The sequence below is a fragment of the Camellia sinensis genome, chromosome 2, assembly GCF_055761805.1.
Source record: "Camellia sinensis isolate YWXY chromosome 2, ASM5576180v1, whole genome shotgun sequence".
Lineage (NCBI taxonomy): Eukaryota > Viridiplantae > Streptophyta > Magnoliopsida > Ericales > Theaceae > Camellia > Camellia sinensis.
The window spans coordinates 50,470,616-50,542,704 of record NC_138962.1 but is presented as its reverse complement, the minus strand read 5'-3'; the positions used below and the strand labels follow the sequence as shown (position 1 = coordinate 50,542,704).

General features: G+C 35.7%; 4 protein-coding genes and 1 pseudogene across 9 annotated transcripts; 2 read left to right on the top strand and 3 right to left on the bottom strand.

The window, feature by feature from the left end:
• Window positions 1–16,761: 16,761 nt before the first annotated feature.
• LOC145813609 (uncharacterized) lies at window positions 16,762–17,510 on the bottom strand. The gene is made up of 2 exons (XM_082909280.1): window positions 17,168–17,510; window positions 16,762–17,015 (listed from the first exon to the last, which is right to left on the bottom strand). The coding sequence occupies exons 1-2, from the start codon at window positions 17,508–17,510 to the stop codon at window positions 16,762–16,764; spliced, it is 597 nt and encodes a 198-aa protein (XP_082765406.1).
• Window positions 17,511–27,096: 9,586 nt separating this feature from the next.
• Window positions 27,097–29,706, top strand: LOC114289871 (7-deoxyloganetin glucosyltransferase-like). The gene is made up of 2 exons (XM_082914390.1): window positions 27,097–27,809; window positions 28,387–29,706. Exons 1-2 carry the CDS (start codon window positions 27,293–27,295, stop codon window positions 28,431–28,433), a joined length of 564 nt encoding a protein of 187 aa, XP_082770516.1. The 5' UTR covers window positions 27,097–27,292; the 3' UTR covers window positions 28,434–29,706.
• On the top strand, window positions 28,800–29,327 carry LOC145789092 (UDP-glycosyltransferase 85A8 pseudogene; annotated as a pseudogene).
• Window positions 29,432–33,624, bottom strand: LOC114289872 (uncharacterized). 5 transcript variants are annotated; one of them, XM_082914388.1, is made up of 4 exons: window positions 33,395–33,624; window positions 32,365–32,951; window positions 30,354–30,413; window positions 29,432–30,159 (listed from the first exon to the last, which is right to left on the bottom strand). In XM_082914388.1, exons 2-4 carry the CDS (start codon window positions 32,941–32,943, stop codon window positions 29,794–29,796), a joined length of 1,005 nt encoding a protein of 334 aa, XP_082770514.1. In that variant the 5' UTR covers window positions 32,944–32,951; window positions 33,395–33,624; the 3' UTR covers window positions 29,432–29,793. The 5 variants fall into 5 exon arrangements, with proteins under 5 accessions (XP_082770514.1, XP_028089504.2, XP_082770515.1 ...); XM_028233703.2 differs by having other exon boundaries at window positions 30,354–30,470; window positions 33,468–33,604; XM_082914389.1 differs by having other exon boundaries at window positions 33,468–33,604.
• Window positions 33,625–34,333: 709 nt separating this feature from the next.
• LOC114289870 (loricrin-like protein) lies at window positions 34,334–40,010 on the bottom strand. 2 transcript variants are annotated; one of them, XM_028233700.2, is made up of 2 exons: window positions 39,792–40,010; window positions 34,334–36,743 (listed from the first exon to the last, which is right to left on the bottom strand). In XM_028233700.2, the coding sequence occupies exon 2, from the start codon at window positions 36,413–36,415 to the stop codon at window positions 34,481–34,483; it is 1,935 nt and encodes a 644-aa protein (XP_028089501.2). In that variant the 5' UTR covers window positions 36,416–36,743; window positions 39,792–40,010; the 3' UTR covers window positions 34,334–34,480. The 2 variants fall into 2 exon arrangements, with proteins under 2 accessions (XP_028089501.2, XP_082770513.1); XM_082914387.1 differs by having other exon boundaries at window positions 34,334–36,739.
• Window positions 40,011–72,089: the final 32,079 nt, after the last annotated feature.

Below are 72,089 nucleotides of genomic sequence, written 5' to 3'. Positions count from 1 at the left end.
AGTTTCTTTGTGAGTTTGTCATTCAACTTGAATAGGTTAAGAGACTCCTTGTACAACTTTTCATAAGCTTCCTCAAGCTCTTCATGATCACTCTCCGAGGATTCATTATCAGTGGTGTTCTCAACTGACATCTTCGGAGACTCTGTTTGTCCTACAGTTTCAGAAGCCGCCATGAAAGCAAGGAATTGCTTATGTCCCTCTTCGCCTTGATCATCGTTGTCACTATCATCGTCATCAGATTCTGACTCATCATCCCAAGTGACAGCGAGGGCTTTCTTCTTCCTCAAACGAGTAGGGCATTCTGAAGCAAAGTGGCCAAATCCTTGGCATTCATAGCATTGGAGTCTTTCAGAGTTCTCTTGTATCTTTCCTTTCTCCTTCTTGGCTATAGGATTAATTTTGAGTTTATCTTTACCTTTAGATTTATGAGAATGAGTAGATTCCAAAAGATTAGGATTCTTTTTCAAAAAAGATTTTTTAAATTGTTTAACAAAAGCAGCCATAATCTTGGAATCTATCTCGCAATCCTCATCAGAATCCTCTACCACTTTATGAGCACTACTATAAGCAATAGTATCTTTTTGTTTCTTTTTGAAATTCCTATGTGCTTCATAAGTTTGAAGGTTTCCAACCAACTGATCCAGCTTGAGGTTGTCAACATCTTGAGCCTCCTCAATAGCCGTAACTTTTGGTTGGAACCGATCGGGCAAGGATCTCAAAATTTTTCCCACAACTTTGGATTCTGGAATTTTTTCACCTAAATTGAAGCTGGAAGTTACAATGTCACTCAACTTCGCATAAAATTCATCAAAGGTCTCACTATCTTTCATTGAAAGGTTTTCGAAACTAGATGTGAGCCTTTGAAGTTTTGAGCGTTTAACAGAAGGAGTGCCCTCATGAATAGTTTGTAAGATATCCCAAGCCTCTTTTGCGACTTCACAATTACAAATACGACTAAATTCTTCAGGTGTGACAGCGCAAAAGAGAGAATTGATAGCTTTACTATTCCAGCTACTATTTTGGTAATCAGTTGTGTCCCACTGATCAATTGGTTTGGGGATTGTAACTCCATCAACAGTAATTGTTGGTTCAGTCCACCCATTCATGACGGATTGCCAAACTTTTTCATCAATAGATTTTAAAAAAGATCTCATCCGAGCTTTCCAAAAAGAATAATTGGATCCGTCAAGTAGGGGTGGTCGAACCATAGAATTTCCTTCACGAATTGTATCCATTATCACAAATCAAACAAGATCTCGTTCTAAAAGAAAATATTTTTTTTTTTTTTTTTTAAAAAAAAAAAGAACGACCTGCTCTGATACCAATTGAAAAATCTAGAAATCCACTAGATGTTGATTTGTGATTATGTATCAATTTTAAGTAGAATATGACAATCCCAATCAAACAATCAAACAATCAAGACAAAGAAACACAACGATTTAACGTGGAAAAAACCACAATTGGACACCTCCAACTGTGATCAAAAAACCACGGGCAACAGCCACAAGAACAATCCACTAAGAAGATTTAAAGGAATTACACAGGTATACTCTCAATTACCTAGCGAATCCACAACGCCTAATTGAACCAACCTTTATGTGCCTCTTCCAACCCCATCTTCACCACGGAATTGTCTTTCTGATGAGCCACTCCGAATTCCACCAAAGCTTCAGGCTCGAATTCTTCAGAATCCACAACTGAAGAATAACTCTCTCTTTTGTAGAACAAAACAAACCTTTGATGTACTCTCTTTAGATCATGAGTTGAATACTCAATAAAAACATCAAAGAAAACTCCCAAAGTATCCCCAGATATAAACCCTAGAACCCAAAAAGAAGATCTGGAGAAGTTATCCTAAAATCTGACCCAACACGCGAATTTATAGAATCTGTCCCGCGATCTCCGCTCGAGCTCAACACAGCCCGCTCGAGCGGACTGACCAAAAACTGCGTGCGAACAAACTGAGGTGCGCTCGAGCGTAGGAGCATCCGCTCGAGCGTAAAATCACACCTTCCAGTATTTTTACAGGCGACTGCAGAGATGCTGAGAGCTTCCAATCTCCGCTCGAGCGCCCTTTGTCCCGCTCGAGCGGGAAGGCTAAAACTGGAAAAACTGGAAAAAAATAACATGATCGAACAGGCAACTTTGAATGCATTTTTGCATTTTGCTTCGGGGGCGCTGCCCCTCGACCCCGCCGTGGCGCTGCCCCGGACCCGCCAAGGGGCGCTGCCCCCTGGACCCCCGCGAGCTGACCGGGCAGCTCGATCCCTGTCATAATCAGCGAAGTGGCAATCTTGAACGCTTTATCATCACAAACTTCTCTGAAAAGCACAATTCGGGTTGGATTCGCATCTAAACACTCATAGCCTCACTGAACTAAAAAGTGCGAATAAAATTACAACTCAAAGGAGTTTTGTCAAACGGGATTGCCAAGAAATAAAACCTAACATTATTTAATACAAAGCATTTACAACCAAAAGCACGCAAGTGACTAATATTAGGTTTTCTACCTTTCCAAAGTTCGTAAGGAGTTTTCTTAAGAATAGGTCTAATCATGGCACGGTTTATAACATAGCATGCAGTGTTTACAGCTTCTGTGTAACGCCCTCAAAATAATATCAATAAACCCATCAGATAAGACATGCATTTACATTTAAACTAACCGCATTCCTTTCATTCATTAGAATTCCAAGACATAAGTATTACATGTTAACCTCATAACAAAATGCCCTACGGGCTTACAGCTTTCCAAGTTAACACTTGGTTACAACAAAGAGTTCTAACTCGTTTACACATTAAGCCCTTGGCTTGAAATTACATGTAATACATCAAAAGTAAAATGACAAAACTATGCCCGCCACTAGCCTCCCAGCTATGTCCTTGGAGGTGGCATGCTTCCTGCACCTGAAAATGATATTCCCATATAGGGTGAGCCACAGCCCAGTAGAAATACACTAAACCAACCATGGACAATGACTAAAACATTAGCAATTGATAGTTGGTCAACACTGATACAATCACATAAATAACTTATTTATGTCAACGACTTACAAGTCCCAATTACTTTTCATTTTCCCTTTTTCAACAGATAAGCATGCTAGCTCTATCATCATTTCCACAGATATGTATAAAAACTATATCTCACATTCAGATAAGCATAAAAGCTATATCCACATTCTCAACAGATATGTATATCAACAATATCCACAGATAAGCATACAAGCTGTATCCACATTCTACAACAGATATGTATATCAACAATATCCACAGATAAGCATACAAGCTGTATCCACATTCTACAACAGATATGTATATCAACAATATCCACAGATAAGCATACAAGCTGTATCCACACTTCACAAAGATAAGCATATGAGCTCTATCTTCACTTCTCTAGACAAGCATATGAGCTCTGTCTACGGAGTTCATCCCCTATCTCCTCCCAATACCTATCCGGTTTAGAGGTACATCCCCTATCTTTCCCTAAACCGCGGAGTACATCCCCTATCTCCTCCTCTACACATAACGTATATAAACACATTGGTTCTATATACAATCACACAATACACACAATTAATGTATTCTATCAACCGTCAGGTTCCATGACACATTCCATTGATTAGTTTCCGTTTACCTAATCATCATGCATTGTCTACAACAATCTCGACTATCCTTCACCGATAGCCCAAAGCAGTTATTTCTAAAACAGAAAATAAATGCACAAATGGATATTCAATCAACATTTCATTTCCTCATTTCTCACCAATTAATTATCCCAATTAATTAAACAATGTAATTAGGCCATTTTCCATAATTACCATTTCAACCCTTAGGTCCCATTTTCATCAATGATTCAACAATCATTCCACTTTTCTATGCCAAACATGCATCTAGGTTTATTATGAATAAAACCCCAAACTTTCACAAAATTACCAAACCAAGCCCAACATCTCAAAATACCAAAATTTAAAGACAAAACCCATAGAGAGGAGTAGGTTATCCCTACCTCAAATTCGGAGTCCCAAAGGAGAAGACGACAAAACCCAACGTGTTCCAAAACCCGAGATTTTCAGATTAAAATGAAGCCCTCGACGATCAACAACTTTTTTTGTAAAGGCCAAAGGTGAGTAAATCACTCCTACTAGATCAAAACCTAGAGAGAAGGTAGAGTCTAGAGTGAGAGGCTCAACAATGGTGATTTTGGAAAAGTAAGAGAGAGAAGAGAAAGTGAAAAAGTGATTTGGAAAGTCACAACTTCGGGTCTTTAACCCAGGTCTCCGCTCGAGCGTAAAACACCCCGCTCGAGCGGCCACTCACAGACTTACGCTCGAGCGGCCAACCTCCCGCTCGAGCGCAGAATGCACTCGCTCAGCACTTTTGCAGAAACAGACCTACGCTCGAGCTGCCAAACCTACGCTCGAGCGTACAACACTGCACAACAAATACTGGATGGATGTATTATCCGCTCGAGCGCCAACACCTCCGCTCGAGCGTACAGGCCAAAAATCTGGGCAACTAGTTTTGGTTTCTAAACTCAACCAACCTGTAACCAACCCGCCCAACACATCCTATAACTCAAATACAAAGCAAGAAAGGATGTAAACAAGATAATAAACAACTACCAACATCCACGGACACATGTCCGGATCACTATACAACAAGGGTAAACCCGGGATCGCTATAACCTCCCCCCCTTAAAGAATTTCGTCCCCGAAATTAAGCACAAGTTTACAAAAACAGGTGTTCTTTCATTTTAAACAATGTTACCCTTGAACATTCAACAATTCGACCCATTACCGGTTATTCCATCCCTTTAACAAGAGACATATCACAATATGTAAACAACATATGTACTCCCGACATGCATCAACATTATGCATTATCTTTCCAATTCCAACAATATATATTCAACATATACAATGTTACATTCAACTGCCATATGAGGCAAGTTCCCAAAACATATTTCCAATAAACCAAAACATTCTCAATGTTTCACAACTTAAGACATATATAAAAGCTCTTAAGTTCAACAAAATACAAAATTTAACTACAAGATCACATATCAACAAACAAGTCCGGATATTTCTCTCGGACTTCCAACTCACGTTCCCAAGTGGCTTCCTCCACTCCGTGATGTTTCCACAAGACTTTCACCAAAGGAATGGTCTTGCCACGCAGGACCTGATCCCGCCTATCCAAGACCCGTACCGGTCTCTCCTCATACGAGGCATCCTCATCTACCTCTAAATCAGTCCAATCCAACACATGTGATGGATCTGGCTTATACTTCCGAAGCATACTCACATGAAACACATCATGCACTCCGGACAACTGCGGTGGTAAGGCTAATCGATAAGCAACCTCACCAATCCTCTCAAGGATCTCAAAAGGACCAATAAACCGAGGGGATAACTTCCCACTCTTCCCAAACCTCATCAGGCCTCGTCTAGGTGATATCTTCAGAAAGACATGATCACCTACCTCAAACGCCAAAGGCCTCCTCCTACGGTCAGCATAAGATTTCTGCCGACTCTGGGCTGTAACAAGCCTCCTACGGATAAGCTCAACTTTCTCCGTCGTCTCCCTAACCAACTCCGGACCCAACAAAGGTGCATCACCCACCTCGGCCCAACAAACTAGAGACCTACACGGTCGGCCATACAAGGCCTCAAACGGTGCCATACCGATGCTAGACTGAAAACTGTTGTTGTAGGCAAACTCTACCAATGGCAAGTGCCTCTCCCACGTCCCACTGAAGTCCAGGACACAACCCCGAAGCATATCCTCAAGGATCTGAATAGTACGCTCGGACTGCCCGTCAGTCTGAGGATGATAAGCCGTACTAAAGGTCAACTTAGTGCCCAAGGCACTCTGCAAACTCTGCCACAACCTAGCAGTAAAACGAGGATCTCTATCTGAGACGATCGTCACTGGGACCCCGTGCAATCTCACTACGTCCCGAATATACAGGTCGGCAAGATGATCTACCGAATCTCTCACGCGCATAGGAATAAAGTGCGCCGACTTAGTCAACCGGTCTACAACCACCCAAATAGCATCACTACCCCGCTGAGTCCTCGGAAGACCTACAACGAAGTCCATAGTGACATGCTCCCACTTCCACTCGGCAATAGGCAAGGGTTGCAACAAACCCGCTGGCCTCTGATGCTCGGCCTTCACTTGCTGGCAAGTAAGGCATTTCGATACGAAAACAGCCACATCTCTTTTCATACCCCGCCACCAAAACTGGCGACCCAAATCCTGATACATCTTAGTACCTCCCGGATGCACCGCAAGGCGCGAATGATGAAACTCTCGGAGTACTTCCTCTCGGCAAGACTCCGGTACAAACAAACGGTCTCGGTATCTCACACTCAGGTCGGGATACACCGTCAAACCCTTCTCAACTTTCCCACTGGAGATCTTCTCTCGGAGGGATTCTACCTCAAGGTCACCTCTCTGTGCCTCTAACACTCTAATCACAAGTGTAGGCTGCGCAACAACAGAAAACAAGGCCGCAGCCTCGACAAATTCGCCCAGTAGCAAATCAAACTCGCCCAGTGCTCTCAACATCTCCCATTCCCGGATGGCTATACAAGCTGCATCACTAATGGTTTTCCTACTAAGGGCATCGGCCACAACATTGGCCTTTCCCGGATGATAATGCAACTCAAAATCATAATCCTCGATAAACTCCATCCATCTCCTCTGCCTCAAATTCAAGTCTCTCTGTGTAAACAGATACTTCAAACTCTTATGATCCGAGAATACCTCGAACCTCTCACCATAAAGGTAGTGCCTCCAGATTTTCAAGGCAAAGATCACTGCTGCTAACTCTAGGTCGTGCGTGGGGTAATTTTTCTCGTGTATTTTCAACTGACGTGAGCCATAAGCTACCACCTTCCCCTCTTGCATCAACACACAACCCAAACCCTCTCGTGAGGCATCACAACAAACCGCATAACCCAACCCTCTCTCCGGAATAATCAGCACCGGAGCGGTGGTCAATCTAATTTTCAACTCTTGGAACGACTTTTCACAAGTCTCACTCCACACAAACTTGACTCCCTTCCTAGTCAGTCTAGTCAACGGTGACGCTAACCTGGAGAAATCTTTCACAAACCGACGGTAATACCCAGCTAATCCCAGAAAACTGCGGATCTCGAACACACTCTTAGGCTGTGCCCAATCTTGCACTGCCTCAACCTTGGATGTATCAACAGACACCCCTTCCCCGGATACCACGTGGCCTAAGAATTTGACTTCCCCCAACCAGAACTCACACTTCCCAAACTTGGCATACAGCCTATGGGCTCTAAGTAACTCAAGCACCACTCTCAAGTGTGCCTCGTGCTCCTCCTCAGAAGACGAATAGATAAGGATGTCGTCCACGAAAACAACCACAAATCGGTCTAAGAACTCCCAGAAAATCCGGTTCATCAAGTCCATAAAGACTGCCGGTGCATTGGTAAGCCCAAATGGCATCACCAGAAACTCATAATGGCCATACCGCGTACGGAATGCCGTCTTAGGAATATCTTCCTCCCTGACCCTCAACTGATGGTAACCCGATCTCAAGTCTATCTTAGAGAAACAACGGGAACCCTTCAACTGGTCAAACAAATCATCTATACGGGGCATAGGGTACTTATTCTTAACCGTAGCCCGATTCAACTTCCGGTAGTCAATACACAATCTCAAGGCACCATCTTTCTTTTTAACAAAGAGGGCCGGCGCTCCCCACGGTGAAACACTAGGGCGAACAAAGCCCTTATCTAGCAATTCCTGGAGCTGAACTTTCAACTCAACCAACTCTGCTGGAGCAAAACGGTAAGGTGCCATAGAAATCGGCGCCGTACCAGGCACTAAATCAATAGAGAACTCTATCTCTCGGTGAGGTGGCAAACTAACAAGATCTTCGGGAAAGACATCCGAATACTCACAAACCACCCTCGGCAACACAACCTGGGTCTCACCACTCTCACCACTCTCAAAGCTGGCAAGTAGACTACTAAGCTCACTTCGCCCTCGCGAATCATACCCCGGTGAAAAACACTACCAACCCGGTCTCCCAAGAAATGGAACCACTCCCCGCTCAAGGTACACAATGTAACCCTCTGGCAGTAGCAATCAATAACAGCCCGGTATGACGATAACCAGTCCATACCCAAAATAACATCAAAACCCTTCATGGGCATGACAACAAACGGAAAAGGGAGCCTATAATCGGCGACCTCTATATCACCTCCTCTAACACCCTGTTTCAGAATCAACTCACCACCCAAAGGCGATACCACACAAATAGGAGATGCTAACTGTGCTAACTCCAATTCCAAAACAGATGCAAATGCAGCAGATACAAAAGAATGAGATGCACCCGTGTCTATCAACACATTAGCAACTGAGTTGCAAAACAGAAAAGTACCTCTCACTACTGATGGAGCCGGTACTAAGTCCTGCGCGGTAACAGCATACACGCGCCCCGTAGGCCCCTGGTCTACCTGCTCGCCTCTCGGAGCAAAAGACTGCTGCACAGATTGGGATGACGAAACTCCCGGATTGGCCCTCGAGGCCTGCACAGACTGAGCTGGCTGAAAACCCTGCGTCTGCCTAGACCCAGACGCTCCCGAAGTGGCACTCAACTGTGGGCAAAACCTCTTCATGTGCCCAGGTTGTCCACACTGATAACAAGTCAAGAGCTGCCCCCTGCCCAAACTCTGACTCTGCGGTCTAGCTGAAGAAGAAGCAGCTTTCTGACCCCCACCCTTCTGCGGGCAAACAGAAACCTTGTGACCCAGCTGGCCACACTTGTAACAAGTGAATTCTCCCTGACTGCCTCTCCCTGAGCCTACACTAGGCACTGGAAAGGTCGATCTAGAGACTGCACCCTGAGACTGCTGAGGGTTATTACCCTTCTGTCTCCTGCCATCACTCTGACTATCCTGGCTCCTCTTGGAGCCTCTCTGACCCTCATCCTCCTCCTGCATCATAAGCTCCATATGAGCTGCAGCATCTACCAGGTGTCTATACTCTCGAATATATGACCCACCAATTCTCAACTTGAGGCCCCGCCTCAACTTCCGCTCAAACTCATAGCAACGGCGTTCCTCAGACGCCACCAGTTCAGGTGCAAACCTAGACAGACTGGTAAAAGTAGCCTCAAACTCGGCCACTGACAAGCCCTGCTGATTAAGCCGGCTAAACTGATCCCTCAGCTTCTCCCTTGCTACTGCAGACAAAAACCTCTCCTGAAAAGCATTTATAAACGCCTCCCAAGTACCACCAACACGAGCTTTCTCGTACTTCCACCATTGACCCGCATCTCCCTTCAGCTGGAAGGATGCCAAGGTCACTTTCAGTGCTCCGTCCTCGATGCCAAGCATCTCAAACGTCTTCGTTGTTTGTTCGAGCCATTCATCTGCCTTAAGCGGCTCTTTAGGATCCCCGATAAACTCGTCCGGATTACACCGAAAGAACTCCCTCTTCAAGAAGGAAGGCCCTGTCTCGGCCGCCTGATTCCCAGCTCTAAGAATACCCAAAGCTCCTGCTATCTCTCTGGCCAAGGCACCCATAGCCTGCTGACCCACTGGCTCGGCCACATTGGCCTGCCCAACTCCCTCCTGCACTGCCAGAATCTCACTCTGTAACGATACTTCCTGCCTCGCAGGTCTACCACGCCTAGTACCTCTTCCTCGTCCTGACATCCTAATAAAGGTAACACAGAACGTTAGCACATTCATAGGTGTGCCGAAACTAAACACTCACGTCCTAATGCATGGACAAGTGTAATTCACTCCACATAAGCACATAAACACATAAGCACTTACGAATTTCATTTCCGGATAATGATAGTCCCAAGGCGTTACTAGAGTTCCGGTTAGAAACAGCATTGATCAAGTGCCTTTCCAACAAGACTCCCAGAAACTCAAGGGTCCGATCAACATCCTAGAAATTAAATCCCATACCCACATAGTCACATAAGCATGTTATCACTTAAGCACATAGCATATGATCCCACATTTAAGTCTCTATCAAGCGAGACAAACCCATTGTGATACTAATCACTTCCCACGTACCCAAAGTATTCGAACCCGGTACGCTCTGATACCAAGTTGTAACGCCCTCAAAATAATATCAATAAACCCATCAGTTAAGACATGCATTTACATTTAAACTAACCGCATTCCTTTCATTCATTAGAATTCCAAGACATAAGTATTACATGTTAACCTCATAACAAAATGCCCTACGGGCTTACAGCTTTCCAAGTTAACACTTGGTTACAACAAAGAGTTCTAACTCGTTTACACATTAAGCCCTTGGCTTGAAATTACATGTAATACATCAAAAGTAAAACGACAAAACTATGCCCGCCACTAGCCTCCCAGCTATGTCCTTGGAGGTGGCATGCTTCCTGCACCTGAAAATGATATTCCCATATAGGGTGAGCCACAGCCCAGTAGAAATACACTAAACCAACCATGGACAATGACTAAAACATTAGCAATTGATAGTTGGTCAACACTGATACAATCACATAAATAACTTATTTATGTCAACGACTTACAAGTCCCAATTACTTTTCATTTTCCCTTTTTCAACAAATAAGCATGCTATCTCTATCATCATTTCCACAGATATGTATAAAAACTATATCTCACATTCAGATAAGCATAAAAGCTATATCCATATTCTCAACAGATATGTATATCAACAATATCCACAGATAAGCATACAAGCTGTATCCACATTCTACAACAGATATGTATATCAACAATATCCACAGATAAGCATACAAGCTGTATCCACATTCTACAACAGATATGTATATCAACAATATCCACAGATAAGCATACAAGCTGTATCCACACTTCACAAAGATAAGCATATGAGCTCTATCTTCACTTCTCTAGACAAGCATATGAGCTCTGTCTACGGAGTTCATCCCCTATCTCCTCCCAATACCTATCCGGTTTAGAGGTACATCCCCTATCTTTCCCTAAACCGCGGAGTACATCCCCTATCTCCTCCTCTACACATAACGTATATAAACACATTGGTTCTATATACAATCACACAATACACACAATTAATGTATTCTATCAACCGTCAGGTTCCATGACACATTCCATTGATTAGTTTCCGTTTACCTAATCATCATGCATTGTCTACAACAATCTCGACTATCCTTCACCGATAGCCCAAAGCAGTTATTTCTAAAACAGAAAATAAATGCACAAATGGATATTCAATCAACATTTCATTTCCTCATTTCTCACCAATTAATTATCCCAATTAATTAAACAATGTAATTAGGCCATTTTCCATAATTACCATTTCAACCCTTAGGTCCCATTTTCATCAATGATTCAACAATCATTCCACTTTTCTATGCCAAACATGCATCTAGGTTTATTATGAATAAAACCCCAAACTTTCACAAAATTACCAAACCAAGCCCAACATCTCAAAATACCAAAATTTAAAGACAAAACCCATAGAGAGGAGTAGGTTATCCCTACCTCAAATTCGGAGTCCCAAAGGAGAAGACGACAAAACCCAACGTGTTCCAAAACCCGAGATTTTCAGATTAAAATGAAGCCCTCGACGATCAACAACTTTTTTTGTAAAGGCCAAAGGTGAGTAAATCACTCCTACTAGATCAAAACCTAGAGAGAAGGTAGAGTCTAGAGTGAGAGGCTCAACAATGGTGATTTTGGAAAAGTAAGAGAGAGAAGAGAAAGTGAAAAAGTGATTTGGAAAGTCACAACTTCGGGTCTTTAACCCAGGTCTCCGCTCGAGCGTAAAACACCCCGCTCGAGCGGCCACTCACAGACTTACGCTCGAGCGGCCAACCTCCCGCTCGAGCGCAGAATGCACTCGCTCAGCACTTTTGCAGAAACAGACCTACGCTCGAGCTGCCAAACCTACGCTCGAGCGTACAACACTGCACAACAAATACTGGATGGATGTATTATCCGCTCGAGCGCCAACACCTCCGCTCGAGCGTACAGGCCAAAAATCTGGGCAACTAGTTTTGGTTTCTAAACTCAACCAACCTGTAACCAACCCGCCCAACACATCCTATAACTCAAATACAAAGCAAGAAAGGATGTAAACAAGATAATAAACAACTACCAACATCCACGGACACATGTCCGGATCACTATACAACAAGGGTAAACCCGGGATCGCTATATTCTGCCCAAAAATATTTAGGCAAATTATTTTCACAAAGCATAGTACGAGCCATTTCTTCAAGAGTTCTATTTTTTCTTTCAACCACACCGTTTTGTTGAGGAGTCCTAGGGGCTGAGAAATTATGATCTATTCCTAAGTCATCACAAAACTTAATAAAATCATCATTTTCAAATTCTCTACCATGGTCACTTCTAATACTACAAATATTAAGATTTTTCTCATTTTGAATTCTTTTACAAAGTTTTGAGAAATTATAAAAAGCTTCATTTTTGTGTGTTAAAAATAATACCCATGTATATCTAGTGTAATCATCAACACAAACAAGGGCATAAGATTTTCCTCCTAAACTTAATGTTCTAGATGGTCCGAATAGATCAATATGCAAGAGTTGAAGCGGTCTAGTAGTTGAAACGATATTTTTGGATTTAAAAGAAATTCTAGTTTGTTTTCCAAATTGACATGCATCACAAAGTTTATCTTTTTCAAAAACAATTTTTGGTAGACCTATGACTAACTCATTTTTTGAAAGTTTGGAAATTAAATCAAAATGAGCATGTCCTAATCTTCTATGCCAAAGCCAACCATTATCATTTATAGCAGATAAATATTTAATGTTAAAATGAGAAGATAAATCATGTAAATCAAACACATATACATTCTCATGTCTATAACCTACAAATAAAGTTTTGTTTTCTAAGGTATTTTCAATAGTGCAATGAGTTTTCTCAAAAATAACTCTATAACCTTTATCACATAATTGACTAATACTAAGCAAGTTATGTTTTAAACCTTCAACAAATAAAATATTTTCAATAATAGGAGAGGGATTTTTACCAATACTTCCTACACCAATGATTTTACCCTTGCTATTGTCGCCAAAAGTCACATATCCGCCATCCTTTGGTTGGAGTGTGGCGAACATAGCTTTATTTCCAGTCATGTGCCTCGAACATGCACTGTCGAGATACCATCTATCGTTACTGGATTTTGTCTTGAAACATACCTACAAAAATTTGATTTCTCTATTGGTACCCATTTTTTCTTGGGTCCATAAAAGTTAGAATTTGATACCCTTGAGATATCCTTAGGAACCCACATCTTTTTTATTTTAGCAAAAGGATTTCTTTTAATAGGACATGAAGGTGAAATATGACCTTTTGTTCCACAAAAATGACATGTGAGATGAGAGTGATTAGAAGATGCATATACAAAACCATTTTTGGCAGTTTTTACTTTTGAAAAAGGTTTATATCCAATTCCGGCTCTACCAAAAGTACGGTTTTGATTTTTAAGAATTTTATCTAAAGTCTCTCTACCTTGAGTGAACTTTGAAAGAGTAGTTTTCAAGTCTTCAATATTTTCTTTTAAAATAATTTGCTCATTTTTTAAAGACTCGTTTTCTTTTTGCAATACAACTAAATGTTTTTCAGAAATTGAAGACTCTTTTTGAGTTAAAATCTCATTTTCCTTTTTCATTTTCATGGCTTCATTTTCTAAAGCATTTATCTTGGAAGTCAATGATTCATTTTCTTTTGATAAACTTGAAATTACTTTCTTTTGACAATTATTTTTCAAACTAAGTTTCTTAAATTCTGCATGTAATTCATCAAAAGCTAATTGTAATTCATCAAATGTAAAGGATTCGTCATTTACCTCATTTTCATTTCCAAGTGCCATTAAACATAGGTTAGCAACCTCGTTTTTGCAAACTTCGGTTTCTGTGTCGCTTTCATCACTATCTTCTCCCCATGCTGCAATCATAGCTTTCTTTTTGTCCTTCTTGAATTTTTTCTTAAGTTCTGGACATTCTGATTTGTAGTGTCCAGGTTTGTTGCATTCATAGCAGGTTACTTCAGTTTTTTTGTGATTTTCTCCTCTTTGAAAATCCCTGTTGTTGAAGTCTTTTCTGAAAAAATTTCTTACACCTTGTTTCTTTCTCACAAACCTTTGGAACTTTCTAGTGATGAATGCCATTTCCTCATCCTCATCTGAATCATCTTCCTTATCCTCTTGATGTTTCGAGGTGGATTTGAAAGCTATTCCTTTCTTCTTGTTGTTGTCCTCCTCTTCCTTTCCTTCTTGCATTATGAGCTCATGAGTTAAGAGAGATCCCATTAACTCATCTAGACTTAGCTTTGATAAATCCTTGGCTTCGGTAATGGCAATGACTTTTGTCTCCCAACTTTTTGGCAATGACCTAAGCACTTTTCTTACAATTTCAGCATTAGTATATATTTTGCCAAGAGAAGTTAAACCATTAATAATATCAGTAAAACGAGTAAACATTTGAGGAATAGTTTCATCAGGCTTCATTTTAAAAAGTTCATAATTATGGACTAGCAAACTGACTCTAGATTCTTTAACTTGTTCGGTTCCCTCATGAGTCACTATAAGCTTGTCCCAAATTTCTTTAGCGGTTTTACATGTGGAAATTCTATTGAACTCGTTGGCATCTAAAGCACAGTACAACATGTTTGTAGCTTTGACATTAATTTGGGCCATTCTAGTATCTGATTCATCCCACTCATCTTCAGGTTTTGGTACCCTAAGTCCATCTATAGTTTTGGTAGGAATTTTTGGACCATTACAAATAATTTTCCAACATTCATAATCATTAGATTGAATATGTATGGTCATCCTAGTTTTCCAATAACTAAAATTTGTGCCGCTAAATAGAGGTGGCCTATTAGATGCTTGTCCCTCGGGTAAGCAATAACTAGGGGTTGCCATGATCTACTCTGAGACGGTTAAGTCACAAAACTAGAGTCTAGGCTCTGATACCAATTGTTATCCCAGATAGGCAACCCAAGAGGGGGGGTGAATTGGGTTATTAAAAATTTCACAATATTAAAAATAACACAATATTCAGAATTTTAATAAATAAAAAAAAAACAGAATAATAATTATCAATATAAAAGTAGAAGAGATAGAGAGAGAAAATCAAACACTGCGATTTATAGTGGTTCGGCACGCCAGGCCTACGTCCACTCCCCAAGGAACCTCCTTGAGAATTTCTTTACTATCAATTGAATAAATACACCACCAAGCTTGTGGATTTGGCACAAGACTTACTCTTATCTATTGAGCCTCACTCAACAATAAATGCCTTACCCTTACAAAATCTCTCACAAAAATAAGGAATAAGAATAAGTGGTAATTGAACCCACTTTTACAATAATTCTCTCACAAAGAGTAGATATGAAAGTGTAAGAACAAAAACTAGACTTAGATCTGAAAGTGAAAGAGCAGAATGCTCAGAATTTTGGAGCTCACAGAAATATTTTCTCTTCAAGTTCTTGATTTTTTCTCCACATCTAACACCTCTATTTATACACAAAAATATACCCGTTGGACACTCCTTGCTGACGTCATGGCTTACATAAGCACGCTCCTGACGTCATGGCTTACATAAGCACGCTCCTGATGTCATCGCTTACATAAGCAGGCTCTTGATGTCATTGCTTACATAAGCACACTCCTTAAATTTAAATAGTCAGCAAATGATAAGAATTAAAAAGATAAAAATAAGATTGATTTTTTCTTCTTGTTTTTTTCAAACATGGAGCCACCGTTTTTGTAGACAATTTAATACAAAGTTCACAACTTTCAAACAAACAAATAATTTTCTCCATCTAGTTTATAATATATATATATATATATATACATATATACATAACTCCATCTTGTTCTTCTTGTTTAATTATAATATGATATAATTAATGTAGTGTAAAAAATTTAATAGCGCACGTGATGTATTCTGCATATAATGTTATATAAGTTCTGATCAAAATTTTGCATACAGCAAAAATCTCTATAAATAATGTTTATGATGGATCTGAAAATATATGTCATCTTTAAAATATTGTATATGTTGTAAAGATTTTAAACTAAATGTATTTTACCACTCCATATTAATTTTGTCAAAATAAGACAACCCATAAATATCAAATTTGTCAAAATAATACAACCAATCAATCATTTTTGTCAAAATAATATAATTAATCAATTTGTCAAAAGATGAATAGTAATTAACCCTATTTTTCAAAAAGTGAATAGTAAAGTTTTTGAAAATATTTAAAATAATCATTTTTGTCAAAATAATATAATTAATCGATTTGTCAAAAGATGAATAGTAATTAACCCTATTTTTCAAAAAGTGAATAGTAAAGTTTTTGAAAATATTTAAAATAATATTTAACATATATATTTTAAAAAGATAATATTATTTTATTTAAATAATATTTAACAAATATATATATTTTAAAAAGATAATAATTTGTGTCAAATAATATGTATATTAACTAATATATTTTAGACATCATCAAAATTAAATAATATGATTAACAGATCTCGAAACAATCTTGCTTCATCCAAGAGTTTTGTCTTGCTACATGTAGCTTTTGTTTCAATCACATCAAGCACACTTGCCATAACCTTTGGTTTTTTACAAAATGATGATTGATCATATTGAAAATCCGGATTCAACTAACAAGCCGCAGCATGGATATTTTTGCGTAATGTCCTATCCTAACAATCTTTGATAATACTTGTATAAGGCTTTTACAATCTTTTTTTCTTCATGAAAACATTCTTAATTGCTATTCTTGCCTTATACATGCCCTCATATACATATCCCATTGAAGGTTTTTTATCTCCATCAACAATACGCAACAATCTCATGAGTGGCTCAACAATCTTAATAATGATCAAGCAATCATTTGAAAACTTATTATCTAAAATGATAGCAACAACTTCTTTTGCTTTCTTATCTTTTGCATGCCTTGAATCGACAAAATCCTTACTTGTCACTAAGGCTTTCAAATCATGCATATGTTTTGAATACTATGCAATCCAATGAAAATAGTGGCAAAACGGGTTGCTCCTGGGCGCACAATTTCAGTCCATCCTTTCATTTTCCTTAACCAAGCTATTAACCATGGGCGATTGCAAATAAATCTTGTCACACTTGATGCTCTAAACGCAAGCTCTTTCACATGATTCAACTTGGAAATATCACTTAACACTAAGTTCAAACAATGTGCTGCATAAGAAGACCAATTAATATTCTTGTAAGTTTCACAAACAAGCCTTCCAGCAGCAACATAATTTGCCCCATTATCTGTCACCATGTGCACAATATTGCTTGCTTCCACCCACTCAATAATTTCTTCAAACAATTTAAAAAGAAGAGGAGCATTTTTTACAACATCAGAGGCATCAACAGATTTAACAAAAGTGATTCCTCTAGGGCAATAGATAAGAAAATTAATGAGAGTTCTATGTCTACCATCAGTCCAACCATTACCCATAATTGTACACCCAGAATCAGCCCAAGTACTCTTTACAGAGTCAATAAACAATTGAAGCTCTTTCTTTGAGTCACTCAATAAAGGAACTCAAACTTTATGGTAGGTAGGAACTTTATATCCTGGACCCATGGCAATTGCAGCATCAAACATGGGCTGAAAGTATATGGAATTGACAACATTTATTGGAACACATGTATCATACAAAAATTTTGCCACAATCATATGTGCCCTATGTACAGCTTCTTTAGTTGCAAGGGCACTTTTGATAGTTGGTTGAGAGCCTGGAGTGGTCCTTGATGCAAAAAAATTATCAATTTTTGCAGGGTCCTTTCTTTTTCCTCTTTGTGTCATTGTTGCCTTACTTTTATTCCTACTACCACCACCTTCATTAATTAAGATGCCCTTATTGCGTTGTAATTATTTCTTCAATTTCAGCATCATCCTCAAATTCAAAAACAGCCCGACCAAAGGGATTAGATTCCTCACTTCGTTTATTTTTCTCAATAATTGCTTTCAAAGCCTCTTCCATTCGATACCGAACATCACCTGAAACTTTCTTACATGGCCTAACCTCACAAGAATTTCTTGCAAGATGTTGCTTCATTCTATTAATCTCTCTACATTTGATAGTTTTCCCACAATACAAACATGTTAAAGTTTTCTTCCCATCGGGAGCTCGCCCCTCAGTTACATGGTCCCATGCTGGATCAAATTTACCTCTTGTTAATGATGGAGTATTAGAATGTGCAGTTGAATTATGGCCAGATGAATCCATTTCACCTAAAACAACCCTATATAATATTTGCAATACAATAGTTAAGTCAAGAATCATATAAACCAATTACGGAAGTCATTCCCAATATTATTCAATCGATTGTATGAAGATAGCACTCAATTGCGATTTTTTGTTTTAATTTCTGTTCTTACATAATTAAATTCAAATTCACGAATCCAAATGCAACCTTCAAGAATTATTGAAATTAATACAGATGGAATTTCTTAGGTATACCTAAATTCTAAATGTATATATCATCTCCAATTTCAAGTTTTGATTTTTATATCCCATTGAACAACCCTCTGTTTGTTGCTGTACAAGTATCAGGAGATAAGGAAGCTATCAAAATCTTTAGGTACCACTATCACAAGAAAGTCCACTAAAACTTCATATATATTATAGTTTGTTTGTCCTCTATTAATAATTTGCAATAGGCAGGGAATCTTCATCAAGAAGAATAGTTAAATTTAAGTTCCAGCATCCCCAGTGAACCATACTTCTATTGAAAACTCTAGATTTAAGCATAATTTTAACATTCAAATTCTTATAATTTATAATTTATTATTACCCTACGTTTTTTTATATTCTTTCAATTTTTTTATTATATATTATTGTTAAAATTAAATTAGGAGAAATACAATTGAATCAAATAAATTTGCAATAACGGGAGTATTCAACATCAACAACAGTACATAACATTTATGGTCTCATTCTCATATATATTCTCATATTCTCATATCCATAAAATAAAATTTCAATTGCAACAAACAAAGGAGAAGAGAAAGCTCTACTCACTCACACCAAAAAAAAAATCAATGGGCTCTCTCTGATCTGATATAAAAATTAAAAAAAAAAAACCAGCGGGAAAGAAGAAAATGGAAGAGCAGCAGAAGAGGAAGAGAAGAGGGAAAGAAAGAGAATACTTATCAAAGAAACAAAGCAGTAGCAGAGGTCGTCGGTCACCGCCGAAGATGAGCCGAAGAAAATCAATGAGCGAAGAGACACCCTTTTTGAGAGAGAGATGAGAATAAAATCTGTTGTAGCCCTAGAATTTGGGTTTTTTTCAGTGTTATATATAACTTCAACCAACCTGCCCAGTTCTTCAAAACCCGTCTAGGTCACTGGGTTTCCGGTTGAATCGGCGGGCCATCCCGGTTCTCTCGTTTAAGAACGGTTTTGAGCCTCCTCCAGGTTTATTGGGCTGTCCGGACTGGAACCAGGCCCGGTTTGACCGGTCTGACCGGCCGGTCTGGTCCGGGTTTGAAAACCTTGGCCTTATATACGTAAGGCCCGTATCCTCATAATGATGACTAAATCCGAAATCATATATATTTTGTACAGATGTCTTAACTCACAAATGCCACATTCCCTCCTAATTGATTCACAAATTTGTTTGGATAACTATCTTCTTCTTCTTCTTCTTCTTCTTCTTCTTCTTCTTATTATTATTATTATTATTATGATTATTATTATTATTACTTTTATATTTATTTATTTAACTTTTGGTGTCACGTTGGTCCAATTGTTCAAATACTTCTATACAATTTATTTATTTATTTAGTTATTTATTTCTTTATTGTTTTAGTAATATATATATCACATAAAATCATAATTATAAATATTTATGTGGTATTTAATTAAACATTCAAGGTGTCACATCAAATGCTCCAAGAATTAGGAAAAAGTTTAATTGATTTCCCACCAATGCCACAACCTTCTACAAATTGGAGTGTAGTAGTTGGTAACAAGTTGATATTCGAACATCAACAACTACAGAATGAGGCACAATAGGCAGATGTAGAAATTATCATTGATCCCCTCAACAATGATCAACGAACAGCTTATGATGCAATCACTTCTTCAGTGTTTAAAAATAAAGGAACTATGTTCTTTTGTAATGAAGTTGCCGGAACAGGAAAAACGTTTTTGTACAATATGATTGCATTGAAGTGTCGCAACCTTGGCCATATTGTTATTACCGTGGCTACATCTGGAATTGCATCATTGTTATTGGTAGGAGGTCGCACTGCTCATTTAGCATTTTCCATTCCGTTGGATGTATTGAAAAATTCAATTTCTGGATTTAGCAAGCAATCATTACAAGTAGAATTGTTTAGGAAAACAACATTTATAATCTGGGATGAAGTTCCTATGCAACATACACATTGTGTTGAGGCAGTTGATCGCACACTTCGGGACACTTGTGATAATTAAAAGCCATTTGGGGGTATCACTATTATTCTTGGTGGAGATTTTCGACAAATCTTACCAGTTATAACCAAAGGAGTCCGTGAGCAAATTGTGAATACATCATTAAGACACTCTTTTCTATGGAAGGATATACATGTTTTGTCTTTAAATTTGAACATACGCTTGAATCATACAAATCTTGGAAACGCTAATTTTGCAAAATTCTTGATGAAGGTAATATTTTTTCAAACTTTTTCTCTATTATATACTGCTTTTAAATTTACGAAATACATTTACGCTTATGTACTTTAATTGATTTTACTTACCATTTTATTTATTTATTTTTATAAATATATTGGGACCAATCCTCAAGAAATTATTAAACTTCCATCAACAATACACAAATGCCAAGATCTAAAAGACATAATCTCAGTATTTTATCTACAACTGGACATGGCAATGACATCGATTGCAACATTTTTAACTTAACATACAATTCTTTATGTACGGAATGATGATGTCAATGCTATCCATATTGTTGCATTGAATATTTTTCCCAGTAACACATACTTATCTGGCAGCAGACAAGATGTCTAAAGATGATGAAATTGAGCGTACTATAATAAACAGATATCCTAACGAGTATTTAAATTCATTAGATCCTCCTTGTCACGCCCCACTTTTCATTACTCGAAGTCATTACCAAATTCATTAGCTTAATTCAAGTTCAGAGATAACATGTGGAAATAAATTCTTCAGTCCGATGAATAGAAGTAAATACAACATGAGCATACTGAATAAAATGCCCGAAGGCTTACATCATTAAAGAATTCAAAGAAGGGTGTAACCCTTTTACATATATGGCATTCCGCCAACACAAAAGAGGTCCCATGGCCAACAAGTAAGAAGATCCACATCTTGTAACACATCCTGCTTAACACCTAAAAAAGATTCAACAACGTGGGATGAACATATAGTCCAATAGGGATCTCTACGTGATCCTCAACAATAACAGCTTACAGATAGTTATGATCATGAATGCTCAATCTCGTACTAGAATAATAATGTGGCAGTTTATACAAAAGTATACATAAGTATAAGTTTTTCTCAAAACAGTCAATCCATTCAGTGTTATAAGCGATTCATCTTTCATTTCATTTCATTAACCCTTGTTTCCAAACTTTCACAACAATAACAACTTCTTAGCAAACCAATTTCTCTAAGCCCATTATCTTTCTCACATTTTCCATACTTACAACAGATATTCCCTTTTTCAAAGTATACTTTCAAATACCCAATTTTTCCTTCACACTTTCCCAAAATCTCATAATGGCATTTTGGTTTGTTTTCAATATATCCATAACTATACATGCATGTCTTCAATAAAAGAGAGATAATAGATCATTAACATGTATAGAATTAGCAATTGAGGCAACTAGGCCCTCCAAAACTATAACCATCACAATCCATGATATACTCAGATATACGGAGACAAAACAATAAAAACTCTGCTCTATCGGCTATATGCATAGTAAGCCAAGGATACAACTCTCATAACAATATGTCATTTTACTAGGCGCTAGCTGGAAGGGTGTGGTACCTTCTATTCTCAGCGTAGTTAGTTCTCCAGGCGCTAGCTGGAAGGTAACGGTACCTCTGATTATAAGCACAGGGTATAACACCAAGAATCACCATACCACAGAGTACAACCAACAAGTGTAATACGTACATATAAACTATCAAAATACATAAGCATTGTGTTAAAGTATATGAACACATAAGTGTGTGGAATACATCACCTATCTCCTCTCTAACAGTTATACATATATAATGTATCTTAGCACTTCATTTGTAACAATGTTCAATCAATACAGGTGTAATGCATACACGACAATTCAACACAACCATGTCATCCTCCACCGATGACCAAGGATAAAACCTCTAGATGCATGATTTTAGTACATCTATTATAAAGACTCAACTCTCATGAGATCTTAAATCCAACAACAATTTTTCCCAAATGTGCGTATTCAACACTCAAGATATAACAATTCAATTCTCATATTCATTTTCTAAAACTCACACAGAGTTAACACTTCATTTCCCATTTCCAAGATCAACTTCCAGGATTTTCCAATTCCAAAACCCCATTTTCATTTCATAAAACCAATACCGTATTTCTCATAATTTTCCAAATCAATTATGCAAATTAATTCATAATAGTAAATTAGGGCTTTTTCTTCTATCAACATTGATATACTAATTTACACCCCAATTAGTCCAAATCACCATCAATGATAACAAACCCATTTTCAAACAACCAACCCTAGGTTCACCTCCATGGTTTTCAAACAAACCCAACATTGATATAATTTTCATGCAATACAAAACTACCACATGTCTATCTATAGACGAAGCATTGTAAAAGAACAAGGAAATCCCTACCTCAAATTAGGAGCTTAAAAGGAGAAGATGATGAAAACTCGAAGTGCTCCAAATCTCAAGATTTTTGGATCAAAACGTAGCCCACAACGAGATCAACATTTTTTACAAAGGCCCAAGGATAGGGGACCGCTCCTACTAGATCAAACCTTAGAGAGAAGTTGGTATTTTAGAGAGAGAGGCTCTCCAATGGAGTTTTGAAAAAGTAAGAGAGAGAAAAGAAATCAAAAAGTGATCCAAAAAGGTGAAGTCCCAAAGTGATATACAAACAGGTCCGCTCGAGCGCAAAAGTACCCGCTCGAGCGCCAAGACACAACTGCAAAACACACCCGCTCGAGCACGAAAGAAGGTCTGCTCGAGCGTAGATTCACCACCTCCAGTACTTTCACGAACACAGAACACCCGCTCGAGCGGACAAAGGCCTGCTCGAGCGCGACCCGCTCAAGCGTGAAGAAATCCGCTCGAGCGTGAAAAATAACCCTGCAGTACTTTTGCAGAGGCACATATACTGGACGTGTGCAAACTCCGCTCGAGCGCAAATATACCCGCTCGAGCGGACAGCCAAAAATCAAACTCCGCTCGAGCGCAAAAGTACCTGCTCGAGTGTACCACCGAAAATCTGGGCAACGAGGAATAGGACCAAAGCTCAACCAACCTGTAACAACTCTACCCAAAACATTTCTAAACTCACTTACTAAGAGTTAAAGGATGGAAATGTAACACAGACAACAACCATCAACCACGAAACCGAGTCCAGAATAAAAAAAAGAAAGGGGAAAACCGGGATCACTATACTCCTGGACTACCAGCTTTTAAGGTAGAGTTGAAAGTGGGTTGTCCTATAATGTTGTTAAGAAATATTGCACCAAAAGATGCACTGTGCATTGGCACAAGATTGATGGTTTCTAGATGCAATACTCGCATAATTGAAGCTCAAATTTTAACTGGAGAAAAATTTGGCAATTTGGTATTCATACCAAGGATATCCTTGACACCATCTTCTTAAGAAATGCATTTCTGAATGACAAGACGTCGATTTCCAGTTCAATTGGCATATGCCCTGAAAATCTCAAGAGCAATCTGTGAAATTTGTTAGAGTTGATTTGCACACACCAGTGTTTAGCCATGGGCAACTGTACATTGCCCTATTTAGATGCACATCTTTTGATTGTATAAGTGTCCTCCTTCCCAATGATGAGCTAAATTCTACTACAAACATTGTTTATCCTGAAATTTTGTTATAGTGTTACTTATGGATCAAATCACTTTTGTCAAAAGGTACAATTTATTTATTGATAAATTTGCTTTTATTGATTACAAATTATTATTTATAAAATATTTTACTATATATGTTGACTTTTGTAGGATTGGGTTAAAAAATATATGGAGCTCAAAAAGATAAATAAAACTAGATTGCTTCGATAGGGATGTAACAAGGTAATTTCAATTTGAAAGCGTTTTGATATATATATATATATATAGCTTTTCTTTTACTAATATACTAACTTTTTTATTTTCATAAATTAGTAGATTGTCGTGCATGCTCTTTACTGAGGATACATACAAGTTGATACAAATATTTTTTGGAAAGTGATGAGGCGTTCCTAGGAATTCTAAGAAACAAACAAGTTTGAAGATCATATTTGTTTTTGTGAAAAGCGTACAAATGCTAGCTATGATCCAAATTTTGTAAAGTTTCCTATCGATGTGAATTTTATTATTTACAATAGTTTTGTAAAGCCTTTTATGTATGTAAAATTTATAACTACGTTTAGATGTATGTTAGATAATATTCATTTGAATTATTGACTTATGCTATGAGTTTTTTTTTTTAAATGTAGCACACTAGGTGGTATAGTCTTTTTTGTTTTTTGTTTTTTCTCCCTAAGATGCTCTTGAATTAGGTTAAAGAAAGCTAATCATATTTTTATTTGGTTGAATTTGAATTTTTGCTTCATAATATTGGTTGATATGCTTAATTTGTTGTTTTGTATTTTCTTTGTTTTGCAGAACATTGGCTGGTGTGCTTAATTTGTCATTTGATATTTTCTTTGTATTGCGGAGCACTAGCTGGTGTGTTTAATTTGTTGTTTATTTTTTTTCTATTGCAGAGCATTGGCTAGCGTATTTCGTCTGATTTCTATTGTTTGTGGAACTTACATTTTGTTGTTTTGTCATGCTTAAATTTTACGTAACATTTATGTGTTTACTTTTCACTATTTCGTATATAAATTTGGAAAATTTATGTTTACATTGTTTTATTTACCATTTTATTTATTTAATTTTCACTATTTCATTTATTTAATTTTCTGCACAGTAAACTGACCACCAAAACAAAAAAAATTGGTAGATTTCAACCATTAGATTAAATTGATGTAAAACTATAGCCATGAGATCTCTCTTCTTTATTTCAACCAAAGCTCACTATCTAAAAAAATGTAGAATATAGAAATTTATTTGGGTATTGTTATTGGTCAGGGTAATAAAGTACTTATTTTTTATTGCAAATTGCAGGTAGGTTAAATAAACAAAAACACTACAATAGTAATATTTGATGATCTAGTCTTTGTTTGCATTTGTGGCCTCACTATTTTCACGTTTTCACGTTTTCTTGGCCAAGGTAATAATTGTGTCATCACTATTTTCACATTTTCTTGATAAATTGTAGCAATTTTCATTGCATTACCTCCACCACTACTAATCATGGACCATACCATTTTTTGCCATTTAAATTTCTATTTGACAAAAAAAAACACAACTATTTTTGCATTGAGAATTTGAGTTCAAATACTATATCAATCACAATGATATTATTGAAATTTGCTTATTGTTAAAAATAAAAAATTATAGCAAAACTTATTGTTAAATTCAATTGGATAGTTTTTATATGTTTATCGTTAAGTTTGCAATACAGACAAGGGGGTTCTAATTTTTTTTTATTAAGTTACATGTCTCTAAATTTTATAATTTTGCAAAATATTTAAATTGAGTGGATTTGAAAAGTGAAAAATATTTTGATTAAAATATTAAAAGTTCACTAAAAATTTTAAAACTATTTTTGGAAACTCCAAAACTAAGTTTTGAATTTTAAATTTGTAAAAATCATTTTAATACATACAACAAAAACAAAATTTTAAGTTTGACAAACTTTTTTCAAAAATTTTAAATTTGACAAACTCTTTTCAAAAATCTAATTATAAAATTCATTTAAAAATCTAAAACCATACGGATCATCTATTTATATTTTCTCCTCAATTTTTTTTTCAACAAATTAAATAAATTACATTTTAACTCAATAATTTTATATTTAATTATATTTTCATTTCAATAATATTTTTACCGTGACTGGGCATACCCTAGTCAATTAACAAAAGAGGGTCCCACGAGAACATAACCCTAACGCAAATAACACCATGTATTTGCTCCACCCATACCTTTAAATAGTGACGTAGCTTTTGGCCACAACCCCACCATCTCAAAATTGGAATGTCGTGTATTTCATTTTTTTAACAATGAAATCCAACTATGATTCACATTTTTTAAGTCCAAAGGTGACAAACAATGAAAGCTAAATTCATGTCCATTAGTAAGCTAAAATCATGCCCATTATTAAGCCAAAGCCAATCAATGAAAGCTAACTCTTTTAGCAAGCTAACTTCTATACGACTTAAATATAAGTTTGATTTTATTTCTTTATTTGCCAATAGTTCTAAATTCAAATATTTTATGAGATTAAATGAGTGGGTAATTAGTTTGATACGGCACCATCACCATGACCTGTAAAGAAGCATATAAGAACAAATAGCACTCAATTCCCGTATTTTTCAAATTCAATTCTTTTTATGATTGTGACCTAATCTACAACAAGCCAAAGGCAAAAGTGGTTAGGCTGAAATTGACCCTCATAGGATCACATAAATCACAGCTTTAGGCGTGTAATTTGGACAAGTTGAATCCGAATTCAGCCTGCAAAGGTTCACCCTAGAAAATTAATCAAAATTTAAGTCCATGGTGCACATTTAGGATGCGTTTGGCAACTAACATTTTAGTCAAAAAATTAAAATGTTAATGAAAAAGTCAAAAAATTATACAAAAAAATCAAAAATATTCTTTTTCATTCTTTTTACTGTTTCACAGATTTTTCTATATAAAGTTAAAAACACATTAATAAACACTTTCATAAGTTTTTTCCCCTTATATTTTAATCAAAACACTTTCAAAACCAACTATTGTAGTTACAATTGTACTCTATAAGTAAATCATTAAAGTTGATTTTGTATTTTATATAGTTTCTGAGTTTTTTTGTTCCGAGGAGTGTAGTATTGCTCTCATATAAATTGGGGTGTGCACTTATGGAGAGAGAGAGAGAGAGAGAATGGGTTCCAGATCCGTAGCTGATGAGAAACCTCTTGTTGTTTGTATACCATTCCCAGCACAAGGCCACGTAAACCCATTCCTCAAACTATCAAAGCTTCTTCACACCAAAGGCTTCCACATAACCTTTGTCAACACTGAGCACAACCACAAACGCTTGCTCAAGTCCAGAGGCACCACTTCTCTTGTTAGCCTGCCTGACTTCACCTTTGAAACCATCCCCGATGGCCTCCCACCCGATGCTGCTGATGACGCCACCCAACAACACATTCCCTCGTTGTGTCAATCCACCAAACAGAGCTGTCCAGTCCCATTCCGCGAGCTTCTCCACAAACTTAACCGCACGAACGTGCCTCCGGTGACATGTGTTGTGTTGGACGGTGCCATGTCCTTCACTCTCAAGGCTTGTGAAGAACTTGGCATCCCCAATATGGTGTTTTGGACTACTAGTGCTTGTGGCTTCTTGGGCTACAAACAATGTGTCAACCTTATGGAAAGAGGCATTATACCATTCAAAGGTATGTCCCAATCAATTCATCATGACCCATTGAACCGTGGCTTTGTCTTTAATTATTCTTATACTACGTAATTTGCACCACCTATCCCCATGTCAAATAAAATAAAAGGATGAATTGATGACTACCGAATACTTTACATCAGAATGTCAGACTATAAAAAAAGACTACTCCCATAATTTCTTAAACGAGCTTGAGGAATGTCTAGGGATTCAACTGAATCTGTAAGCGGCGCAGCCCAGGATGGACGAGAAAAGTGGCGAGAAATTATTACGGTATACAAATAACTACAGAACTAAAAACCAACTCCTAGATCCAAACACAGCCTAAATATCCAGAAATGAAGAGGATTGAGGATGTGAAAAAGAAGAGACAAGTCTTAGACTTCTATCTTAACTGGTTAAAACTCTATGTCCCCGAATTCACTGGAAAAAGGATTTTTTAGATGGGATGGACAGAAAGAAGGAAAAGGTCAAACATGAATTGAATTCTTTTAATTTTCTTTTTTGGATTCCACAATTGAATTCAATCGAATTGGGAATTGAAACAAAAATGAGAATTATGTATAACTGTTTTTCAGATTCGAGCTTCCTAACAAATGGGTGCCTAGAGACCATGGTGGAGTAGATTCCAGGGAGAAAGGATATTCGAATGAAAGACCTTCCAAGGCTTATCAGAAAAACAGATCCAAACGATATCATACTAAACTTCCTCAAAGGAGAGATGGAGGAGGCTTCCAAAGCTTCACCGACCATTCTGCTCACTTTTGATGCACTCGAGCACGACATTTTGGATGCCCTCTCCTTGGTGTTTCCCTGCAAAATCTATGCCATTGGCCCTCTGCAGTTGCATCTCGACCAGAATACAGAGAACAGTATTTTGAAACACATCGGGTCTAATCTATGGAAATAAGAGGCCAAGTGTGTTGAATGGCTTGACTCCAAGGAACCAAAGTCGGTTGTTTATGTGAGTTTTGGAAGCGTCAGAGTCTTGATGCAGGAACAACTTGTTGAATTTGCTTGGGGGCTCACGAATTGCAAGAAAGACTTTTTGTGGATGATTAGGCCTGATTTGGTCATGGGAGGGGCACAGGCACTGCCAACAGAGTTCATTGCTGAAACCAAAGAAAGAGGTCTAATAGCAAGTTGGTGCCCACAAGAGCAAGTTCTTTACCACCCTGCCATTGCAGGGTTCCTAACGCACAGCGGATGGAACTCAACCATTGAAAGCATCACCGCTGGAGTGCCCATGATTTGTTGGCCTTTTTCTTCGGAACAGCAGGTTAACTGTTTGTATGCTTGCACTGAATGGGATATTGGCATGGCTATAGATGGTGACGATGTCGGGAAAAATGAAGTAGAGAAGCTTGTGAGAGAATTGATGGAGGGAGAGAAGGGTAAGATGATGAAGAACAAAGCAATGAACTGGAAGAGAAAGTCACAAGATGCTACTGGTCCTGGTGGTTCATCATACTTGAATTTCGAAAGATTGCTAGATGAAATGCTGCTACTCAAAAGCTAGATGAAATGCTGACTGGATCTACTAATTTGCAAAAATAAATAATAATAACAATAAGTGCATCTTTCTACTGAAAATTTTGGAGGGGGGAAAAGGAAAAAAAGAAAGAAGAAGAAGCAAGTCAGACCAACTGCAATTATGTAAATGTAAACAACAAGAGTTCATACTACAGAAGGAGATAGAAGGGATTTGAGTTGTCATGCATTGACAACTCTTACTATACTAAAGGCTTGTATTGAGTTCTATGGTAACAATGTCATTGGCAAGTAGCACACAATTATATCCAACATTGCCCATTTCCTTCAATTCTAGTTCTATGTTATACAATGTATTTAGGATGAACAAAATTTTTAAGTGCCAAAATGAGTTGTTTGTTCTGAAACATCAGTGGAAGAATATGTATTTACCTTTGTCCCAAACTGAGCCATAGTATGTAAAATGTGGGAGGTTTATTCAGGAAAGAAGGCATCTACTCTGGACAAATTTCAGCAAATACTGGCAATCTCTTCCTTCGAGAAGGACCATAGAGAACATTATTTATGTAAGCATCCACAGCTTCCCTTGATGGAATTTTCTCAGGTGAAGAAGAACAAGGTAAGGTGACCTCAATGCCATCATCCTCGGGAGACCAATCAGTGTTTGTGACAGTGACACTAAGGCTGCCGCTAGAGTTTTCTGGTTTGACAGGTGAGATTGTTTGGGTTTTCGCCAGTGCCACGTCTGTCACTGCTGGTTCTGTTGGTGATGAAGCTGCCACAACCTGATGATGGACAAAGCGGCACTTTGCACCGTATGAGCATGATCCTGAACTAGAGTACGACTTGCACATTTGAGCCTACGCACAGCCCAACACATTTACAAAAGAACCAAATTCAGTTACTTTTGAGAAAAATACGCTTATCACATCTGTGGTAAGATGCCACTCTGCCTATAAACAAATAGAGGTTAATAATCGCCAGCTTAAAAGTAGCATCAATCAACTGATAATGAATTGATCCGACAGATAAGATTTCAGATAATTGTTTTTACCTCAGATTTGTTCTTGATGGGGAATCGAGATGGGCGCACCTCTTCCTTTCCATGCGCGAACTGTAAAAGAAGGAACTTTAATTTTGTGGTATCATCAACAGATAAGAAGAGCCAATACTGCATAGAAATTACATCACAATTAAATTAATATATCCAAGAACATAACTGATGCAGTTCATATTAGATAAAGGCGAGTAACACAAAACATCACTCAAGCATCCCCAAGGTTATGAATTAGGCTATAGACAGTTTACTTGCACACAGATCCATTATGTACAGTTTGAAGGTCCTCAATCAAGTTGTGATACAGCAACAAGAGGGAAAGAGTTTGGACTTTGGAATGAAAGGCCTACTGTTTGGTTGACATATTTGAATGCAAAGCCAGCTCATATTCAACCATTTAACTTAACCAACTTTTTTCCCACTATATATATTTGTAAAATATATGGCTAGAAGCCTAGAACGCAGTTAATTGTTTACTATGTGCTGGGATAAAATTATTTTCATAACACTATGCTTGCTTTGTGGAAAAATAGGGAAGACAGGGGGGGGGAGTATGATACGAGGAAGGTTAATGAACTGCACGAACTGTAATAAATCTCCTTGAGACTCTGACCATTAAGTAGAATCACCTCATTATTCAACGAAAGACTAATTAAGCATGAAACTCTACAGTAATTAGTGGGAAAATTGGGATAAAATCTAGCATTAGTGGTTGTACTTTGACAATAAGCCCATACAAATGTCTTGTACTATTTAGGTTGTCACTTGATAGATTTTTCCAACACGTTTTTTTTATGATTGTAAGGATAATCAACTTACTCAAACTCGACTTATGTTTGACTTGTTAAAAACTTGATCAAAACCAATTTGGTACCAAAACAACTCATACTTAAAACATTTTAAAATTCATTTATTTTTCTAAGTTTGGCACAATAAGTCTATATGCATTATTAAAAAATAAAAAAACTAAATTAATCAAATTTGACTTATGATTAGATCAATTAAAGCTCCGTTGCAATCTATTCTAAAACTAAACGAGTAGAGTTTGAATCTTTTTTAAAATTCATTAAATTCGAATTTAAACAAACTACTATTCAACAAGATTTGCACATCCGGACCTAGATCCTAGAATTCAAATTTGCTTACATGCTTTGAGAATGTGTGAACAAAGTAGGAAATTTGATTGGTCCAAAATTGTGGACCTCTTATCCAAAAAAATGTATTAACCCCACTAAAAAATTGTGGACGTCTAAACCAATCAACACTTACATTTTGTTTACACGCTTTAATAGAGTGTGAACAAAATCGGACTTTAGTATCTCTTACAAATATGATTGTCCCACTTAACGGTAGAAGTCATTGGCTTGTTCAGAGCAACTTTTCTCAAGCTGAAAATTAATAATTAAAAAAGAAAAAACTAAAAGCATCTCAACTTACAAATTATCAATTTATTTGAGCACTTTTTGTTTTTACTGGGAAACTACATTCAAATTTCTTAAAATTTAAATAAAATATGGTAAGTTTTACAGTTTTGATATAGTTACATAAAACTCTCTTTACCTTGTTAATTATATGAACAAAAAAAAAATATTATTCTCTTTTACAAAAAAATATATATATATATACTTTACCTTGTTTATTATTATGTTTTTGCACCATCTAAATTATGATTTATTTAAAATGAAAGTCTATTTTCCCTTTCCAAATATGAGGAGAGAGGTCAGTGTAATTTAGCCTTCAAAATTTGGAAAAATTTTCATATGCACCCCCCTTTAAAAGGTGTATAATATGTAAGTTATGTTATTTTTTTAGTTATGATTAATTTTTTTTAATTATGATATTATTTTAATTATAACTAATAAATTCTTTAATTATATTTCGTATTTAAATTTTTTTTAATTATAAAGAAAAAAATTAAAATTATATATATATATATTAATTATAAGGTACATAGTATTTCCACAACAATGGTTCTCCTAACAAGCGAGAAAGGGAGAGAAACACACACCTGGCATTTGGAGCCATAGCGACAATGACTGAAATCCTCCCACGACCGACATATCTCCGTCTTGAAAAAGCTATTACTCCCCGAAGACGACGACGATCCACCGGAATCTGACGACGTCAACGACCTCAACCTTCCACCGGCCCCAGATCTCACCAGAATCCCGTCCATCACCAGCACGTCCTCCTCCACCTTCACCGGCGTCTTGAACACCGACGGCTCCAAATTCTCCAGGGCCGACAGCGGCGACACCGACGACGATCCTCGCGATCCAAATCCACTACTTCCTCCGCTATTGTAGTACTTCGGAGAGTCGATCGCCGGAGTTTTGAACGCATCGCCGGTAGTCGCCGATGCTGGAGATCTGGATCGCAAGTACCTGATCAATGTGGAGTCCAAATTCTCTAAATTGTTTTTATCAATGGCTGAGCTCGGACTCTTCGATGGATGATGAAAACGTCCTCCGCCGATTAAGAACTGGTGGTTGTTGTCTCTCTGTGCATTGATTGGCGAAACGTTTCCGTCTAAAACCTTGAGTTGTGAAAGTCTCGAACTGGTGTTGTTACCGTGAGGAGCTTCCATGAATATTCCTGAAATCACGCAACAAAACTGGAACTGTTATTAAACTGATGTTAATTAAATTCAAGTTCAAAACATTTGTTGATCAATTTTCACTTTCGATTTTGATTTTTGATTATTTTTAAAGTTTTGAACTCCCGCCTATGTTTCCACCTTATGCGATATATATATATATATATATATAGAGAGAGAGAGAGAGAGAGAGAGAGAGAGAAGAGAATGTATATGTGCGAGTGTGGTGGAGGATGTGAATTGAGAAAAGTGAAATGAATCGGAATTCAATGAAGTGAAAGAATTTGAATTGATCAAATTCAATGTCGTTTTTTTCATTTGAATTTTGATTCAAGCAGCTAAAAGTAATGCAAACAAGAATTGAGCTCAAAAACAAGTAAATTACTGTAAAGAATGTGAAACTAAATGAAATAAGCCACATTACGCAAAACAATTATGTTACTTGAATTTTGAATTTGCTGGAAGAATCAGAGAGAGAGAGAGAGAGAGAGAGAGAGAGAGAGAAGGAGCAGAACACGAAATCAGAAACGGCTCTGGTTGATCCTGAACTTGAGTATGAAGTTGTTTTTGTTTTGGAATAAGCCAAGTGTTTTTCGATTCTCTTTTTCGATTCTCTGGCTGAACAGAGCATAACTCGAAACAGAGATGGATCGTGTTTAGCTCTCAAGTGGCACTAACGCTATCTTTTTTTTTACTTAAAAAAGGTAAATTACACTCACCACCTTTAAAAAAAAAAATTACAATTAATCTTATATTTTGAACAATTAAGTCTTTTTTTAAAATAATTCATTAGATGTATTAATGATAAAATAATTGTCATTTTTTTTATACTAAAATGTATAATTATATTTATTTATTTCAGTGTTTATCCATTATCCGCATTGATTAGGTTGTTTTAACCTTACTAAAAGAATTATCGGCATAATTATGTTTAAAACATGGAGCTAATTAAATCTAAACTTTAAGAAAAATAAGTGTAATTTATCTTAAAAAAACGATGACCGAATTCCATCTTCCCTACATGTATCAATTGAGATATATTCTTACAAAGTAAATTCAAATACATGCAATCCCTTGTAAATTACGTATATCTATTAGTATTGATGCAACGTTAAAAAAGATTTCTGAATTTAGTGTTCATCTCAAAGTAAATCCCACTATTATAGAGTTACCGTGCAGGTCGAAGCAAAAAGACCTTTGGGAAAGAGGATTTGCTAATTGTGCTTTTAAATCTCAAGACTAGATTTTGGATAAAAAGCAGGGTTCTAAAAAATTTGTTTTAGAAACAAATTAGATTCTTCAAGCTTTTCAATGTTTCCCTTTGATTTTGCAAGTGAGAGAGTAAAAATAATACCAAACTGATTGATGGAAGCAAAACAAGGAGAGCAATACAACATATTATACATTGATAGTAGGTGGGCTTTATTTAACAAGACAACTTCCATAAAGGCATCAATAGTCATATTACAAACATTTTATACACAGTTCCATCCATGAAAAATCAATAATTACCAGCACAAAAGCAACTTCAGATCCTATCAAATGCATTCTTCAGGTTCCCACCAAGCAATGACATGAGACCGCCGCCGTGCACTCTCCCTTCTGTGATCACAAAGTCGAAGCTCTTTCTCACACCATCACCGCTGCCAATGCCACCACCAATTCTGCCCTCAGTTCCACCCACAGCACTTCTTTCCCCTTGTTTCTCAGTACTCAATTGCCTTGAATAAGATGATGATGAGGACTTCATCGACAGAGGAACCAAAACCTGAGGTGGCATGAGATGTTGTCTTTTCACCGGCTTATCAAACGAATCAATAGAATCAGAGATGACACTCAGTCCCGAGGAAGAATAATTGTTCTCGAAGCTGCTCCCCATAGTTGATGATGCAGAGACAAGCCCGTGGAAGAGGTTTGGTCCAATCATTCCTCCCTTGTTCATCCCCTGCTCTTGAACCAAGCTGCTATGAGCAGCACATAGTCCGCTCTTCCCTCTTGCGAATTTCTCACAATTTCCCTCTCCCCCCCAGTTGCACCGCTTTCCCCCACCATGGGCCTTGCAGAAATTGGTGCTACCTTGGGCGCTCTTCCCACAATTTTCAAACTTGCAACGCTTCCCTCCACCATGCTTGACACAACAATCGGTACGGCCACGAGCACTCTTCGTGCACCCTGAAACTACACACCTCTTTCCACCGCCATGAGCAACGCAAAAATTCGTGCCTCCGTGTACACTCTTTGGGCAAATCCCACCGCCATCATGGAGACATCGCTTACCACCACCGTGCCCTTTGCACAGCGGTGTGCTTCCTTCGGCCCCTTTCGTGCACCCAGCAAATATGCAACGTTTTCCACCGCCATGAGCCTTGCAATACATGGTGCTTCCTTGAGCACCCTTGGCGCAACCTATGAACTGGCAACGACGCCCACCTCCATGAGAGATGCACAAGCCAATCTGCCCCTCAGCACTACGAGTGCAGCCTTCGACCTTACACCTTTTCCCTCCACCATGCCGAATGCAAAGCCCAGATTTGCCCCGTGCTGCCTTGGTGCACCCAGCTGGATGCCCACATCGTCTCCCACCACCATGTGCAATGCAGTAGTCTGTCCTCCCCTCTGCACTTTTAGTGCACCCCAGATGCTGACACCTCTTGCCTCCTCCGTGAGCTTTACAGTAGGCCGTTCGGCTCTCGGCACCTTTGTTACACCCCGGTTTCTGACATCTCTGTCCGCCCCCATGGCCTATACAAAGACCCGTTGCCCCTCGGGCCCCTTTTGAACACCCATCAAACTTGCACTTCTTAGGATTGCTGGTTCTCCGATCTGATGATATCCCGGCAGTTGCAGAAGGCTCAGAGATATTGCTGAATGAATAATCGGAGACAGCTGAAGGTTCAGAGCTTATCTGAGAAGGATTGAAACGGTATTTGGTCGCAGGTTCTAGCAGTTCTTGCGTTTGTAACAGGATTTTGCTATCATCCATTCTTGGAGCCAAAAGAAGTGAAGGCATGTAGCCACCTGATTTCTTGGCTGAGGTAGAACCTTCATCAACAATGGGAATCACAAGTCTATTACCATCAACAGCTTCTTGGTTTGGGTGACGAGATGCATTTGGATTACTGTAAGTTGAAACTGAATGCTCAAATGTGCCTGAAACTTTCCCAGTCCCTCCAGAAAGGCCAAGTTGTAGGATTGAATCACCCTCGGATGACAATCCCTGGTGCACTTTGTTTTTGATAGCCCGACCAGAGTGATAATTATCAGAATACGTACTTGGTGTGGGACCCAATCCAAGTACCAACCTGCAACCGTCATCAGGAGCATTGAAAGGAATGATCCTGTCACTTGAGTTAGCACCCTCAAATCCAGCACGAACACTTCGTCCATAACCAAAGCAATCCAAGCATAAAGTGGTATCACCAAAATTGTTTTTCGTAAGCTCACTGTTTTTGTTGAGATCCATTTTTTCTGGATGCTGTGTACTACAGTGCCAAGGAAGAAGAGACTAAACTAGCATAGCAAGGTTAATTACATAATCCTAGAAAGATCTATATTTCAAAATAAAAACGCAGAGGTATAAGACTTCTGATGAGCTACCCCCACTACTCACAAACCCTGATGTGTCTGACCTGTCCATTTTTATTCCGGAAGCACTTAGATCACAAAATATATATATCTGATAACATTTCTAGGATAGAACCCTTTGATGAAATCAGAGAGAATTGTCGTGCACAGATATGTGAAGTGTCTGATGCTCCTTGCTGGAAAGTCCTCAAGCGTCATTCACCTGACTAGGTGGACAAAAAAATGAACCACACCTTACAATGTTTAACTAATTTTAAGTAACAACAAAGTTTCTACTTGCAAATATAAATGAAAATTAAACCAATTCATTCACATTCAGTCAAATAATCAGATGAAAAATAAGAGCTGCCAGCAAATATTTTCTAGAGCAGAATCTACTAATTGTCAAGAACTTATTTCAATATATGATTTCAAAGAGGACAATAAGAAAAAGCAATTTTATTATGTACAAAAAACAAATTAAACCTACTCCATATTTTAACTTAAGTAACACATGTATGTATGGACTAAATCTGAATATCTATACAATAGACACTAATACGATGGATCCAATTTTACAATATTACAGTCAAAAGATAAAATAAACCAGACAAACAACTAGGTGAACATAATTGGGAGTATGCATATTAGATACATTACCAACAATATTAGGTATAAGACTTGGATAACAACACGCAAGCAGACTGAAGAACTTGCATTTTTTTTTAAAAAGTCGGCCTCAAAGGAATGCAGGTAGTAGTTATGAAGGATATTGTAGAATATAACTACAATCTGTGCATCATAATATTCTTTCTAATGAATGAATGATAGGATATAATCATATCATATGTTTACAATAAAAGGATTCATGAATTAAACAAAGTCAATTATTAACTAGACACCGCAAGGGGTAGTTCATTAATGTCATGCAACTTATAGAAGAGAACATGAAAAATGAAGCACCAACATTCTATATTCAGCACAGTTACCTCTCAATTGCAAATTGTTCACAACACCTAATTACATAGCCAAGTCAACTCAACCCAACTAGCTTTGTCCCAATTACTTGGGGTCAGCTACAAGGATCCATTTCCTCCAATGGTTCTATTTGAAGTAAATTATCATATTTAAGGCAATCACATTTTTTATCACCTCAACCCATTTCACCTTGGATTTCCTCTATTTGTTGTATCACATTCCACGTGGATCAAGGTGCAGTTGACATTCATGTTCTCAGCCTTCTTCTAATTACACAGCTAAGTAAAGAAACCTATTTCCTGATTCTAAAGTAGAAATTAAAATAGCAAAGAAAGCAAAGATTTTTAAAAGAATCTTTCCTTCTCGAGATGCAGCAAGTCTTATTGGGAACACCCAAACTAAAGTCAGAATCAATGTTCATACTACCTCATAAAATAGGTCAACCTGGTGCATTATACTTGGGCATGTGAGCATACTATTTGGACTCAGAAGAATAAATGAATACATTAGCTGACGAAGGAAATAAGTTGGTATCTAGAAATTTAAGAGAACTATATTTTTGCACATGCTTTTACGCTTTCCTTGCTACATGGCTGATAATAAACACATTCAATGTGAATGTGTCTACAGGTGTCATATATGGTAAGACCTAATCTTTACAAATAAGAACATAACCCATTTCTCAAAGAATTTATAGTTTTCTTTTTAGCAAACCTTAGTATTTCAAGAGCAATGTTTAAGGCACATATCTAGTGGCTAGTGCAGTTATTTTCAAATCTTCAATTAAAGTGGGGGAAAACATATTTAAAGAAGTACCCATGAACGTTCCAATGTTGTAGTAATACTATCTCTTCCTTTCTCAAGCAAAATTGCAGTGTCTTGCCATGTCTGATTATTTTCAAACATTCAAGTAATGTAGATTCATCTCTCATCAGGAGGAAAGAGATTCAATCCAAAATAAATATTAAGAATTCACCAAATGAAGAAGTTAAAGCTCAAATGGGAAGACCATCATTTAAATACATTATAATAATAAATATTCTACTCGCTACTCTTTCTCATGCAACAAAAACTATGAATGAGTTTACATGTTGCAAAGTAAGATGTATTTAAGATCACTAACCTGGGAACCTATATTAAATTAGTAGTAATAATGATCTGTTATATTCAACCAAACCTAGAATTCAAACTCCACATAAATCAAAAATTGTAAATAATGATAGTATAATACTAATAACGATGGAGAACATTGATGCAAAAAACACTTTTATGCCTTATCAACAGAAGATAAGAGCAGGGATTGCAGAGGCTTAAAAAAATATAATTACAAAGTTACCCCCCCCCCCCCAAAAAAAAAAAAAAAAAATTTTTGCCCCCTTGAAAATTCTCCTACCCATTTTATTCCCATCTCTGTCTATTGTGTTGTGTATGCCGTTGATCTGCTTTGATTGATTTGGAATAGTTTAGGAGTGTAATCCATCAAAAAAAAAAATTTAATGTATATTTCGAGGTTAGGATTTTGCCCCTACCCTACTTGTTAAAAATTATGGCTTCGCCCATGACAACTAGCATCTACTGAACTCAAAACACTTCAGTTGTAAAAACCATTTAGCTTTCACTTTTGACGGTGAAATATGACCAGGTGATGGAAAACATAAAACATGAAGTACTTAAAATTGGCTCAAAATGAACAAATTGAAATTTACAGCCCTCTTCAGGATGAGAAAAAATATAGGGAATCTGAAATGACCGATAATAAAATTACAAACTTAAACAGAACATGAATAATCCAAGGAAAAGCTAGCAGCAAAACAAGAGATCCACAGACCGGCAAGAAACAACATACAAAATCAAGATTGGAGAGTAATTAAAATTCCAAACAAAAATATCCATATCAGCTGCAGCAAAAAATAAATAAATAAAATAGTAGCAATTACTAGAAGTATTAATTCATCAGCTGTTCTTTCAAGACTATAATAACAACACCCCACAATCAAAATTAACAGCTTTATGATTATTTTTTCATTTATTGAAATACCCAATAATCAAAACTTATTATTAGTTCATGAACTAATTAAACAGCACCAACAAAACAACAATAACAAAAATTGAACAACAGGCAACAAATTAATATCCAATTCAACAGCAAACCCAAAACCCTAGAATCAGTCAATTTTATTGATCGATATGCGGAGAAAAGAACACGGCTGACCATTGAGAAGCACGTGAAGAAATGAAACAATTATGAACAATAATTTGAAAGACTAAATCGAAAAAAGAAACCAAAGAAATAGTACCACAACGAGACTTGAAATGAAATTCCAGTAAAATTGTGAGATCTGTGAAGCATAGAAGAAGACTCCATAATCCACCGAGCTCCACGCGAGAGAGAGAGAGAGAGAGAGAGAGAGAGAGTTTAGAGAGAGAAAGTGAACAGAGAGACAATGAGTAGAGAGAGAAACAGAGAGAGTAGAGGAACTAATTGGGTATTATGTACTGATTATTGAAGGGAATTTGATTTGGGCGGCTCTTATGTTTTTACTAAATGGGGCTGCCTTGGATGTGAAATGTCGATAATACCCTTATATCTAGATTGGTGTTTGAACATATAATTCAACATTTGAAACTATATATTAAGTGATAATTTATTAAACTCATTTGATAATTTTAATTGATATCACACAAAATTTTAAACATTTCTTAAAATATAGAATAAAATTTAAAAAAATTTTAAACTATATAAAATTTGTTTAATTTTAACTGAATTTATAAATATTAAATATAAGTTTTGATATCTACTATTATAAACTCACAATCACCGCCACTACCACCACCATCATACCATTGCCACTACTATCACCACTAATGCTACCGCTATTACCACTAATATCACCACCACCACCATTACTACCATCATGACTTTTACCACCACTGCCATGTCACTACACTACCATTACCACTACCACTACCACTACCACTACCACTACCACTACCATCATCATGCCACCACTACCACTACCACTACCATTATCATTATCATTAAGGCAAATTACATATACCTCCCTCGAAGTTTAGTTAAATTACAGATATCCCTTGAGGTTTCGAAAATTACAAATACCCTCCTGAGGTTTATGTTTTCATAACAAATTGCCCCCTAATTTGTCATGCAAATATAACCTTCAGGGAGGTATCTGTAATTTCTCAAACCTCAGGGGTATCTGTAATTTTGCTAAACCTCGAAGGGGATATATGTAATTTGCCCTTATCATTATCATCACCATCACTATTGCTACCATCACCACCACCACCGCTGCCACCATCATGCTGCCGTTACCACTACCATCATTACTACTATCATCGTCATGACAATTATCATTATTGTCATAAGTACTGCTACCATTTTACTATCACTACCATTACTAAAGCTACTGCTATTACCACTACCGTTGCCACCATCATACCATCACCACCACTAATACCAGCACCATCATAATATAAAAATTATAATATACAATTTAAAAATAATAAATTTTAAATTTAATCATATACATATCAAACAATTTATTATTAATTCAACACTTAAATTTTTATTAAATAATTTTTTAGCTTAAAAAACTCAACATTCAATTTTCAATATTTAATTTCCAGTCTTTAGTTTTTAGTTTTCAACTTTATCAAACACTACCTAATATTTTGACTTGAAATTTTGCAAAAATATATATACACCTTCAAAAGGTTCATCATAAATTTTAGTCCTTAGATTTTTTATGAGAAAGAAAATTGTTGAAAGTATAATATAGCAATTGTTTAATGGCAGTGGCTTTGGTCCAGTCCGATCGGACTGGACCGTGCTGTTGGGCTCGTGGGGGATCACCATGGATTCCGTTTTGATAATTCGAACCGTTCAATGTGTAGAACTCGTCGAGTACTATATGCTTGTAAAAAATCATGTTGATCAAATATCGATAGCTATGTGAACAAAACAGTTTTTTATCACCGTCCTTTTTTTTTTATACAAAATTGATTTGATCACATAGCTATTGATATCCGATCAACGTGATTTTTTACAGGCATGTAATACCCGACGAGTTCTACACATTGAACGGTTCGGATTATCAAAACAGACCCAAAAAATGGGCCCCATAGACCGAATTGGACGGATCCATATTCGATCTCAACTTGAGACAAGCTGGACCCTTGTGTAATGTATTAGATGTAATGGATATTTTTTTATTGGTAACAAATTCACTATTTGTGAGATAATTTAGTGAAAAGTCTATTTAATATTTTGGAGGATATTTTATTTTCAATTTTATTCCTTAATCTATTTGTTTAATTTTTTTTAAGTATCTATTCAAATTTTTTATGGCTATCTGTTCAAATATATATTTTTTTTATCTATTTAAGTTTTTGGTTATCTATCAAATTTGTATCTATCTTATGGAATATCTATGCTAAAATTTCTTATTTATTTAAATATCTGTTCAAATTTTATTATCTGTTCAATTATTTCACTTATCTATTTAAATTTATCTATTCAAATATTTTATATGTTTAGAATTTTATTATCTGTTCAAAGATTTATCGTTTTTGTCTATTTTTTTAATTTTTTTTTTTAATTTGTTGCAATCTATTTCATCATCATTATCATCAACAACAACAACAACAATAACAAAAAATAGATCTAAGCCAAGAGACAAAGAAAGAAAGAAAAAAGAAAAGAAAAAAAAAAAGAGAGAAGGAACTTGAAAAATGAAATGATTTGTTTATGAAAAATGTGAAAACGCAATATAGATCGGTATTCGTCACAAAGGCAATACCGATCTCAAATCAGTTTATGAAAAATGTGAAAATTAACATGATTTGTTTTCACAAAGACACTTTATTTATGAAAATACACCAAATCTGGCTCCAGATCTCATAAATGATTGGGACGTTGTTGCTGACGATGGAATAATCCACCACCGCACTTCCATCGGCACCGACAATTGCCGCTCTTCAGCTCGCATTAGCTACGACAATGTTGGCGATAAGAGAAGCTGAGGGGAGAGAGAGAGAGAGAACTTAAGGCTTAACAGTTAGAGAGAGAGAGAAAGAGAGTGAATCTTGGTCCGAAGCTTTGTTTCCATGGCTGGCTTGTTCTTGCTTCGGAGCTCTGAAACTAAGGTTTCGATGCCAGAGATAAAGATAGAGATAGAGAAAGAGAATGAGTATTGGCAGTGCTAGTGAGGGCCGTGCAAAATAGTACGGTATGTTTGGTTTGCATTTGGAGATAAGTTTTACAAAAAAAAAAAATTTAAAAATTGTTTGGTTTGAATTTTTTCAAAAAAATTTTAAAATAATTTTCTCTCTCTTACACATCAATCAATCACTTTTGCTCTCTCCTCTCTCATTCTCAATCACTTTTTTTCTTACACGCATCTATTTAAATTCTCCCAAAATATAAAATCATCCTAAACTCCCAAAAAACAACTCTCCCAAAATATACAACCAAAAAAATTTCTAAACTCTCTCCCCAAAATTTTTTTCAAAAACAACTCTCCAAAAAACAAACCAAACAAGCCCTACATAATCTGTTAAAATCACATTAATTCATATCGATTCGTACTGTTCTAATCACTAACCGCGGTTTAAACTTTAAAATTTATAATTTCCTAACCGAACCGAACCGTTCTGCTCTGCTATAGTTAATACATATATATTTTTTAATTTTCAATGAAATATCAATGCAAAAATGAGCATGAGAGAGATTTCAGATATGAAATTTGTTATAAATTAGTAATTATATATATAAAACATATTATGTAAAATTATTTTGTATTATATATCTAAAAAATATTATACAAATTAGTGTTATATATTATGCAAATGTATGATAATTAGTTAAAATATTTTTCAATCCGTCAATCCGCCAAAAATCGCCAAAACCGCAATTTGTCAATCCGTTAACCCATCATTCAATTTGTAATTTCACTCTCAAACCGTTCAAATCGTACCGCGCACATCCCTAGTAATGACTAGGTTGGCCACGGTAAAGGAGACGAGGCGACCGGTGACAAAAACAGCAACACCCACCACACATCGTTGGCCCCATAGCGCTGTTGTGTTGCGCGGGAAGATGAAGAGGAAGAGAGAGAGTGCCATGGACGGGAAGATGAAGAAAGAGATATAATAAGAGAGAAGAGACCAATAAGAGATAGAAGAGGGGTTGGTTAGGTTTCTTTGTTTAAAAACAATGTATATACATGAATAGTTTGATGGAGTTTATCTTCATGATAAAATATTTTAGAATATGAACATTTAAATAAAGAAGGTTTAAAATTGAATTTATGGACCGAGTGACATTTACAAAATGAATTTAAGTCATTTATTTATTTGATTCATAACTAATATCGTTGTTGGTCAAAACCAAATATCAATAACATTTATCTGCTAAATAACTAGGACCTATTTTTGAAACTTTGATGTAAGCTGTTTTTTTGGCTTATATCCAAGCTTTTTAATTTATTCATAAAATCATTTGGCAAGATGGAAAAACGTTGCTTTTTTGCTTGTTATAATATTATTTGTTTACGGTGTCATAGGACTAGGCAAATGGGTAAAACCACCATGTTGTCTCCTGCAAATTTGTGAAATTACAATTGTACCATCACAGGAGGGTATTTTGATAATTTTGAAAGTTGGTTTATTTCTAACTTCCCAAATAACTTTCGCTCAAAAAACAGCTTATATTCTTATTCCCAAAATAGGCCTAGTACAGAAAATAAGTTGAATAGGAAATTATTTAAATTTGACTTGAAATTTAAATAGATTTTAAAATGAGAAATGACTATTATGCATACTGTAGGGACATAATTTTTGAATGACAACACGTGGCCGAGGTGTCACCGAAGTGCCAGCCGAGGTGTCACGTGTCCTGGTCATGACGCCGAGGTAATCTCGGCTAGGCCGAGGTTATCTGCGAGAATATCGGAATCCGAGATAAGCGGATAAGGGACAAGAGTCCTAGAATGAGAAAAGACTTTAGTTTGGGTAAAGATGAGACTCTTAGAGGGTTTATCCTAATCCTACTGGGAGTCTAAGATTAGCAGTAATCCTAAGTCCATTAGAGCTAGGCTTCCATCGGGACTAGGATTGTGTTGGTTATAAAAGAGAAGCACCCCTATGGGTCTAAGGTATGTCTTTTATGCTTTTTATGCTCTAAATAGTGAGTTAAGCACTATTGGTTATCTTTGAGAGATATTGAGTACTGACTTGATCGTCGGAGTGCCCCTGGGTGAACGAGCCACCGCCGGAAACTCTTCTTTCTATTGCAGGTCGTTCGGGCTTAATCTATTTTGCCGGTGCTCTCCAGCTGGGTACCTGTTTGGCAGTGTGGTCAGAAAATCATTCACACAATTTGGCGCCGTCTGTGGGAACGAAAGGAGAATAGATAGCCAATAACAGACCGAAAGAGAAGGTTGGGGACGACACCCCTACTGAGAGTGGGAAACATATTGACCTTGGCGTCGAAGAAGACAACTACAACGAAGAAACTCGTGATAAGAATCACGAAGAAGAGGACGTCGGCCAGGAGGGCGACGTGCCGAAGAAATCAGACCGAAGCAAGTATTATAACGAGGACGACCCCCAGCCACCGTTTCCGTCACAAGATACGCCGATTCCAGCAGCTAAGAAAAATGCCCAGGCAGGGGGGCAGAAGACAACTCCTATGACTCCTCAACACGATAGGACCAAGGAACATTCTCACCGGCCTTCAAGGGAGGACGGACGAGGAGAATCAAGAATGAGAGATTCACAGAGGACACATCGCACCAAGAAAGCTGACTCCAAAGAACATCGACATGTTCAGGGGGAGGACCTTTGTTTTGACGCGACCAATGGAGGGAGGTCCAAAAGGACTCGCAATGACACAGGAAGTAGTGCACCAAAGAGGCTGAAATCCGGAGATAGCCGAGCTCCTGGATGAACCAAGGAGGATCTGAGGGATTACCTCTAGAGAAAGCGACAAGATGCTGAAGTAACCTCACCTGTCAAGCGGAGATAACACTGGATATGAGAAGACAAGAGCTCAACCCAAGTAAGCCGATCCCGGATTCCAGATCTCGGATCCCAGATCCTAGAAGACAAGATCTCAGCCTAAGATGATTAAGTCCGAGAAGATAAAAGTTTACAGAGATGATATTTAACACTTGTTGAAACTTGAGAAAAGTTTACGAATTGAAGTTAAACCGAGATGATGTTTAACACTTGTTGAAACTTGAGAAAAGTTTACAAGTTGAAGTTAAACCGAGATTATGTTTAGCACTTGTTGAAACTTGAGAAAAGTTTACAAGTTGAAGTAAAACCGGAGTCATGATTAAAGGAAGAAATGATATAGGTTCCATCACCTCAGGGTGCCGAGGTAATAGAACCTAGGGGCAGTTGTGGGGACATAATTTTTGAATGACAACACGTGGTCGAGGTGTCACCAAAGTGCCAGCCGAGGTGCCACATGTCTTGGTCATGACGCCGAGGTAATCTCGGCTAGGCCCAGGTTATCTGCGAGAATACCAGAATCCGAGATAAGCGGATAAGAAACAAGAGTCCTAGAATGAGAAAAGACTTCAGTTTGGATAAAGATGAGACTCTTAGAGGGTTTATCCTAATCCTACTGGGAGTCCAAGATTAACAGTAATCCTAAGTCCATTAGAGCTAGACTTCCATCGGGACTAGAATTGTGTTGGCTATAAAAGAGAGGCACCCCCATGGGTTTAAGGTATGTCTTTTATGCTTTTTATGCTCTGAATAGTGAGTTAAGCACTATTGGTTATCTTTGAAAGATATTGAGTACTGACTTGATCGTCGGAGTGCCCCCGGGTGGACGAGCCACTGCCGGAAACTCTTCTTTCTGTTGCAGGTCGTTCGGACTTAATTTATTCTGCCGGTGCTCTCCAGTTGGGTACCTGTTTGACAGTGTGGTCAGAAAATCACTCACACACATACATTTTGAAAGGGTGCATCATTACTTTGAGTTGTTAGATCTTAAAAAAATGAATCTTATCATTAATTTGATTTATAATCAACAGTGCTAGTAGTCATAAACCAAACAGCAAGGTGTGTTTGTGTTTGAGTAATAATCAAATACGCATCCATTTTGATTTAACACAATTGAATGGTACATGCACCAAAATGTGTTGGAGTTTAGTTTGGTTAGTTTTTGAATTAATATTAAGGGGTTGTTTGAGATGTCTAAATAAGTGTACTTTTTAATTTTTTGGAATAAAAAGTTGAGGAAGAAAATATAATTATTTGAGTTAACTTTTTGACTTTTTATGGAAAAATGAGTATTAAAAAAGTTGTATAAATTAGTGTGTAGAGAAAAATTAAGATTGAGAGTTGTGCAGCCATATTTTTTTACTTTTCGTAAATAGTGATAACTTTTTAACTTTTTGAATAATTTTTTAACTTTTTGTTCACATACCAAACTTAACCTAAATGAGTTTTATAATCAAGGCAAGCTCAGTTAATTTTATTTTTTCAATCTTATAAATTTATTGGTTAAATTTGAGTTGATCTCATAAATTTGATGAGTTCTAAAACGTGTTCAATGTTTATTTAATATGGGGGATTTGACATTGACTTTTAACTTTTTAGAATTTTATAAATATGAAAAAGCTAATAAAATTGATTTTTAGTTTAAAAAAAAAAGTTGAGTGAGTTCTTAACTTTTTTAGCTATTGACAAATTAAGTTTTTAATTTTTTGAATTATTTCATTAAAAAATCAAAAACATTCACGACATTATTTTTGAGTTTTTCTTTATTTATATTTTGTCATCTTTAGTGAATTCTTTTCATATTTCAATCATTTTTTTTATTACTTTTTAGATTCATTTCATCTAGATACTTAAAAAGTAAAATATTTAAGAAGAATTTAAAAAAAAAAAAAAACTAAATGTGAAAAATTAAGGGGAAATAGTATATTTTAGTATGTTTTGTTAAAATTTATTAAAATAAAATAAAAATTTTACTAGAAACACAAAAAAATACAAAAAACTATTTTAAACAACTAAACAATACAAAGCGAAAACTTTACCTAGAGTGAACTTAAATCGAACTCAAATAAATTTTTAATAAATCAAATACTAATCAAGTAACTTAATCAATCACAAAGAAAGTTTTAATAAATAAAAAATGAATATCACGCCATCTAAAAAAAATGAATAAATAAATAAATTGACCATCACAATTTTGATGGAAAAGAGTTGTTTATGTGGACAATGTTTGGCACATGACTAGTGATTTGGACGTTGCATACCTTTGAGCTATAAAGACAGCAAATTTAAAAAAGACAAGATTGCCCTGGGAAGTTAGTTTGCCTGATTCAGGAGTAATAGTTATGTTAATTTTTAAGAATTTCACATTAATGGTATGCTAATCAAAATAAGGACCTAAATAGATATATAATCCTAACAATAAAAAAATAATCATTGAATTATAACATTTTATTAATCGAATATATGAATGCGTATTTTTTCTGACCTATTAAAGAGTGTTTTAGAAAGTTAGTAAAAATTTAATTTTTTGACTTTTTTAGTCTATTTTATCTTTTTATAAGTAAAAAATATAAGAAATAATGTAATCTAAAATGAATAAAAAGTTAAAAACTGACTTTTTAACCCTTCCCAAAAGGCTCCTAAATAATTTTTGTTGGGTTATTGGAGTCTTTTTGAGTTAGTTTTTTTTGAAAGGGGGGCAATGTCATTTTCCTAATGACAAAATGGGGGGTAGGAGAAATAAGTGGCCGAGGTGGAGTTGTCGCGGCGCGCTCAAATCATGGACCACTCCCCAAAATAGAACTTTAAAAACAAATGAGCTGGCAAGCCAGCCACTCCTCTTAACATTCGGCTGCGCTGTGCTCAAGTCTCAGCTTCAAAGCCTATGTTTGGGAAGTTGGATTTGAGGATTTTTTTGACTAAAATAGTCATAAAAAAATAAATAAATTTTTTAGTTTAATAAGGTAAAATATCACATCTAATTTATAATCATTGTATTCTTTCTCTTACAAAAAAGTCAAAAAAGCAAAAGCTCTTTCCAAACTAGATTTTTTAATCCCAAGTTAAAAAAAGTTAAAAAATCAAAAAGCCAACTCACTTTCTAAATGAAATCAAAATATGTAAATATTATACACAAAAAAATATTTTTATTTTTATTATTTAGCATTTGATTGATACTTAAAATAAAAATATTTTATTACCTAAAAGAGAAATTATGATTTAATAAAGTGTTTTTTATGACTTTTTAATGAGCTAATATATTTATTTGAAAATGATAAATGTATTGAAAATATTATGAACGAGAGTCTACTTCGTAAAAATTGATAGAATTTTTAAGATGAAGTAATTTTTTAGAAAATGATGAAAAATATGTTACTTACTTTTTGTCTAACTAAACAATGAAAAATGAGTAAAATACATTAAATCAAAGCAAACGGAGCCTATATCTTAGTGTTGACAAAATTACACTAATTTCTCTCTTTTAGTGAAGGTAAATTAATCAAAATTAATGCAGATAGTCTAAAAATAAATAAGATAAAATATATAATTGTGTAAAAGAGATGATAATATCATTTTTTCTATTTATATAATTATCAAATTATTGATAAAAAATAGGTTAAGTGTTATATTAATTAAAATTTTAAAGAGAATTATGTTAAAATTGCAAGATTTATTGTATTTTCCAAATAAAGATAGTTCAATATAATCATTCTAAAATTGTAAGATTTATTGTATTTTCCAAATCTCATGAAAGGTTAGTATAATTTATCTAAAAAATAATAAATTAAAATACACTTTTTAAGGTTTGTCAAAAATACAAATTTCGTTATGAAAATTACAAATATTTCATTGTCATAATTTTTACTACAACTAACCCAATAGGATTTTTTTTTTTACCCAAATACCTTCTAATACAAAAATAAAATTATCATATTATTCTCAATTTTATCCTCCTACCATCAAATTCTTATCTCCTCACTGCAAGTCTCATTAGGAACAAACCAAATACGTGTAAGGAAAATGGAAGTGCAATGGTTGAACAAAGGGGTATATTAATTGAAAAAAAGATACAGAATAATAAAAGTAGGATTAGGGGTATTCAAATTACCCAATGAATCGAAGAACCGAACCGAATCAAAACCTCTTAAGGTTGGGTTAGGTTGGTTTTTGAGTATATTAGTTTGGTTATGAGTTTTTAAATCATTAAACCGATATGATTGAGTTGGTTCTTGATTTAGACATTACTTAAACCAAACCAATCCAAAAACCAAACTTATATATATGTAGATGTGGGGATATATTTTCTGAGTACCAACACGTGGCAAGGTGACGCCGACGTGTCAGCCAAGGTGCCACGTGTCCTGGTCGTGACGCCGAGGTGATCTCGGCAAGGCCGAGGTTATCTCCGAAGATATCGGAATCCGAGATAAGTGGATAAGGAACAAGAGTCCTAAAATAAAGAGGGAACTCAACTTGGATATGGACAAGAGTCCTAGATTGGAAGAAGACTTCAGTTTGGGTAAAGATAAGACTCTTAGAGAGTTTATCCTAATCCCACTGGGAGTCCCAGATTAGCAGTAATCCTAAGTCCATTAGGGCCAGGCTCCTTTTGGGACTAGGATTGTATTGGCTATAAAAGAGAGGCACCCCCATGGGTCTAAGGTATGCTTTTGATACTCAAGCTTGTGAGTTTAGTACTTGATTTATCTTTGAGAGATATATTGACTTGATCGTCGGAGTGCCCCCGGGTGGTCGAAACCACCGCGGGATTCTTATATTTCTGTTACAGGTCAGTCAGGTGCCATCTATTCTGCCAGTGCTCTCCAGCTGATTACTAAGCGGGCAGTGTGGTCGGAAAATCACCCACACAATTTGGAAAAAAACCCGTGCCCAGCCGGACGGCGGCGTGCGCGCGTGTGGTGATTTTTGGGTCCAATGGGTCTAGCCCATTTTGCCCATAACCTCTCCCTCTAAAACACTTGGGTACCCCTTGGGGCCGTCTGTGGGAAAGAAAGAAGAATAGATGGCCAATGACGAACAGAATGACTAGATTAGAGACTACGCTCCTGCTGGTAGTGGAAGACCTATTGATCTCGACGTTGAAGGGGACAATAGCAACACAGACACTCGTGACCAGAGTCACGGAGTGAAAGAAGTCGGCCAGGAAGGTGACGCACCAAAGACAACAGATCGAAGCAACGAAGACGACCTCCAGGTATAAAAGGATAGATACCTGCGGAGGAACGAAGACCCTTCTAGAAGGGATGCAAAGACAGGGGGCATGAGCGCTCCCAAGAAGATAACATTCAAGTATAAAAGAGCTCAACCTGAGTGAGCAAATCCCGGATCCCAGATCTCAGAAGACATGATCTCGGCCTAGATGAGTAGGTCCGAGAAAAGAAGAGCTCAACCTGAGTGAGTAGATCCAAGATTCCAGAAGATAAGATCTCAGGACCTGAGTCCGAGAAGAGAAGAGCACAATAAGCAGATCTCAAATCCCAGAAGATAAAAAGGAAACACACAAGATCAGACTAAAGTTGGCCATAATTGAGAAGTATGCTAGGGCCGAGGAAGACATGCCAGGAACAAAGGCATCGGAACAAGAAAAGAGAAACGGCTCGCCGATGCGAGGCCGAAAATCAAACTCAGGTTGGAGCCAAGTAAGATCAATAGAGAAACCAAGGCCGACAACCTCGGATTGAATTCAACCTCGGCGACAAGGTCGAAGCTACATGATGAGAACCCAAGTGGATTTTAAGTTCACATTGGGGGCAAAGAGAAGAAGAATGCGGTTACCACTTGTTGAAATTTGTAGCAATTTACAAGTTGGTTAAACCAATATGATGCTTAGCCGAAGTTAAGCCGATATGATACTTAACTGAAGTTAAGCCGAGATAATGCTTAACCGAAGTTAAGCCCAGATGATGTTTAACCGAAGTTAAACCGAGACGATGCTTAACCGAAGTTAAGCCGAGATAATGCTTAACCGAAGTTAAGCCGAAGATGATGTTTAACCGAAGTTAAACCAAGATAATGCTTAACCGAAGTTAAGCCGAAACGATGCTTAACCGAAGTTAAGCCGAGATGATGCTTAATTGAAATTAAGCCGAGATGATTCCTTGTCTCCACTTGTTGAAATTTGTAGCAATTTACAAGTTGGAGTCAAGCTGATTCCTTGTCTTCACTTGTTGAAATTTGTAGCAATTTACAAGTTGGAGTCAAGCTGATTCCTTATCTTCACTTGTTGAAATTTGTAGCAATTTACAAGTTGGAGTTAAGCTGATTCCTTATCTTCACTTGTTGAAATTTGTAGCAATTTACAAGTTGGAGTTAAGCCGAGATTACTGTTTCTCTTTACTTGTTGAAATTTGTAGCAATTTACAAGTCGAAGTGAAGCCGAGGTTATAGTCTGCACACTTGTAGCAATCTACAGGTTGGTTAAACCAGAGAAGATGCTTAACACTTGTTGAAATTTGTAGCAATTTACAAGATAATGTTAAGCCGACATGTGATCATCTGTTGAAATTTGCAACAATTTACAGGTTAAGGTAAAAGCTAAGTATATTGTTTAAACACTTGTTGAAATTCGTAGCAATTTACAAATAGATTATTGTTTAACACTTGTTATGTTAATCCTTGTTGAAATTTGTAGCAATTTACAAGTAGGCTAGACCGAGATCACCGTTTAAACACTTGTTGAAACTTGAGAAAAAGTTTGCAAAGTTAACATTGAGTAGTATATGTTTCACACTTGTTAGAATTTATGAAAAGTTTGCAGGTCAGTATCTTGCCGAAGTAAAAGTTTTGTAGCTATTATACCCGAGGTATGTAACCCCGAGAAGATTGCACAAAGGAGGCAAAGTATGAAAGGCATGCACAATATTCTAAGTATAGAATCTTGCAAGAGCAGTTAGAAGAAGATCAAAACAGAATTCGTCGTGATTGACACACCTTCACCTTATAACATCATCTTGGGAAGGCGATGGTTGCATGCAATGGGGGCAGTTCCCTCAACGTTGCATCAACTATTGCGGTTCTCCACAGAACATGGGATTGAAAGAGTCAGAGGGGATCAACTGCAGGCGAAGAATTGCTCCATGGCAGCAATGAAAACTACCTGCAACATTCGGGAACCAGGGAAGGCAGAGATTGAAGACGAGGACATGGAGGTCCTAGATGATGTCGGCAAGGAGCCAGCCAAAAAGAGTGAAGAGACACTGAAGAAAATCCTCGTCCGGGAGGGCGACGAAGAGCGCTTCATTCAGAGAAGGAAAGTTGAATTAGACGTTGAAGAACAAGGAGGCACATCGGCCATATGCAGAGCTTACATTATCTAAAGAACAAAAAGGTACAAGAGTACAAGCGACAAAAAAAAGAAAAACTTCAAAAACTGAGATGATGCTTAACCGAAGTTAAGCCGAGATGATGTTTAACCGAAGTTAAACTGAGGTGATGTTTAACTGAAGTTAAACTGAGATGATACTTAACCGAAGTTAAACCGAAATGATGTTTAACACTTGTTGAAATTCTGAGAGAATTTACAAGCTAAAGAGTGCACAAAGTTAAATGTCGGCAAAAGATTCTCCAGAGTCAAACGTCGTTTTGATTAGAACCACTAAATGCACGCCAGAAGTGGTGACCAGAATTGTGAAAAGGAATAAATGCTTCAAGAAATAGCGATGATAGTTTGCAAAGGCCAAGAGAAAGAGGGTCTAAAGGGGGTGAATTAAATACCAGAAGTTTTAGTACATCGGCGAAAGAAGAACACATCAGGTCTGTGACTACAGCATGAAGCCCACTTCCCTAATGTGATCCTAAGTACAACTTACGTTCACGTTAGGGGGCAGGGAGAAGGTGTAGGGGGAAGGAATGATAATTAAGGAGTAAGGAATGTTAACACTTGTTGAAATTCTTGAGCAAATTACAAGATGAGTTAACCGAAGATTATGAAGTCTACCACTTGTTGAAATTTGTAGCAATTTACAAATTTGGTATAGCCGAGATAAACACTGAAAGACGTTTCTGAGATATGATCAACTGAGATGACCAACTAGCTTGTTAAGAGCTGAGAAGGTTGGCAAGTACAAAAATGAAGACCTTAAAAAACTAGGGACTGAAAGCAAGAACGTCGGACTAATCTACTTCGACGGACGACAATGGTTCAGCCTCGGCAGTCAGTTGGAGGAGCTTCTCTACCGCTACCTCGGCATCAATTTTAAGAAGGAAGCAAACTACTCGGCATCAGCGGTAGGTTATGTCTCACCCCCAGAAGACAGTTGGAAAGAATTTCTCAGTAGCCTTCTCAGCCATGAGCTCAGCATCAACCTCCTGAAGAGTTTGATCAAAGCTCTTCTTGGCGATTGGCACCTCAAAGTTTTGAAAGCAAGGATTGAAAACAAAAAATCTGGGAAAAGACACAGAAAACAGAAACAAGAATGTAATTCGTAAATCAAAAATGGTGATGAAGCTATCAGGAAATTAAGACAAAAGGATTGCACAGGTGTGTCAAGCCAAGAACAGTGACAGAAATCAACAGATATGTGAACAGTGTGTAGCCAAGAAGATGATTTGGAAATAACGGGTAAAACAAGCAATGGTGATTAACAATGAAGTAGAGCTTCTTGGAAAGCAACAAGAAATAAAACCAGGAGGAACAGTGGCTTACCAGAAAGAGGGAAGTCGAAATGAGAATTGCCAAAGTCTGACGACAATGACAGAATGACGTAAAGCTTTACCGGAGGAGAAAAACAGAAGTCAAGAAGATGACAAAGTTCAAAGAATAAAGCCAAGTGCACAGGCACTAAGTAAGTATGTGAAGAACAAGAAAGTAATGACCCAGACATGATACTAGCAACAGAAAGCGGATATGACAAAGAACAGTTCCAGGCATTTTTGCAATAAGAAATCAAAAACTTGAAAACAGACAAAAATAGAAGACAACAGAGGGCAAATAAACAGATTCAAAGTAAATCAGAAGAGTTATGAAAGATTGAGCTTAATAAAAAAGTAAGAGTTTATGAACCTACAAAGTGAAATGAACGCCGATATGAAAATCGCCGGAGTCAAATAAGTGACTGGAAATCGGGAACTCACCAGAGAGTGTGAGTGGAGCAGTTGCAAAAACTCTTGGAATTTTCGAATTAATGGAACCAGAACCTCGGCTAGGAGGTGCGATTTCAAGCAGCTTAGAAAGCATGAAACTTGATTCTTGACATCAGTGACAGCGAAGTCCAGGGAACTTTGAGGTCGGCGAGTTTGATCTCGGACAGAGGGGCACAGATGAACGAAACAGTGTAGGTTCTATCACCTCAGAATGCCGAGGTAATAGAACCTAGGGGGCAGTTGTGGGGATATATTTTCTGAGTACCAACACGTGGCAAGGTGACGCCGACGTGTCAGCCAAGGTGCCACGTGTCCTGGTCGTGACGCCGAGGTGATCTCGGCAAGGCCGAGGTTATCTCCGAAGATATCGGAATCCGAGATAAGTGGATAAGGGACAAGAGTCCTAAAATAAAGAGGGAACTCAACTTGGATATGGACAAGAGTCCTAGATTGGAAGAAGACTTCAGTTTGGGTAAAGATAAGACTCTTAGAGAGTTTATCCTAATCCCACTGGGAGTCCCAGATTAGCAGTAATCCTAAGTCCATTAGGGCCAGGCTCCTTTTGGGACTAGGATTGTATTGGCTATAAAAGAGAGGCACCCCCATGGGTCTAAGGTATGCTTTTGATACTTAAGCTTGTGAGTTTAGTACTTGATTTATCTTTGAGAGATATACTGACTTGATCGTCGGAGTGCCCCCGGGTGGTCGAAACCACCGCGGGATTCTTATATTTCTGTTACAGGTCAGTCAGGTGCCATCTATTCTGCCAGTGCTCTCCAGCTGGTTACTAAGCGGGCAGTGTGGTCGGAAAATCACCCACACAGTAGATATATTATAAAATTTTATTTATATTGACATGTTTTCACCTTATTGATATATTACAATGGATTTGATTACACTTAATAATTTTTTTAAAAAATTATTAAGTAAACAAATGAAGTACTAGAAGTTTGAGTTAGATTTCGATTTCGTAATTGATTTAATTTGTATTGATTATATTTAAACTTGAGTTGGATTTAATTTGTACGGACTTGCATTAAATAATATTTACTTTTTGTTTGTGTTATGTTTAAATATTAAATACTTATTTATTTTAATAATTTATTATTGACTGATTTGTTTATTTTTAATATTGTGGAACCGTAATTATAATCTGAACCAACCTGAGCTATATTGGGTTGGGTTGAGTTGGTTCTAGTATATGATTGGTTTGATTCTGAGTTTAAAATTTTGATTTCAAATTTAATGTTAAACTGAATCAAATTGACCCATAAACATCCCTAAATAGGATAAGAAAAATAAAAAATTTTAACTTCACAAAAGTTAATATAGTTATTAGAAAAAACAAATACTACTTACATCATATATTTTGTTAATTCGATTTAACGATTGATTAACGGAGTGAATTATTTTGTTAATCTCAAAGGATGGGAGGAGATGTGAAGAGAAGTTTGTATTCTTGATAAATTTAAGGCAGTGTATTTGGCTCAGCTCACAAACCGAAATTCGGCTCAAACAGTAACATCGGCTGCATCTGGAAAAAAACAGCAAAAGCGTCGATTCCCAGCTGTCTCTCACACGACGCTGCTTCGCTCCCCATTCGCTACGTCCATGTAACTTAAAATTTTGATTCGTCACAATCTCCTCAACGACACCTGGCATCATCTGATTGGCCGCCTCCCCGTCATAATTGCGATTCGCGGAATCAAAAAAGCCAACTTACCCACAGATTTTGGATACTATACAGTTAATTATTTACGTGGCACACATTGGTGGTGTTTGGTGTAGCTGTTAAAACAGATTATAGATTATAGCTTAACAGATTATAGATTATGACTTTAATCAGAAGCGGTTAATCTGTTTGGTATAGCTGTTGGATTATAGATTTAAGTTGCTGAGTAGTGTTTGTTAAATAAGCTGTGAAGTAGCTTTTTCAATTAATTTTTATTTTTTATTATTCACTATTTGTCTACATTTTTCATAAAAAATAATAATAATATTTAATAGTCCATTTGAGTCTTTTTCTATTTTTAAAAAAATAAAAAATAAAAAAATCTAAGAGTATAACCGTGAATTAACATGTCCACAGCAGAAGCTGATAATCAGAAGCAAGGGGTGAGCAGCTTCTCAGAATCAGCTTTTTTGACTTAAAATAAGTTGTTAGAATCAGAAGCTGTTTGAAATAAGTTTAACCAAACAGTCCAAAATAACTTTTTAAAAGACAGAAGCCATAAGTTGGCTTAAAAAAGCTGCACCAAACACCCCTATTGGGCTGTTTGAAAAGTGAGATTTTAACTTAATTCAGGTTTAAATTTAAAAATAAAAAAAATTAAAATAATTAATAAAAAAAATATCATATTAAATTATAATTATTTTATTTTTTCTCTCACAAATATCACATTCAATTATAAAAAAATTTAATTATTTTTTTAATATAAAAATTCTTATCTACTAAAATAACAACTTTCCACACACTCACGATGTACACTCACTCTTTCGCATCTAATAATACAAAAATTTCCACAAAAGCAAAGTAAACAAATTTTTATAGAGTCTTGTCAATATCGGATTTTGAAAAGTAATAAATAATTTTAACAATTCACTGATAAAGAAGGTAAAATAAAAGTAAAAATAAATTTAATATTATTGAAAAATTACTCTTTTTTTTTTTTTTTTTCCTTACATGGGCAAAAGTAACCCCATTTGCGTTAGACCAAAAACACAAAAATTACAACGTATGCTTTTTTATTTTATTTTAATGGTACTCACCCAGTGAGAGCCCCTAAAAACATGTTTGTTCCAAAATAAAACTTTCTAGTTGTAAAATATTTGTATTTGGTTGAGTTTTAAAAATTTTAAATTAGTTTGAAATTAAAAAAAAAAGCATATTTTAAAATTATTTGTTTCACAAAAAGAGAAAATTATATAAAAATTGTTTGGTTTGATTTTGAGAGAGTGGTTTTCAAAATTGTTTTGGAGAGGGAGTTTAGAAATTTTTTTGGTTTGTTTGGTTGTGTATTTTGAAAGTAGTTTTGGAGTTTGGAAGTTTGGAATAATTTGATATTTTGTTGTAATTGAGTACATGTATGTGAGAGAAAAAGTGATTGAAAATGTGAGAGAAGAGAGAAAAAGTGATTGATTGATTTGTAAGAAAAAGAAATTAATTTTGGAAATTATTTTGAAAAAATTACAAACCAAACAAATTTTTTAAATTTTTTTCCTAAAATCACTCTACAAAGCCAAACTAAACATACCCTTGAGTGTTTATTTTATTTTTTTATCAAACTAATATTTTATTTTAAAAAAATCTAAAAAGTCAATCAAATTAATATTGTATTTTAACAAATCTAAGGCCAAGTTTGGGATGTTCCAAAAAAGCCAAAAAGCCAAAAAGTTACTCAAAAAGTTAAAAAGTTAACACTATTTACCAAAAGTCAACAATTACGGCTGCACAACTCCCAATTCAAATTTTTCCCTTCAAATCAATTTTTACAATTTTTTATTACACATTTTCCAATAAAAAGTCAAAAAGTTAACCCAAACATCCATATTTTCAACCTCAATTTTTTAGTCCAAAAAGACAAAAAGTGCACTTATTTAGTCTTCCCAAACTTGGCCTAAATTAAAATTCCAACAAAAACTCAAAAAAGATAACTACTAACACAACAATGAATAAAAGTGAGTTGTCTAGTTTCATCTGAACGAATTTTGGGTTGAAGATCTTAGTCTAAAACTTCTCAACGCAATGTCCATTAGTAGTTTTATATGTTGGGTCATTTTAATATTTTATTTATTTATTTTTTATTTTTTTTTGTGACTTTTTTGACCTTGTTCATAATCTTATTTTGTCTTGTTCATGAATCTCATTTTTGGTGAATGAAGATTCATTGTTTTTTTTATTACTTTTGTCTTATTCATGAATGGAGATTAATTGGAAGTTTATGGACTTGGTGGTGAGTTAATATTTGGAGACTCTCCTTTATCTCTAGTTTAATGGTTATTATTATTTTTTGATATAACTTGTAAGGTTCTAATGGCCTATAAATAGTTCCTCTCATCTACTCTTTTATACACTAACTATTTTTCTATACTTGAGAGATTACTAACCAAAGAAGGGTGTTTTTTCTTTGTGGAGCTTTAGGTTCACCATCTTGTGCAGAGTTGGCTTCAACTATACCACAAATGGTCGGGCTGCTGTATCCTAGAGGGGACAAGTCATAGTTTTGTGACTGCTGCATCGGTATTTAAGTTCTTCCTACCACAGTGGGCTTAATCTCCTTAAAGAAAACGAGATATCCATGCCTCAACCTGATCTATTTATATCTCATTTTCTTTGCATTATTTATCAATAAAATATAATTTTTCTAATATTTTCACCAACAATTTTAAGGAGATCAACCATGAAACAAGTACAAAAAAAAAAAACCAATGACGGAATTGTAGATCTCAACAAGCCTTTCAAGTTCAAGGGAGTTCATTTTAAGAGGTGGAAATGAAAAATTCTTTTTTACCTCAGCCTTTTGAAAGTTGCTTATGTTCTTACCAAGAAGAACCTAAACAAAATCCCAACCGAAGAGATGAATGATGAAGACTACGAGGCACATGAAGCAGAAGTGGATTCCTACAATACAGATGAGTATAAATGTCATTTTTATCTCTTAAATTTCCTTGTTGATCAATTTTATGATTAGTATGACACCGCTTATACTTTGTCTTCTATTAATTTTTGGCATACTCGTTTATGTCATATTAACAGTAAATATGTGGGAATCATGAGTAGTTTAAGTTTAATTCCTAAAGTGACAAAAAAATTTGAGAAATGTGAAGTTTGCAATAAAGCAAAAATTACTAAGAGGCCTCATAAAAGTATTGAAAAAAATACCGAATTGCTAGAATTATTTCATACTGATTTGTGTAAGTTTGAAAGAATTTTAACTCGAGGTGGTAACCAATATTTTATCACTTTTATTGATGATTTTTCAAAATACACAAACGTATATTTATTAAAAAATAAAAGTGATGCTTTTGATAAATTTAAAGAATTCTTTCTTGAAATGGAAAATCAATTCAGTAAAAAAAATTAAGAGAATTAGAAGTGATAGAGGTCAGGAGTATGAATCTCTTAGATTCAACTCTTTTGTTCAGCCATTGAGAATTATTCATAAGACTACTCCACTATATTCACCTTCTTCTAATGGCATTGCTGAAAGAAAAAGTAGAACGTTAATTGACTTAAAGAATGCTATGCTTATGGACCTCAAATCTTTAGGGCGAGGCTATTTTGACAACTTGCCATGTAATAAATAGAGTGCCATACAAAAAGACTAAAATTGTACCTTACGAGTTGTGGCGGGTTCATAAACCAAATCTAAGTTATTTGAGGGTTTGGAGTTGTTTAGCTTTTGTGAGGCTTGCAGATTCTAAACGACCTAAATTAAGTGAACGAGCTACCATTTATGCTTTTCTTAGGTATGCGTTGCATAGTATAGCTTATAGATTTTTTGATATGGAAAATAATATTATTTTTGAATCAGGGGATACTATTTTTCATAAAAATAAATTTTCTTTCAAATCTAGAAATAGTAGGGATCAAATAATTTCTGAAAATATTTTATCCATGCCAAGCTCTTTTACTCCATCTCAAGTTTTTCAAAAACACGAAAATTCTAAAATCCAACCAAGAAGGAATAAACGAGCTAGAGTTGAAAAAAAATTTGGCCCTGACTATTATTTTTACTATGTGAAAGAAATTCCTCTTACGGTGCAAGAAGCTTTATCATTACTTAATGCTATTTTCTAAAGAGAGACTGTAAATGATAAGATAGATTCACTATTTTCAAATAAAACATAGAAGCTAGTGGATTTACCTCCAGGTTGTAAAATTATTGGGTGTAAATGGGTCCTTCATAAAAAACTTAAACCGGATGGAACTATAGATAAATATAAAGCGAGACTTGTCGCTAAAGGTTTTAAGTAACAAGTTGATATTGACTTTTTTTTTTGATACTTTTTTTCCGATTACTAGAGTTACATCCATTAGACTGTTGATAGCAGTGGCTGCAATTTATGATTTAAAAATTTATCAAATTGATGTAAAATCAACATTTTTAAATGGAGATTTAGATGAGGAGATTTACATGGACCAACTTGGGGCTTTGTGGAGCCTGGCTAAGAAAGTAAGGTGTGTAAGCTAACTAAATCTCTTTATGGTTTAAAACAAGCTCCTAAATAGTGGCATGAGAAATTTGATTCATGTATGTTTGAAAATGGCTATAAGACTAATGAATGTGATAAGTGCATATATTATAAAACTTGTGGGAATGCACATGTAATTATTAGCCTGTATGTGGATGATCTACTTATCTTTGGCTCTAATTTGCATATTATAAATGAGACTAAAAATATGCTTAATAGCCACTTTGATATGAAAGATCTTGGTGAAGTCAATTTTATTTTAAGAATTAAAATTATGAAGACTAATGATGACATTTTTTTTTTATCAATCGCATTATATTGAGAAAATTTTAAAGAAATATAATTTTCTAGATTGTAAACATGTTGTTACTTCTTTTGATACAAGCATACATTTATTTGTTATAACAAATGAAAAAGAAGTGATTAATCAAAAGGGATATGCTAGCATGATTGGTAGTTTGAGATATGCTACAGACTGTACTAGACCTGACATTCCATATATTGTTGGAGTACTTAGCAGGTTTACTAGCAAGCCAAGTTGAGATCATTGGCTAGCCATGGGAAGAATTATGAGATATTTATCTGGTACAAAAAGTTATGGTTTATTTTATAACAAATATCTTGCAGTACTTGAGGGATATAGTGATACTGATTGGAACAATTTGTCAGATGATTCTCTCTCTACCTGAGGTTTTATTTTTACCTTGGGTTGTGGTGCTATATGTTGGAAGTCTAAAAAACAAACTATAATTGCTAATTCTACTATGGAAGCTGAGCTTATAGCGTAGTTTCAGCATGTGAGGAAGCGAATTGGTTGAGTGATTTGTTACATGAAATCCCTTTTTGGGAAAATCCAATTCCTCCTGTGTTAATTTGTTGTGATAGCACTGCTGCTATTGATAGAGTGAACAATCATTTTTATAATGGTAAATCCAGACCTATTCGAAGGAAACACAGTAATGTGAGATCTTATTTGAGTAATGGCATCATAACTGTGAATTATGTAAAATCGTGTGATAATCTTGCGGATCCGTTAACCAAGGCCTTAGCAAGAGATAGAGTTTGGAATATATCAAGGGAGATGGGTTTGAAGCATATAAAATCATAAACCATGTATAAGGACACCCAATTTGGGGACTAGAGATCCTATAACTAGGTTCAATGGAAAGAATGAATCATATGATGGTTGTAAAATGCACTCCTTAATATTTTGTTGTCCATCCCTATGATGTAAGTGCATTTGTCTTGTAATGTTAGAAGGTTGAGTTTTTATACTCTTAATGAAATTATGTAGCTCTTGTTAAGTGGGATGTGTAAATTACAAGAACATCCTTGACAAATTTCACCTAGGTGAACATGAAAGTGGGGTCGCTTTCTATGAGAATAAGGCTTATTCTCAAATATGTTCATGAAAATTGGGATTAGCACAAGGCTGTAATGTACTGGCTATTAAAAGCTCATGTCAACACCTGGATTATTATGTGTGAGCAGTAATACTTTATTTCCCCTAAGTAGTTATAGTTCAAGTTTGAGACCACTACTGACACTGGAGTAGAGGTTATTGTTTCACTAATAAAGGTTCAATGCAGAGCACACCTTTATGATGCATATTAGTCTATCTTTGTTTGATAATCTCTCTTGTCCTTGTTGATATTAAAATGAGTGGGGGATTATTGGACCATTTTAATATCTTTTATTTATTTATTTATTTTTATTTTTTTTTGTGACTTTTTTGGTCTTGTTCATGAATCTCAGCTTGGTGAATGGAGATTTATTGTTTTTTGGTGACTTTTTGTTTTGTTCATGAATGGAGATTAATTAGAAGTTCATGGACTTGGTGGTAAGTTAATATTTGGAAACTCTCACTTGTCTCTAGTTTAATGGCCATTATTATTTTTTGGTGTAATTTGTAAGGTTCTAGTGGCCTATAAATAGTTCCTCTCATCTACACCAACTATTTTTCTATACTTGAGAGATTACTTGCCAAAAAAGGGTGTGTTTTTTCTTGGTGAAAATTTGGGTTCACCATCTTGTGCAGAGTTGGCTTGAACCATAGGACAAGTGGTCAGGCTATTGTATCCTGGAGGGGGTAAGTCATAGTTTTGTGACTGTTGCATCGGTATTTGGGTACTTCCTACTGCAGTGGGTTTGATCTCCTTAAAGAAAATGAGATATCCGTGCCTTAGCTTGATCTATTTATATTTTATTTTCTTTGCATTATTTATTAATAAAATATAAATTTTCTGGTATTTTCACCAACACTACATATATAGATGCTTTATATATATATATATATATATTTCCTATTATGTTCTTGCAAAAAGAGATATACTATAAAAAAATAGGCGATATGATGTGAAGAGATAAAATAAAAATAAATAAATAAAAGGGACATTTTGCTCTCATTATAAAAGCATTTATTGAGCTGAGACCACTTTTAAACATTTTATTCTTATTATACAAGTGGATGTAGTTATTCTTATTTAATATTTCATTTAATGTTTCCTTAATAACAAAAACCATTTTTGTATGATATTACAAATTAGGAAAATGTTTGGGGATGACCCCACACTCCAAAGTGATCTTGGCCCGCCATATATGTGTGGAGTTCACATCACAAGTGGTTCAGATTTGTAGGGGTGGCGGTCTCAATCATTGCTCATACAAATTATGAGATGTCATAATTAAATTATTTTCAATCATAATTAATAAAAAAAAACATAATGAATCATAATTAGGTTTTGTTTAGGAATATGTTATTTTAATAATTTTTTGACTTTTTACGAAAAGATGTACAGAAAAATAGTAAGAGTGATGTGACAACTTCTAATGACTTTTTGACTTTTTACGAAAAGATATGCAGAAAAGTAAAGAGAGTGATGTGATAACTTATAGTGACTTTTTGATTAAAATATATAATTGACAAACGAGACCTAAATACTATCTAAAATATAATCAAACACATTTTCGACTATAACTAATATAATAATCAAAATATGTCATAACCAATATAAGTCATAACTAATATCACAAAATGAATCACAATCAAATCATAATTAACACAATAACAAGTCGCAATTAAAGATCACAAAAGTCATAACTAGACATATGGTAGACATCCCAAAGTGGTGTGTTACAGAATTTTCCTACTATTAATATCATGCATAATAGAAATGAAAACGAGTTGAGTCGAGCCAAGTCAAATTATAAGTTTTAAATGTATTGATTTAAAAATTTGACGGGTTTTAAAATTTATTTATTTATTTTTCAAGCAATCTCAAACGAGTTTTAATTGAACCAAATTTAAGTAATTTGACTTTGATAATATGGGTAATTATTGGGTATTTCCGATGTACTATAACATTGTCTACGTAGTTATGCAAACCAATGATGTAACTAGAAATCTTACGGTGAGACATGATGACCCATTATTTGATTGGTTGTTAAGTGACAAGAGATGATTCATTTAGTGTGAATTGCAGTTTTTCATTACCAATACAATAATGTTTCGTAGATTGGTTGTTGAGTGACAAGAGATGATTCATTTAGTGTGAATTGCAGTTTTTCATTACCAATACAATAATGTTTCTTAGCTCGAAACATTATTGGCCCGAATGGCTCTACTACCCAAAACGATGTCGTTTTGGGGTTTTTTTTTTTTTTTTTTTTTTCCTTTTTCGCTTCCTCCTTTGTTTTCCCTCTATGAAACAGACAGCAAAGGAGACAGGAGAAGAAAGAGAGAATAAGGAAGAGAGAAGAAGAGAAGGAGAAGACAGATGAGGGTCGCAACGCCAGGGAGTGGTGAAATAGAAGAAAGATGGAGGAAGAGAGAAGAGAGAAAAGAGAAGCGGAAGGGGGAACAGAGACAGAGAGAGAGCCGGAATCACCGTCGCAAACCATTGACGCCGCTATCATCGTCGGTCACAAACCCCTTAAGCAACCGGCGCCCCTTATGTGTATACACACATAGATCTGTGTATCTCTCTGTGTGTGTGTGTGTGTGTGTGTGTGTGTTCCCCTTCTCTTATTTTCAATCAATAATGCCATGAATCTTATCTTTTGGTATTGTTTCAAACTTAGTAATGAATTGTATGTTTCTTTTGGAACCACCATCTCTTTCACTGATATTGATTTTGAGGGAGAGAATGAGAGGAGTAATGGAGGTGAAGGCAATGGGGAACTGTCACGCCCCAAAATTTGGACAATTAAATATTAAATTAGAACTAAACCCCAATCAATATTCCATCATCCAAATCCTAGGGGTGAAACAAAAAAAAACTAAACGCAACCAAACCATCCACCATAATCTCGTAATTAACCAATATCTCAACATTAAGGTAGTAACAATTAGTCAAAACAACTTAAATAAAGTACGGTTACAAACTATGCTAAATTATTCCAATACTAAAGTCATAAAATAAATAATAAATATATAAACTAATATCAACCCTACGCTTAAGAAAACAAAAGAAGTCCAAACGACAAGTCCAACGACTATAGTAATTCCACGTCACCACCGTAACCCCAACTAATCCTGTAAAGGAAACTTGATGGCGTTCAAACAGAACGTACCCGAGTTGCCAAGAGACAAAACGAGTCAGTATACAGGTATACTGGCATGAGTACAAGATTTAACACCCATATATCCACCAGACACAAATAAAAGTACTTTTAATTCTTATTACGGGACAAGACAAGTAGTTCCAACCGCACCGAGACGAATGGGTAGTTTCCCGAGATACGGTGGCATTTAGTTTCTTGTGCGTACACAACGAAATATAAATTGATTATAAAATAAACAAAATAGAAATAAAAATATGATGGGTCAGCCTTGCATAAAAAAGTTAGTAAGACCCACCATCCTGCAAAAAAAAATAAAGTTAGTATAATTTAATCATAAGTAACTTGCTGAAGAAGTATAAAAATGCACCGTTTCATACTTAAATAATTTGAATTGACCAAAACTCAAAAAACGAAAGTTATACAGAATCAAATTTCCTAAAAGACATTGTGAAGGAATTTAACAGAAACTGAACAGGTTGAGAGAAAAACTTGATAGAAAAACCTAGATGGAATTCAATCGAAAAATCTAAAATTAAAAACGAACAAAAACTGCCCTAAGATGATTTTTTTCGGAAAAGTTCAAAACACGAAAAGTGTGCAGAATAATGTTTTACTTCAATTTATGAGAAACTAATAAAAATGAGCTCGTTTTGTGGTTTAAAACATCCTTTAAAACATCCTTGCTAAAATGAATCAAAACTACAATAACCAAGATCATTCGATTATAAGTTCTAACCGAATTTTTAATAAAAAGTTAAAACACAAAAGTTGTCTAGAATCACGTATACATGCCTCTGCTCAAATTTCGTAATTTATCGAGGTCGTTTACTATTTTTCAACCTGCACAAATCAAAACAATTTACACTATAACAGTAAACTCGTAATTAAATTATTTGTATCTTAACTCCACTGATAACCCAGCCACACAAGCCACTCAAGCAGCCACTCAAGCTACAGTTTCAGCACAGAAGGCTTCAGCTTATATCAGTGCATTCTAGAGTATTCTTGAGGTAGTTAGTTTGTTAGGAAGGTAGTTAGTTTGTTAGGCCTTAACCACAAGTAGTTAATTGTTGGTTAGGTAGTTATGGTCATTATCTCTTGTTATATATACATAGACCATCTCTGTATTTTAGAGTGAAAAAGTGAATAATATCAAGAACTCCATTGCTCTCTATGCACTACAAAAATTTCAACTTTTTGCGACGGTAAAATACCGTCGCTAATACTCCTAATGCCGTCGCAAAAACTTTTTGCGACGGCAAAATGACTTTTTGCGACGGCAAGAGAGGGTCGCAATTGGGGGGGTTGCAAAAGAGTTTTTGCGACGGCACAGTCCGTCGCTAATGTTTTTGCGACGGCATTTTTGCCCTTTTGCGACGGCACTTTGTAGTCGCTACTAATGTTTGAAATTTCTTGACTTTTTGCGACGGCACTATTTTACCGTCGCTAAAAATGTTATTTGAGACGGCAAAAACTGCCGTCGCTAATAGTCTTTTTTTGCAATGGCAAGAACACTGTTTTTGCGACGGTATGGTACCGTCGCAAAAAGTATTAACAATATGAAAATCCCTATTTTTTGCGACAATGTGCTGCTGTCGCAAAAAGTATTAAAAAATAATAAAATTTTATTTTTTGCGACAGTTTAGTGCCGTCACAAAAAATAAAACCTATAACAAATCAATAAAAATAATAAAATTTGGTAAATAATAAAATTTTGTTGCTGTTTTTTTTTTTCTTTCTTGGCGTTTTTGCTTTTTGTTTTGGTTATTATTATTATTTTTTTGTCTATTATTAGTTGCTCACAAAAACAGTGTAAGAAATTAAAAATGAAATATGACATCAGATTTTATTATTTTAATTTTTAGACTGTGTTTGATTCATAAATTTGACAAGATTTTCCTTTTCCAATCCCTCTCCAAATTAATGAATCAGACACAGACTTAGTCTCTCATAAAGGAAGCGTGAGAAATTGCAAATGAAGTATGAAATTTTGTTTTTAACTGTATAAGTTGCATGGTCAAAGAAAATCTGAAACTGAAAAGTAGCATTTGGACATCCTTGAAACTGAAAATATGGTCTAAATTCTGATCATGTAAAAAACAAACCAAAACGAAGAGCATGATGTAATACACATCAACACATTACAACATAGACAACTCTTGATCTTATTAGCAATTCCACATACCCTGACCTCAAAACACAAAAACAAAAAAAAAACAAAAACAAAAACAAAACATAAATCCACATCCCCGTGCAGATACATTTGAGTTTTAGATTAGAGACATTGATTATAGGGCATCAAGCCACTTATTTGAGTTATGAACAGCTGTTGCATGTTCACTGCTGAGCCTGCAAGTGAAGATATATATATTGAAGTGTTAGCAGTTTTATTTGATTTTTAAAATTTTTTTTTTCACTATCAAAGCATATCCGAGTGCCATTGGATTTTTATTTAAAGGCATGAGGGGATTACCAGAAAACGTTTCTTGTAGAATTCAACAAGCACTTTGGGTTCACATTTTGTCTATGGATAAGCGTCAATCTTGTTCAGCTCCTGCACATAGATCCGATAATAAGAGATACCATCATTCAAGATATATACAAGAATGAGTTTAGTTTATTAACTCACTTCAATCCATGCTGCTAGTTTTGGTCTTCCTGATGTGATGTCATACTTCAAGGCATCTTCAAAGAAGATTTGAAACCTTTCAATGAATGGAGCATAGGCAATGTCCACCTGTATATCACAAATTTTTACTCATGAATTAGAGGAGGATTTCAAATTAGCCACATGACTGCATCGGTATGCTTGTTTTTTAAAACAATTAGTTAAACATATGCTCTCTAAAATTATCATCCACGTCCCATGAAGAAATGAATGCTTGAGAGAACTGAGGATAACCGACAGATCATGGACAAGGCATACCAGACTGAATTGACCAAAGAGAAATATGAGACAAAAATCCACAAGCTAAATAGTAAGTACACATAAGTACATATTTTCAACTACTTCTAAAATATTCCGCATGAAGGCACCATATATTAAACTACTATGAGATAATTTTAAAAACACAACCATTGCTATTAATTGCTTTAAACCTCCCAGCTTGGGATATTTTGTATGTCACAATCACAGTCACAACATGCCCAAAAGGAAAGTAACTTGAACAATTCCTAGAAGAATCTATATAATTGCACAAATAGATAAGAGAATAAACTTACAGTATAATTTTTAACAAGGATGGTAGTCTCGAGTCCCAATTGATATTCCCTTTTGCAATCATAACAGCAGGAAAACAAATCTAATAAATTGTAATGAAACAAATCCCAAAAGCATACCAAACTATAATGTTATTTCTTCACCTTAAATAGCAAAGGTTCTCTTTGACATCCCTAACAGTCTCAAAGTGAGTGGTGCTATTCATTGCATACCTTCAGAAATGAAAGTTTGGTATTCCAATCAAAGTACAAGTAATTTTTCTGTGAAAGGTTATGCCCATTTTGGCATCTTTCAAATATAATACACTACATATATATTGAGAATAACTGATGTTGACCCTTACCCTCTACGTTGAAGCAAATCAACGAGATAAGAAGTTATATGCCTGCCAGCAACATTCATCCATTTTGTGAGATGAGCAAATGAGTAGCCATCAACAATTGGAACCTAGAGAGAAGATTTAGCCATCAACAACTGGGACTTGGAGAGATTTAGCCAACTTAACAATGGAACTATTAATCAAAACGCATGAAATAATGGAACACAACCAATCCAGTTGATACAGCAAACAACTCTATGGATGCTAATACACAGCAAACCTGAATTGCTTACAAACTTCATGAATTAGCTTCTTTTTTTTTATTTATTTATTTTTTCCTCTTTGATAAGTATAAGGAAATATCATTAAAGAGGCACCAAAGGGGTTTTGCCCTTATACAAAATAAAACTTTTATCAACTATACATCAAAGCTATTCAGAATTGTCTACAAAATCTAAAAATTAGTCCAATCACAAAAAATGAACTTCACATTCCAAACATGGATATGATAAAAGAGGAGATTCTACCAGCATCCTTTGGCAGAACAGTTGAGCTCAAGGTCTTTCCAAGAGTTAGTTGTTTTGCTTCTTTTAGCTTTTCCTTGCACCATCTTTCAATAGCTTCTGTCATAGACAACAATATCAAGAGGATATCAGGAAAAATAAGGGGAGCTAATATCATAGACAACAAAAAGATTGTGGGATATATGACTACATAATGGCTAAACCCCAAGTTAGTCCTTCCTAATGGCTTCAAAAAAAAAAAAAAAATCAAAATCAAGAATTTCAAAACCATGTTAAAAATAAAATAAAACAAAAAAAAATCTAGTAAAAATTTCCTTACATTGCACTCGTGATCTCCATTTTGTTTACTATTTATCTAAACAGAGCTTAAATTTTCATATTGTTACTGCACATCCATCAGCACTCACGCAAGTTCAAAATTGCTACATTTTTTGTTAAAAACTCAATATGGCTTGTAGGGCCCAGAAATACCTTGATAGAGAGTGAATCAACCAATTGATTCCCTCAAACTTGTAGAAATCTGCAAAAAATTTGAAGAAGATGAAGAATCAACCCATCGATTTCATGATGTATATATACGTATGTATATATATATATATATATATATATATGTATGTATGTGTGTGTGTGTGTGTTGGGAAAACGAAATTGATAGATCTACCATATTTAAGCTAAAGATCTCTGTTATAGATATACCAAATACATACATCGATTTCGTCTTCGATTTTCTCACATATATACGAAATTGATAGATCTACCATAGAACTCCTGCTCTTCATCTTCCTCCTCGACCGTGGGTTTGGGTTTGGGTTTGGGGTGGGGGTAAACTCGAGCGGGAATGGAAAAGGGAGGAGGGGGGGATTAGGGATTTTTGAGATTGGGGATTTTGGGTTTGGGGGTGGGGGAACCCGAGCGGGAATGGAAAAGAGGGGAGGGAATGAAAATTTTTTGGATTTTTTTATTTATTTTTATTTTCATTATAAATGAATATTTAAATAATAAAACGATTTTTTTTTTTTTTTTGTAACGGAGGATGCTGTTGCTAAAAAAAATTATTTTTTATTAAAATAATTTTTTTTTTATAGTTAATGAATTTTTTTTTTTATTTAGTAAGGTTGAAAATTTATTTGTTTCATATTTATTTTAATGAATAAAAAATTATTATTTTTTATTTGGTAGAAGTAGGGATAATATTTTCTATTAAAATAAAGTTAATTTTTTGTGATCAATGAAAAATATTTTTTTGCGACCTTTTTTTTTTGTTATTAAAAATCAAGAACTAATTTTTTGTGGTAGAGGATAGGAAGTGGCAATAGTGGTGAAGGTGGTGGATAAGAGGTGATAGTGGCGGTGGTACTGATGGTGAAGGAGATAAGTGGTGAAGTTGTGGTAGTGGTAGAGGAGATAGAGTAGCGGTGGTGGAGGAGAGGTAATGGTAGTAGTAGTGGTGGTAATGGAGTGGTAGCGATGGTGGTAGTAATGATAGTTGTAGAGGTGGAGTGACAACAGTGGTAGTAGTGGAATGGCATTTGCAGTTGTGGTAAATGTGGTAGAGAAGATAGGTGGCGAGAGAGAGATGAGTGGGAGACAGATATAGAAAAGAGATAGAGAGAGAGAGACAGACGGACAAAGACAAAGTGATGAGCGAGAGAGAGACAAAGTGGTCACTAAAAGTGCATTTTCTTATAGTGGAGAGCTCGGTAAATAGAGAAGAGATTAGGAAGAGAGTGAGCAATATGAACACAGTGGGGGAGAGAGACAAATAGACAAACAGACACATAGAGAGAAAGAGAGAGAGAGAGAGAGAGAAGACTGAGAGACAGACAAACAGACACAGAGAGAGAAAGACAGAGAGAAGAGTGATAAGTGAGAGAGAGATAAAGAGAGAAAGAGATAGAGAGAAACATATCGAAAATAGAGAGAAACAAGAGATGAGAGAGATATATAGAAAGAGAGCGAAAAGAGATGAACGAGAGAGAGAATAGAAAAATAGAGAGAGAGAGAGAAGAGAGATGAGCGAGAGAGACGGAGAGAGAGAGAAAAAGAGAGATGAGTGAGAGAGAACGAGAAGAGTGGTGGTAGTTGAATGGCATTTGCAGTAGTGGTAAATGTGGTAGAAAAGATGGGTAGTGAGAGAGAGAGAGACGAGTGAGAGACGAATAGAGAAAAGAGATAGAGAGACAGAGAAAGAGATAGAGTGATGAGCGAAAGAGAGAGATAGACAAAGTGGTTGCTAAAAGTGTATTTTCTTATAGTGGATTGATAAATCGATAAGGAGCTTAATAAATAGAGAAGATGGGAGTAAGAGAGTGAACAATGCAAGCATAGTGAGGGGGAAGTAGACAAATAGACAAGTAGACAGAGAGAGAGAGAGAGATAGAGAGAAGGGTGATGAGTGAGAGAAAGACAGGGAGAGAGAGAGATAGACAGAAAAAGAGATAGAGAGAGAGATAGATAGATGGAGAGATAGAAAAAGAGAGAGAAACAAGAGATGAGCGAGAGATAGACAAAAGAGAGAGATATAGAGCGAAAAGAGATGAGCGAGAGAGAGAGATACAGAAAAAGAGAGAGACATAAAGAGAAGAGAAATGAGCGAGAGAGATATAGAGAGATAGAAAGATAAGAAATGAGAGAG

Bases quoted from the DNA above. Each gene is read 5' to 3' on its own strand.
- LOC145813609 (XM_082909280.1), bottom strand. From the start codon at position 17,510: ATGGGTAATGGTTGGACTGATGGTAGACATAGAACTCTCATTAATTTT. The intron at 17,016-17,167 runs GTGTGACAAGAT...ATGATTTGAAAG, and splicing joins GCTTGCGTTTAGAGCATCAA to CCTTAGTGACAAGTAAGGAT.
- LOC114289871 (XM_082914390.1), top strand. From the start codon at position 27,293: ATGGGTTCCAGATCCGTAGCTGATGAGAAACCTCTTGTTGTTTGTATA. The intron at 27,810-28,386 runs GTATGTCCCAAT...ACTGTTTTTCAG, and splicing joins AGGCATTATACCATTCAAAG to ATTCGAGCTTCCTAACAAAT.
- LOC114289872 (XM_028233703.2), bottom strand. From the start codon at position 32,943: ATGGAAGCTCCTCACGGTAACAACACCAGTTCGAGACTTTCACAACTC. The intron at 30,471-32,364 runs GTGTGTGTTTCT...ATTTCTATGCAG, and splicing joins GCTATGGCTCCAAATGCCAG to TATTGGCTCTTCTTATCTGT. The intron at 30,160-30,353 runs GTAAAAACAATT...GGCTGTGCGTAG, and splicing joins CCATCAAGAACAAATCTGAG to GCTCAAATGTGCAAGTCGTA.
- LOC114289870 (XM_028233700.2), bottom strand. From the start codon at position 36,415: ATGGATCTCAACAAAAACAGTGAGCTTACGAAAAACAATTTTGGTGAT.